Raw genomic sequence first — 70,279 nt, forward strand, 5'->3', positions numbered from 1 at the left:
TATCCTTTTTGATGTCAGAATGCAAGCTCTGAGAGCACCAAGGTGCCAACCTGTAGCAGTCCAACATCTGGGCCTGTGTTGCAATGTGGCAGGCGCCAGCTGCCTTGAACTGGCCTGCACTTTACGTGTAAAGCACACGCAAGAGCCGTGTGGGAAAGAGAGTGGGAAGTGCCACTGTAATTCTTCTGGTTCCTGACGATGCACTGAAATGGAACTATTTTGGATAAAGTGGGTTCAAGAAAAGAACACTCCTTACATCCATCTTGCCTGCTTCCTTCTGACTTTTTAATGTGGCTAAAGGAAAAATCTGAAATTACATTGTGATCTGGACATGGTGGTGACACGCGCGCCTTTAATCCCAGCACTCGGGGGAGACAGAGGCAGGTGGATCTCAGTGAACTTGAGGCCAGCCTGGTCTACAAGAGTGAGTTTCAGGATAGCCAAAGCTCTGTAGACAGATCCTGAACGCGACCAGCAATCCTGATCAAAAACTAAGACCAAACCAAACCAAACCAAACCAAAGAAAACAAAAAACAAAAAACAAGAAACAGACAAACTGACATTGTGTCTCATGCGCAATTGTATTGAATGATGCTGACTTTGAACCAGCATACGAGCTTCAGCATGCCCAGAGCACCTACTGTGCGCCATGCCCAGGAGACGGTGCAGCCATCCGGCAGCAGAATGTCTGGAAAGAAGGATCTCTGACTCCAGTTTGGGGCAGGGAAAGCCCTTCCTGGAGGCACTTGTCTTCTGGTGAGACTGACAGGCAAGGGCTGGCAGCGGTGGGAGACAGGGCTTCAGAAAGTAAGACTGCACCCGGCGGTGTGTCTAAAACTGGCATCACAAGTGGGCATGCTGCCTGCGAGGGACAGAAATGTCAGCCTGGTCTGACAGATGGCAAGATGTGAGCGGAGGCCCAACCAAGGGAGCCTGAGTTGGTGTGTAGGAACCCTGGGGGGGGGGAACGGCTAGTTGTACCCCAAGGACAGGGAATCCCCCAGGGGCCAAGGAATGCTATGCAGAGGGAAGGCTGGTGGGGGAGAAAAATGGGCGGGCAGTCTGGAGTGTGGTGGCTAAGGGCAGAACTTGGACAACAGACCTGACCGGAGCCAGGGGCGCCGGGGAAGGCAGCCCTGCTCTACCAGGCTTTATCGCTTGGTCCTGGAAAGTGGATTCAGAGTGGCCACACAGGTGATGAAGGAGGGAGGTAGGTGAAGAAACGACAGAGAAAGGGAAGTGGCCTTATGACAACTCTTTGAAAGTCTGGGCTAGAAGACCAGCTAGTTTCAAGGGAATGGGGGGGGGGGACCCAGAAACAAATCTGTTTCAAGGGTAGTTTCCCTTGGAGATGGAAGGGACTCAACCTGGGACAGTGGCGGGTGAAAGACAAAAGACCAACACTGTTTTATCTTTCAGCCCCGCACCTAGTCTGCCTTCAGTGTGAGGCTCGGCTACCCTGCCTGGCCACTGAGGGCAGAACACACAGTCTCACAAACCTACAGGATGAATATTGTTACACGGCTCCATCCCTCACCCCACTCCTGTTCCTGTGGGGGAAGACTTATGCCCCGACAGGTGCCTGGGTTATGTCAATAGGGAGGGAGCCATCATGGCTGCCACTGGCATTGGGTTCTGGTGATGAGTAACAGTGATGATACATACACAAACAGAATGCGTGTGTGTGTGTGTGTGTGTGTGTGTGTGTGTGTTATGTACACTGAGCTTATTTATGTAGGACACACTACACATGCATCCACACAGAACCCACAAGGCCATACATATGTATGGCTGTTCACAGATGCATGAACCCAAGTGTGTAACTTCTGTCACTTTGAGAGGTGCATACTTGTGTGTACATGCATGTGTGGAGCCTCACAGTGTACACATGCAAGCACACACACACACACACAGAGCCCACGGAGGTTGAATGTGCAGAAGCAACCAACCCATTGCAGCGGCTCCTGATGTGCTTGTGTGCCAGAGAGCCCACAGACAACTACTCTTCTCTGAACAAGCAGGGGACCCGGGAATGCTGTGGATTTTGCCCCTAGTGCAACAATCAGCTCACCGGTTGCCATTGACTTGTTTGCTTCCTCTCGGTGAGCCCCTGGCATCCTCCCTTTCAATAGCGGTGGTGACAGATCCCAGCACGGAAGAGGCCCCAGCACTAGGAAGTGCGACGCCATCCCCACCCGAACTCGAACCCCCTCTGAGTATTTTCTGCTCAGAGGGTCCCCTTCGCTCATCTTCTTGTCCCTACGCAGTCTTTCAGAAGCCACAACTCGCTTCTGCCGCCAAGGACCCCAGGTGCTGAGGTTCGGCCTCCGCCTTCACCTGCCCGCCCGTTAGATGGTCAGGTCCTGGCGCATGGTGGCCAGCGACGCCTTGCTGTGGCCGCTGCCGCCTTCGCTGTCACCGGCCGGGGCGCGGTGCGCGTAGGCTGGCGGGCCGAAGGGGTCGGGGTCCCCACGCTGCGAAGGCAGAGAGGGCGGCGGCGGGGGCGGGAGCAGCTTCGCGCGCTGGCGACCCTTCCAGAGCAGGTGGCCCAGCTCGGCCACGCTGAGCAGCGCCGAGAGCAGCCCGACGGCGAAGTAGAAGACCACGAAGACGGTCTTCTCCGTGGGCCGGCTCACGAAGCAGTCCACCGTGTGCGGGCAAGGTGGACCGGCGCACGCGTAGTGCGGGGCCACGCGGAAGCCGTAGAGCACCGCCTGGCCGCCCAGGAAGGCCAGCTCGGCGAGCAGGCGCAGAGCCACGCTCAGCAGGTAGCAGCGGCGCGCGCGGCCGGCGCGCAGGGCGCACGGTGGGCACGGGGCCTCGGGACGCCCGCGCATGCACGGCGTGGCCGGCTGCGCACCACCCGCCTCCTTGCTAGCCTGGTGCATGGAGTAGATGACGAACAGGACCGGCGGCGCCGATAGCAGCAGGATGTGGAAGAGCCAGAAGCGGTAGTGGGACACCGGGAAGGCGCGGTCGTAGCAGGTCTGGCGACAGCCGGGCTGCAGCGTGTTACACACGAACTCCTCCTGCTCGTCCTCGAACACGGCACCTCCCACCGTGGCCAGCACCAGGATGCGGAAGATCAGCATGATCACCAGCCAGAGGCGACCCACGAGCGGCGACTGAAGCTGCACCGCGTCCAGCAGGGAGCCTAGAAACGCCCACTCCCCCATGATGCTGGGGGCAAGGAAGGGGAGGTAGTCAGATGCTAGGACGGACTGAACCCCCGCCCCTCCACAAGCTCCAGGGATCAGAGATTTTGTGGGGTTCAGTGAGTTAATGTCTGAGTGTGAGGATAGTAGGTGAGTCCACCCTCAGCTGTGGTTTCCCTTCATCTGTGATCCCTTCATCTGGCCGTAGAGGGGTGCTGAGGAGGGAGTCCCCAGTTTGGTTAGACCCTGTGGTCTCCCAGATTCTAGGCTCTCCCTGCCTGGCATTTCGCGCCAGGATGATTTCCAGGAGCAGAAGCTGCTCTAATGCGGAATTCCAAGTTGCGTTTGAGACCCCTGGGAGCAAGGGGGAGGGCCAGGCTGAGTGAGCCCCCCCTCCTTTCTGACCCTGCTCACAGCAATGAACAGGCTTGGAGGCTGACACAGAAGCCTGTTTTCCTAACTTAGGGATCTCTCTCTCTCTCTCTCTCTCTCTCTCTCTCTCTCTCTCTCTCTCTCTCTCTCTCTCTCTCCCCCTCCCTCCCTCTCTTAATCCTCCCTTCCTCTCCAACCTCACCCAAGGAGAACAGGAACAGCCCCCTGGCCTCCTCTCTGGCACCTCCTGTACGCCCCACGAGATACACAGAATATACCATGTCTCTGTAGACCCTTGTGGTCCCTAGACGTCCTCGACCCCACTTACCCTGGGACCTGGGCCTTAGAGCTGAGCGTAGGACCTTGGGAGACAGCTGGGACCTGTTCCTCTTGGTCCCTCTTTCATTTTCCTTTTTGGATTTGGCCAGTGTGGATGACAGGACAAGGATGGCTGAGAGGGGCTAGCTCTCCCCCTTCTCTTAAAGGGACAGGGTGACCCTGTTGTCTGGCTCCACCCTGGGAACAGACCCAGGGCCACACCCCTTGCTGGGTTCTTTCAGCCCTCTCTTTCCATCCTTCACCCACCCCCCATGCCCATCTCATAGTCATGTCTCCATCTGGTGAGATTAATTTAGAGACACATCTTTTATTGAGGGAGCCAAGGGAATCATGGGGACCACTCTCCCAACGGACTCCCCAAACTGAGGGAGTAGGTCTACTAACAACTGACCTGACCCCTTTTGAAGCTGGTCTTGTGGACCCGAGGGAGATGTCGGTTTTTAGGAGACAACAAACAGCTGACGGCTTTTGCCTCTGGCTCCACCACCACTTGACTTCCGATGAGCCATTTAGGTCTTTTGGGCCAAGGTTTCTTGTTCTGTCATCTGAGCCAGCTGAGCTCTGAGATCTCGCTGAGATCTGTTCTCGCTGTGCAGTTCAAGCTGGCCTGGACCTTACTGTATAGGCCAGGCTGCCCTTGAAGTATTGATCCTCCTGCTTCTGCCTCCTAAGGGCAGGAAATTAGCTATGTACCATCACACCCAGCTTAGCTGCCCATCTTTTTGTTTGTTTGGTTTTTTTTTTTTTTTTTTTTTTGAAATAGGGTTTCTCTGTATCACAGAGTCCTGGCTGGACTCTCTTTGTAGACCAGGCTGGCCTCAAACTCACAGAGATCCACCAACTGTCTCTGGAGTGCTGGGATTAAAGGCATGCTCCACCATGCCTGACTTTTATTTTTTTGCACCGCCCTCCCCCAGACAGGGTTTCTCTGTGTAAGCTTGGCTGTCCTGGACTCACTTTGTAGACCAGGCTGGTTTTCAAACTTATAGAGATCCTCCTGCAGAGATCCCTAAATGCTGGGATTACAGGTGTGCGCTATTATTATTATTATTATTATTATTATTATTATTATTATTATTAAGACAGGGTTCTTCTGTGTAGTCTTGGCTGTCCTCGACTCACTTTGTAGACCAGGCTGGCCTCAAACTCACAGCGATCCGCCAGCCTCTGCCTTCTGAGTGCTGGGATTAAAAGCGTGCGCCACCACACCCGGTGCCTACCTTAATACTCAGGTCTCAGCCGTGTTAGAGAAACCCTAAACCCCAGTGCCTGGAAGGACTCTGTGGATGGCACGAAGGTATGGAGAATGGCTAGTTCCTGTGGCTAAACAAAGGCTCTGGTCTCTCCTTTCCGGTAATTTCTGGGTTTACCGTGAGTGAGGTGGCACTTCATAAGGTCGGTCAGGAAAGCTTCCAGGGAGGATTTTCCAACATGGGATGCCTTCTAACAATCGGGGACAGGAGATGCAAGGAGGAGGCAGAAGATCCGTGGGAACCTGGGTGGGCAAGGAGGAGATGCCTCCCCAGAGGTGGTTTCTTTGTCCCTTCCTTTGGTCTAGAACAGTCATTCACTCATTCAACCTTCGCCAGCTAGGTGGGAGGGGGCTATTTACATCTGGCGATAGGGAGATTTAGAATCACAGATGTGCAGCCAGTGACTGGCAGATCCTGCACTCACCCTCCAGAGCGCATGCTTATAGCATACCGGGGAGACCTGTCCCCTCTCTCTAGCTGGGCTGGGCTTCCCCGGGGTCTTGTGTGGGGCTAGCACTGAGGGAGGCTATGCTTATTTCTATGTAGGGGAAGGTCTTTAGTCCTCCTGGGCTCTGATACTTTCCCCCAGTAAGTCACAAAGACCTGCATTGAGTTTCCATCTGTTAACAGAGCGTCCCTAATGGGAGATGTATTCTCTACCCATTGGCTCAGTCAGGGGTCTAAGCCCAGCCTGGAAAAACCTTTGGTTAACTCCAGCTTAGGTGTGTCCTTGGACATTTCCACCCTCCTGTAGGGTCCCTTAGAAATAGGCCTGGGTGTGGGAGATGCTGCCCTGGATAAAATCCAAGAAAATAGCACGTGGTTGGAACGAACCCTACATTCTGAAAACAGGATGTGAGGTGGAGCCCCATTGACCTTTGCCACTTGCTTCTGGCAGAGCTGCTGTCTGTCCTCTGTCCTCAGCCATGGGACTCAGGGTCACATCTCTCCTAACTGCTCAGCAGTGGTCCCAGCCCGTTGCCTCCATTGCGTCTGCTTCGTCAGCCTGGAAAAAGCCCACCAGACCCCACCCTGTGCCTGCAGGGAGTGGAAAAGTTCCAAAGTGATGGCCCAGGTGGGGCAGTAGGTGGAGAGCCCATGGTCACCCTGCCCTGGGGTCCCCTCCCCCACCACTAGCTGCTGATGCCAAAGGAGACTACAATCTCCAGGACCCGGTCCCCTTACCAGATAGCACTAGGCAGCCTGGGAGGTGTTGCTGACACTATCCAGTGCTGGTGGCAGTGGCCCTTCTTGAAGACAGACTGGGCTGAGAGGGTCCTCCCCTGTTTGTCTGTGTCCCAGACACCTCTATCTGTGGAGCCACAGTCCTGCACACACGGGCATGGACATGTTTGTACCTAGTTCATAGCAATGCTGTGACCGATACACAACAGCATTTGTTTAAATCTATCATCCATCAATCTATCAATCTATCAATCTATCTACCTATCTATCTATCTATCTATCTATCTATCTGTTTTTCCAGACAGGATTCCTCTGTGTAGCCCTGGCTGTCCTGGACTCATTTTGTAGACCAGGCTGGCCTCGAACTCACAGCAATCCACCTGCCTCTGCCTTCCGAGTACTGGGATAAAAGGCGTGTGCCACCATGACACCATTTTTCAAGATGAAACAAGCTAAAAAGCCCCAAGGCTGTATGAAGTCATTCCTGGCCATGAGGCTTTCTCACTGGTATTTCCGTATTTGCACCTAATTCCTACGTTCTCTCCCTTACTGCTTTTCTCCTCTGCACCAATCATTAGATATTTTGTCTGTTCAGCTAAGCATATAAGTGCTATTAGTGGTGGGACTTGGGATGTTTCCTTCCATGTCACCCCCAGCACCTACAACAAACACTTGGGGTCACAAAAGATACTCTGACATGTCCACTGGGTGGATAAAGGGCAGCGAGTGAGAGGACAGAGTGTCCCCAGCCCCTGCCAGCTGCTCACAGAGCTAGGAAGAATGAAGCAGAGTCCTGAAAGAAGTTTTTGGGGTGAATCCATTTCAGTGGTTATGGCTGTGTTCTGTCTGCATCCAGGTGCCAGCTGTGCGACTACTACCTTGAGAGTTGGAGGTCGCCAAGTTACCTGCGCCATGGCATGCACACTCAGAACAGGGAGTGGTTCTTACTCCTGCTGATCTGAAGTTTGCGGTTTCCAGGGTTTAAACATGCTCCACCTCACCAGCTCCCCTATCCCACGCCCTATACTGGGGAACTGGAGGTAGTACTCAGAGACTGGGGTATAGAAGGGCTTGAATGTTCACTAAGATTAAAAAAGATGTTTTTAAAAAGCATATGCACATGGGGTGGGGCTGTGCACATGTATATGGGTGCCTGAGGATCCCCTGGAGCTAGTTACAAGGGTTGTGAGGTGCCCTGGAGGGATGGTGGATTGTGCTGGGACCAGAATTTAGGATTTCAAGGTGAACATGTCATCTTAACCCGTGAGCCATCTCTCCAGCCCCTTGAATTAAAAAATAAAAAATATTGTGTGTGTGTGTCCCCCTACATGTGTGCCACCACATATATGTGGAGCTCAGAGGATAACTTTTAGGAATTAGTTCTCTTCCTCCTTGAATTCCAAGGTCTAAACTGAGGTGGTCAGGGGGCTTGTGTAGCAAGTTCTTTTAGCCCCAGCCATTTGTTGACTGACCCCTTTAAAAACAGGTGTTTTAGCCCGGTGTGGTGGCGCACGCCTTTAATCCCAGCACTTGGGAAGCAAAGGCAGGTGATCGCTGTGAGTTCAACGCCAGCCTGGTCTACAAAGTGAATCTAGGAATGCCAAGGGTACACAGAAAAACCCTGACTCGAACCCCCCCAAAAAACAAACCCTCCAACAAAAAACCCCAATAACAAAAACCCATTTGTTTTTGCATTTGTAGGTGTGTGTGTGTGTGTGTGTGATTTCTTTTTTGTTTACTTTTGGAGACAGGATTTCTCTATGTAGCCCTGGCTATCCTGAAACTTGCTCTGTAGGCCAGGCTGGCCTCCTGAACTCAGAGATCACCTGCCTCTCTGCCTCCTAAGTGCTGGGACTAAAGGCGTGCGCCACCACTGCCTGCTCTGTGTGTGTGTGTGTGTTTACATGTGAGTGTGTGCATTACAGCATGCACGTGGAGGCCATAGGACAGCTTCTGGGAATTATTTCTCTCCTTGAACCACATGGGTCTCAGGAATTGAACTAAGGTCATCAAACTAAGCCATTTCACTATCTGCACTCCATCTTAGAAAAAATTATTTGTTGTTTTGAGACAGGGTTTCTCTGTTATCTTGGCTGTCCTGAACTTGCTTGGTAGACCAGGCTGGCTTAGAATTCACAGAATTCAGTGATCCACCTGCCTCCCAAGTGCTGGGATTAACAGCATGCAACAGTACAATACCATGCCCAGATCATATTTTATTAAAAAACAGGCATACAGGTAGGTAGCCTGGGCTGGCCTTGAACACATGCTAGGGTCAAGAGGCGGCACTGGTGTGTGTGTGTGTGTGTATTATTATTAGGAATTGAATTTTGGGCCTCCTGCATACTTAGGAAGTACTGTACCAGTGACTCATATCCAGCTTGGGCTTGACTCTTCAAGAAGCATCCTTTGGGGATGGAGTGTTCCCTCAGTAATTAAGAGAACTTACAGAGGACCAGGTTTGGGTCCCAGTACTCACATTGCAACTCACAACCACCTGTAACTCCAGTTCTAGGGACTGAGTGTCTTTTCCTGGCCTCTGCAGGCACCAGGCACATGGGTGATACACATACATATATGCAGGCAAAACACTCATACACATAAAGTTTAAAGAAAAACAAAATAAAAAAGCATATTTCAAAGTCCTTCTCCCCAAAGCTCTGAATGGCTGGTGTTTGTAAATGTGTAAGTATAGGCAGCCGGGGGTACTACAAGCTGGAAATTCCTGAACTCTGGATGTTGAGAGAGGAGGAGTGCAAGTTCAAGGCCGTCCTGGACTATAGAGCAAGACTGTGTCTCAAAACAAAAACTGCATCTCTATGTGTATCTACATATACAAGCAGCCACAATGGCTACACACAGCATAGTCATGGCTGACAGTACCCCAGGTTTAGGATCCTGTAGTTAGGGCGGTCCTGAGAGCATTCTGAGGTCTTTCCCAGCATCTGGAAAGGATAATGCAGGCAGACCTGCAGGTCAGCCCAAAGGGAAGGCACTAGTGGACTACAGCCACGCCTCCCTGGCAGCAGTTCTCCACCCAAAGGACTAAGCTCCAAACAGGTCCTGCAGAGTTACTGAGTAACTGGGGTCAGAAGGCAAGGTCACCTGCAGACTGGGCCTCCTTCCTTCCAGCTAAAATAACATACTCTGGTATATCTTTTGATTTAAGGATGAATTGGGACAACCTCAGGTGAGTGAGTCTAACATTTTACACTGAAGAAACATCTGATTTTCCAGGAAAAATGTAAGAGGGAATATAAACAAAGCCTATGTTTGGAAAGATACCTCTTCAGTTTATAGTTAAGCATGAGATCCAGCAGTCCACTGCCAGGAATTCCACCCACGGTGAGAAAAAAAAAGTGAAACGGATCTGTACTATACAATTCACGACAGCTTTACTATAATAGGCCCGACTGGAAACAATCCAAGTGTCTATCAACAGGTGAATGGATCAACAAACCCATACAGTGGAATAATACTCAGCAATAATAAAAACAAACTATTTCTGTCTGTTTTGATAAGGGAACTAGTGACATATATAATGTGGGTACACTTTAAATCTTATTTAAAATTTTTATTTCATTTTAATTTAAAGGCTCTGTAGCAGGGCTAGGTGTGGTGGTGCATGCCTTTAATCCAGCACTCAGGGGGCAGAGGCAGGGGGATCGCTGAGCTCAGGACAGTCAAGGCTAACACAGAAAAACCCTGCCTTGAAAAACCAAAAAAGGCTGTATTCACAACCATGCTTGGTTGTTTCTTCATATAGATATGTCACTATATTTATTTAAAATGTTTCAAGTGCGCTCGCGTGCGTGCCTGCGTGTATGCACACACGAAGATCTTTTATCTGTTTTGAGACAGTCTCACTATGTAGCCCTGGAGACATGGAGAAAATCACTCTGTAGAGCAGGCTGGCCTCAAACTCAGAAATCCACCTGCCTCTGCTTCCCAAGTGCTTGGATTAAAGGTGTGTGCTACCTTGCCTGGCTTTATTTTATATTTTTAACTTTATGTGTGACTGTTTTGCCTGCCTGTGTGTCTGTGTGTCATGCATGCCAGCAATTTGAGTGCTTGATGCCCGAGGAGGTCAGAGAAAGTATCAGATCCCCCAGGACCTAGGTTTACAGTTGGAGTTGAACCACCACTGCAGGTGCTGGGAACTGAACCCCAGTCCTTTGCAAGAGCAAAAAGTGCTCTTAACCACTAGGCTATCTCTCCAGCCACCTAGTATTTATTTTTTAAAATCATTCTTTTTTTTAAAAAGATTTATTATTATGTATACAGTGTTGTCTGCATGTACACCTGCAGGCCAGAAGAGGACATTAGATCACATTATAGATGGTTGTGAGCCACCATGTGGTTGCTGGGAATTGAACTCAGGACCTTTGGAAGAGCAGTGCTCTTAACCACTGAGCCATCTCTCCAACCCATAAAAATCATTATTCTTATCATGATTAAAAATCTTTAAGACCAAAAAAAAAAAATAAATCTTTAAGACAAAAACAAAATGTTTTTTTTTGGGGTGGTGGTGGTGGTGGTAATTTTTTGAGACAGGGTTTCTCTGTGTAGCCTTGGCTGTCCTGGACACTCTTTGCAGACCAGGCTGTCCTCGAACTCACAGAGATCTGCCTGTCTCTGCCTCCCAAGTGCTGGGATTAAAGGCGTGTGCCACCACACCTGGCTAGTGAGATGTTTTGAATTTTACTCATATTGTAAAGGTAAAGGAGCTTGCCATACAAACCTGACAACCTGAGTTTGATCCCCAAAACCCAATTAAAGATGGAAGGAGAGAACTGACTCCACAAAATGGTCCTCTAACTACCATATGTTTGCCATGGCACATGTACCCCACCACACAATAATTAAAAAAAAAGAAAAAAAAGAAAAAAAGAAAAAAGAAAAAAAAAAAAGACTTACTCATTTATTTTATATTTATGAGTGCTGTTTTCATGCACCCCAGAAGAGGGAACCAAACCAAACCAAAAAAGGAAACTTAGGGGTGATACAAAGGTTTCAAATGCTGGATGTGGTGGCACAGGCCATGATGGTCAATCTGGGCTAGATAGCAGGAACCCATCTTAAAGAGAAAGCTGCTGTTTTCAGTCCCTAGGACATCTCCAGCTTTAGGGTGCTGTTAAAAGAAGTGTTTCTAGCCGGGCGTGGTGGCGCACGCCTTTAATCCCAGCACTTGGGAGGCAGAGGTAGGCGGATCGCTGTGAGGTGAGTCCAGGACGGCCAAGGCTACACAGAGAGACACTATCCTGGGAAAAAAACAAAAACAAAAACAAAACAACAAAAAAGAGGTGTTTCTAAGCCCACAATTCTGGGTTTTCTTTCTTAAAAACAGACAAAACAACCGAAATTTAACAGAGTGGCCTTGAACTCCTGACTCTGTTGCTTCCTTGTGCTGGGATTACAGGCAGATGCTACCATAGCATTTTAATGTACTGGAGACACAATTCAGGGCCTCAAGTACTCTGCCAGTGGAGGTTCATTCCTAGCATAACTGCATCTTTTGAAAAAAACTTTATTTTTCTCCCATACACTTGTGTTTTGCCTGCATGTATGTCTGTAGGTGTTGGATTTTGGAGTTTCAGACAGTTGTGAGCTGCCATGTGGGTGCTGAGAATTGAACTTGGGTCCTCTGGAAGAGCAGTCAAGTATTCTTAGCCAGAGTCATCTCTCCAGCCTCTGATACCTGAGTGCAGAGGACAAAGACATCTCAGTAGCCATGTATAAGATTCTAAGTAAAACTAAACCCAACTAGGTCAGGTCACATTGCTTCTCGTTTGGATACTGCACCTGTCAAAGGCAGGGTATGTCAGTATAGGCAGGATATGGCTGTAATAGTCCTGAAAAGGAAGCAAAGAGGGCTATATTTTGAACTATGGGAGAGGGTGTAATATGGGTTAAAATAAGAGGAATGAATGGCTTACAATGTTTAAAACATTTATTAAAGTACAAAATTGTTGGAATTAAGCAGAATAGAAAGACATATTAAATATTTACAGAAGACATTGATAATAGTATGTAAGTAACACACAACAGCACAGACAGGTCTCAACCTTCATTCCCAAGTTAGGATCACAGAAACTTCGTGGCTTACACCTCAGGGCCGAGCGTGGAGATGGAGAGTTGAGCAGTCCTGCCCCCTCCCTGTAATCTAGAACCACCATAGTCCTTCCTATGTGACTGGACTCTACCTATAAAGCTGAAAACCCAACGCCAAGCTACCTCATTTTAGCAGAAATAGGAAAGGAGGCAGAAGTACTTTTGACAATATTGCTGAAATGACCATATATTATGTGGAATCCAAAAGAATTTCTAGCCAGATTTTAGAGACCAGAGAAAACATATAAAACACAGACAAATCAGAGAAGAAAACAATGCTCATGAGATGGTCATTATGGATACAGTATGTTGAGTACAAAGTTGAAGGCCAGGTGGGCCCTATTCATTTGGATAGTCTTATTTAAAAGTCTCTCCTAAACTGAACTCACAGGGGGTTAAGGAAGAACTTTGAGAAACTTTAAAACTGACCTGGCTCACTCAAACCATTCCTAAAACAGCCTTGAGACTTAGAAAAGGTCGTCCTCGTCTTTGTCTGACTCCTCCAGGTACTTAATAGGCTTCCTTGCCCGTCTAGACTTTGCTCGAGGTGCCACGGTGTCATCCACGTCCAGATGGAAATCCTGGCTCTCTGCCTTGGGTTTCTAAAGAGAAAATGCAAGTAATTTGCATATTGCTGATATGACAGGGTCATTCCACACTGCTCCAGAGTTCTCCTCCATCTTCTACTAAGTAGTAAGAAAAAAGGCCCAAAGCAACCATCCCACCGACTGACAGATTTAACTTTTCTACAGCTAAATTACACATGGTACAAAGTAATAAACTCAGAAGCTTAAATTTACTTCCTTAGAAATAAATATGGAGCTGAGTGTAGTGGCGCATGCCTTTAATCCCAGCACTTGTAAGGCAGAGGCAGGTGGATCACTGTGAGTTCGAGGCCAGCCTGGTCTACAAAGCGAGTCTAGGACAGCCAAGGCTACACAGAGAGACCCTGACTTGGAAAACCAAAATAAATAAATAAATATGGAAAATTATAGGCAAAACCAAAGTTAGATGTTTCAAAGTATCTAGAGTGGAAGGGTTGAGCAGTGATATAGGTACCTTGCTTGTGGCAGCTTTAGAAATTACTTTCTCAAAATCAGAGTCAGAATCATCAGAAGACAACTGCTGCTTCCTTTTGCGGCTGTTCTTGGCTTTGGCGGGAACAGGCTTTTCAGGGACTTCAACACTCAAGGATGGATCTGACTTGGCTGCCTTTGGTGCAGCTCTCTTTTTGGTACCAGCAGAAGAGCTTGAAGATTGGCCTGTAGGTCAACATGGGAATCAGCCATAATCACTCTTTTGGTCAGTTTCCCTATGAATTCTCTTTTTAAAAATATTTTAAAAATTATTTATTTAATGGCCGGGCTACAAAAGTGAGTCCAGGACAGCCTAGGATACATATAGAGAAATCCTGTCTGGGAAAAAAAATTATCTATTTATTATGTATACAGTACTCTGCATGACAGAAGAGGGCATTAGATCTCATTATAGATGGTTGTGAGCTACCATGTGGTTACTGGGAATTGAACTCAGGTCCTCTGGAAGAGCAGCCAGTGCTCTTAACCTCTGAGTCATCTCTCCAGTCCCCCCCACCCCCCACCAATTCTCTTAAGTCTCTCAAATGCCTGGAGGTCACCAATTAAGCTGGACTGGCCAGCAAGAAAGCCCTAGGGACTGAGTGTTCCATGTCCCAGCACTGGGATTACAGCCATACACCACTCTGTTTATACGTGCTGGGCATGGACTCCAAGGCGTCATGTAATCTAGGGCAGCAGTCTACCAAGTAGCCACATGCCCAGCCTTGATTTCTAAGTCATCCTACATGGATCACTCCAATTGCTTATAAATTCTTTCCTTATTCATAGAAATGAGCTAGATAATATCTGGAATCTGGGTAATATATTACATTTAAACTACTTCTTAAAAAATTTATTTATTACTTATATAGTAATATATAAGTAGTGCACACCTGCATGCCAGAAGAGGGCATCAGATCACATTACAGACAGTTGTGAGCCACGATGCAGTTGCTGGGAATTGAAGTCAGGACCTTTGGAAGAGCACCCAGTGCTTAACCACTCCAGTCTCTTTAAACTACTTTTAATTTTATTTTTAAAATTATTTTTATTTTATGTGCATTGATGTTTTCGCTACATATCTGTGTGACGGTGTCAGATCTTCTAGAACTGGAGTTAGACAATTGTGAGCCACCATGTGGTTGCTGGGAATTGAACGTGAGACAGTATACTCCTAACCACTGAGCCATCTCTCCAGCCCTCACTATTTTTTATATTTTACTTGATAATAAAGATGTAAAAGACACAACTCTCAGTTGGATAATGTATAATCTCATCATCAATAGACATTTTCAGAATGTAAAATTAAGCTTGACTTGGAAAAATCAGTTAATTGTAATAATTAAGCTTCTAACAGGTCCAGGCTTACTTTTGGCTGCTGTCTTCTTCACTGCCAAAGTCTGTTTGGAGGTCGGCTTTATCTGTTTAGGTTCAGCTGGGAAGTCAGCAGCAGGAGCACTAGGAGACGCTGGCACACTGTCTTCAGCATCACTTTCAAGGTGAACTACTTTAACAGGAATGGAGACAGTCACACCAGCAACTGAAAACATCTCTGATGCTGTGTCCCTGATGTGTATTCCCATTCTAACTGACTTTCTTGGAATAATTTAAATATTCTTAGAACTTAGTTGAATTTTGAAATTTTAGTTTTGGGGGAGGGACAGAGCCTTGATATATATTACAGGTTGGCCTTGAACTTGCACTCCTGTCTCTAAGTCCTGAGAGCTAAGAGTACTATGCTTGTTTATGTGGGTGCTCTGGACTGAACTCATCTTCATACTTGCTTAGCACACACGTGACTGATTGAGTCATCTCCAATAAGCACGCAGTCATTTCCCTTATACATACCAGACACGGCACTTTTCTGTGGCTTCGGTGTTCTTTTAGTATTTCTAAAAAACGAAACAAAACCACTCAGAAGGCATCCTGACAACCAATTCTACATGTGTAGAAACAACAAAGATAAATAAATACACCAATGATTAAATTTGTTAGATAAAATACTTACTTTGAGGGAGTTTTGGTCTTAGGTGGACTAGCAGCTAAGGGGGAAAAATCTTCATCTTCATCCTTTTCATCAAAACTTGAGAAATCTTCATCTGAGTCTAAATCCACAGTGAATGGGGCTTTTGCTGTTGAACACACACACAAGGAACCAAACAGGATACAGTCACTTAAACATAAAATGACTTAGCTTTGTGTGTGTGTGAACCATAGCAATCATTTTATCTTATGTGTATAAGTGTTTTGCCTGAATATATGTCTCTGTATGATATGCATGCCTGATTCCAGAGGAGGCCAAAAGAGAGAATTAAATCCCCTCGAACTTAAAGTTACAATCGGTAGTGTGCTATTATGTGTGTGCTGGGAATTGAAACCAGGTCCTTTGGAAGAGCTGCCAGGGCTAGTTTTTTTTTTCCCCCTTCCATCCAAAACACAGTTTCTTTGTGTAGCTCTGGCTGTCCTGAAAATCACATTGTAGAGCAGGCTGGCCTTGAACTCAGAGATTTGCCTGCCTCTGCCTTGGCCTCCTGAGCATTGGGATTAGTTTACCATCACTGCCCACCACAGCCAGTGCTCTTAACCATTAAGCAATCTCTCCAGGCCCTGAGTGTACACACACACACAATTTATTTATTTGTTATGTATACAACATTCTGCCTGCATGTACACCTACTCGCCAAACAAGGCACCAGATCTCATTATAGATGGTTGTGAGGCACCATGTGGCAGGAATTGAACTCAGAACCCCTAGAAGGGCAGACAGTGCTCTTAAACCCTGAGCCATCTCTCCAGCTCCCTGACTATTTATGAGTATGTATAAGCTTCAGCTTTACTACATTTTTTTTCCTTTTTTTTTTTTTTGAGACAGGGTTTCTCTGTGTAGCCTTGGCTGGGCTGGACTCCCTCTCTAGACCAAGCTGGACTTGAACTCAGAGATCCCTGCCTTTGTCTCCCAGGTGCTGGGATTACAGACGTGATCCACCACCACCCAGCAGTCACTCAAGTCTTAGATGGCATAGCTGGAACAAGCTGTAGTTTCCTTACTTGCAGCTCTTCGAGGATCTCTTTCTCGTGGAGGGACATCAAAATTACTTTCATTACTGCTCATATCTGATTCAGAATCAGACCAGGGGTTTTTCTTTTTCCCTTTTTTGATAGGCTTAAATGGCAATACAGTTTGCTTCTTTGCTATGGTGCCTAGAAGGGAAATAGAAATTTATACTTTAAAAAGAGTTTTATAATATTACATTTGTGTGTGTGTGCATGCACTTGAGTGGAGGTCAGACATCTTATTGGAGTTGGTTCTCTCCTTCTGCTCTGTGTGTTATAGAAATCAAACTCCGGTTCGTAGTCTTGGTGGTAAACTTCTGTACATGTTAAGCATCTCAATGGCCCAGAAATTAACTATACTGATACGCTCTGGCACCTTCATCATCTATATACTGTAATGATGCCTGAGGAACAAGCACGAGTGGAAACAGATCCACTTTCTGGTCCTAGAGTGCATAGAGCTTGCTCATTTAAACCACAAGTAAATGATGTATTTATAGTAAACAGTGAGATACAAATGTCATTTTGTTGCTGTTGTTTTCTGAGACAGGGTTTCTCTGTGTAGCCTTGGCTGTCCGAGACTCACTTTGTGGACCAGGCTGGCCTCAAACTCACAGAGATCCATCTGCCTCTGCCTCCCAAGCGCTGGGATTAAAGGCGTGCGCCACCACGCCCAGCGAGATACAAATGTCAAAACATCAAAGCTCCCTGAGAAATAGATGTCTGAGCTGAGCTTGGGAGGTCACTAGGAGAGAATTCTTGTTCTTTATGTCACCCATGTTTGCTCACACAGATTGGTCAGTCTCAGTATTTATAATTTGCTCTTACATATCCCTTTCATAGGCTGTTGAAGCCAAGAAAAGACAAAAAAACAGGAATTCCTGGAAAAAAGGTGCAGACCTATTTTAGACCCCAACTAATGAATTCAAGTCACTAAACAACTATATTACAAGAATCTTTTCTAAAACAAACCAAACATCAAGGACAATATAAGGTTCAAATATAATTCATGGACCACCTTCCTTTACAATACTTAGTTCAACTCTACAAAAACACTGAATATCTATATAGAATAATTAACAGTTTAATCTTGAGTTTATACCATCTTGCCCAACACTGCGATACCTGGCTCTTTCTTCTGCTTCTTCTCTAATCTTTGCTTTAGTCCTAGTTCCACACCATCCTCAGTGGATACACCCTCAGCGTTTTCACTCTGAAAGACAGCAACATGTAAGAAACAACAAAACCCAGCAACACAAAAACATTCTACTTCTCTCTTATTATTTGGAATAATAAAGTTAAATACTCAGCATACATAGACATAAGTACAGTGAAAGAATATGCTTTCTTTGGGTTTTGGTTAAGAGATCTAAAATAACCCAGGCAGTGGAGGCGCATGCCTTCCCAGCACTTGGGAGGTAGACACAGGTAGATTACTGTGAGTTTCAGGCCAGTCTGGTCTACATAGTAAACTCCAGGACAGTCAGAGCTATATAGTGAGACCCTGTCTAGAAAAAACAAAACTAACAAAAGCAAAGAAATCTAAAATAAAGGGCTGGAGAGATGACTTGGTGGTGAAGAGCACTGGCTACTTATTCCAGAGGACCAGGGTTCAATTCCAAGCCCCTATATGGAGGCTCATACCATCTGAACCCCAGTTCCAGGGAATCCAATGTACTCTTCTGGTTTCTGTGGACACTGAATGTATGTGGTACAGACACACATGAAGGCAAAATACCCATAGATATAAAATATTAAAAGAGAGCCAAATAAAGGTATAGTTATGATCTTTAATATTTAAATACTAAAAACCAAACAAAACAAAAATCAAACAAACTGGGCACTTGAGAAAGGAAAACTAGATAAAGGATAAACTCCAAATAGGCATAGAAATTTGGATATAATTTGCTACACATAAAGGCCATTACACAGAGAAACCCTGTGTTAAAAAAAAAAAGCAAAAATAAAAGAAAAAAGTATTATATTTATTTATTATTAGAGGCCAGTTCTTTTCTTCCACCATGTGAGTCCCAGGGATTAAATTTAGGTTAGTAAGGCTTGGGGGCAAACCTTTACCTGAGCCATCTCACTGGTACTAATTTGCCAATTTCTAAAGAAAAATTGGCTTAAACTATTACCTTAATTTTCTTTTTAATTTTCTTCTCTGCTTCTGCTTTCATCTCCACAGTCACTTGAGGAATAACTCTTTTTCCCCGAGGAGAAGGCAAGACTTCAGACATTTGTGCTTTCTTCCCCTTTCCTTTTCCCCCCTTTCCAGGAAGTCCTACTTGTTCGTCTTGCTTTTCCTTGGCTTCGACAGCCTACGGAAGGGAATTGTGAGAACAAATGTGTAAGTGAATAAAACATAACACCTAAAAAGCAACAGTTAAACAAACAAGCAATTTAAGATATAGCCATGCCTAAAAGTGAATTAACTCCAGCCCTTTCTTCTGTAAAAATATTAACTTTAGTATATTCTTGCCATCATTTACTTTATGCTATTTAATAATTTATTCATTTCCTTCTCTCTTTAAAAATATTATTATCAGCTGGGTGTGGTGGTGTACTCCTTTAATCCCAGCACTTGGGAGGCAGAGGCAGGAGGATCACTGTGAGTTTGAGGCCAGTCTGGTCTACAAAGCGAGTCCAGGATAGCCAATGCTACACAGAGAAACCCTGTCTCAAAAAATATATATTATCATTGCTATATGGTTGTGTGCGTTCATGTACACACCAGAGGACCACTTTGTGGAGTCCCTTTGCTCCTTCCACAGCAACTGGGCTCTGGGGCTTTTCTTGCTGAATTCTCTGCTTTTGTTTCCATGTTGTACAGGATGGCCTCCAAGTTCCTGTGTGTACCACACCCTGCCTAAAACTCAAAGTGATCCTCCTGCCTCTGCTCCTCCAGTGCTGGGATTAAAGGTGTGTGCCACCCTTACCCAACCAGTGTTTTTTTGTTATTTTTTTTGAAGTGCTAAGTATAGAGAGCAAAGTTTGCACATGTATAGTGAGTGCTCTACAACTGTATTATATCCACAGCCGGCTTTTGACAGGCTCTTACTACATATATAGCTTAGGCTAGCCTTGAATACACTACGTAGCCCAGGCTAACCTTAAACTTGTGATGCTCCTGCCTTAGTCTGAGAGTATAGGGTTATTGTCTAGGTGGCTATCACATCCAACTTTGTCATTACTTTGGAATGGATTTTTTTCTTCCTATATTTCTTCTTTTATCAAATGTGACGCTTCTCTCTCTCTCTCTCTCTCTCTCTCCCCAAAGTTTTTCTGTGTAGCTTGGCTGTCTTGTGTCTTGTACTCTGCAGACCCTACTGCCCTAGAACTCACAGTGATCCGCCTGCCTTAGAGGGCATTAGATCACATTACAAAAGGTTGTGAGTCACCATGTGGTGGCTGGGAATTGAACTCAGGACCACTGGAAGAGCAGTCATTGCTCTTAACCTCTGAGCCATCTCTCCAGCCCCGTCATGTTTCTTTAAAAAAGGCATGTTGCACATTCTGGTCAGATTGCTCAGTGGTTAGGAGACTTTATTGCTCTTGCTGAGGATGAGTTCAGTTCTCAGCACTGGGTGACTCACAACTGCCTGCAACTAAAGCTCTAGGAGAGTGGCATTTTGGCTTCTGGGCACCTGCACTTACCACGCATACATAACTATAAGCAAAATAAATAATTAAGAAATGTTATGTTGCTAGATTATAAATATAAACATAGGCTTTATAAAGAACATACCTCCAGTTCTTCAATAAAAACAGCCAGATCTTCCTTCCACAAATCTGATGGGCTCTTTTTCTTTAATGTGTTGAGCTCTTGTTCCTTTATAACATTACCAAAAATTGAGTTAGTAAATATGTACAAATATTATTATTACTTTTTGGAGACAGGTTTCTCTGTGTAGCCCTGGACCCACTTTGTAGACCAGGCCGGGCTTGAACTCAAGAATCTGTCTGCCTCTGCCTCCTGAGTGCTGGGAGGTACGCCACCACACCTGGCACAAACAGTTTTTGTTGTTTTTTTTCTTTTTCGAGACAGGGTCTCTCTGTGTAGCCTTGACTATCCTGGACTCACTCTGTAGACCAGGCTGGCCTCAAACTCACAGCAATTCACCTGCCTCTGCCTCCCAAGTGCTGGGATTAAAGGCGTGTGCCACCACCGCCCAGCTCACAAATAGTATTTTAAAACAGAACATGATTTTTTTTTCATAAGAATATTAAACATCAACCATCCCATCCTATCTATAACTTACCTTTTCATTTCTTTGTTTGCATAGCTCATCTTTCTTTTCCTTGGTTAGATACCAAAGGGGCATATCAAGAAGGTAGTTGAAGGTTGGTCCAGATTCTGTTACAGAATCACTGTTTTCATTCTCACTTTCTTCATCTTCTTCATCTGGAACCTAAAGGATGAATCAAAATATAGAGTATGAATACAAAGATACAGGTGCTTTGATTTTTGTACTTGTGACCTCTAGAAATGCTTGAAAATAGCCGGGCGTGGTGGGGCACACCTTTAATACCAGTACAGGGGAGGCAGAAGCCTTTTTTTTTAAAAAATTATTTATTAGTACATGATTGCCTATCTGCACGTACACACACATGCCAGAAGAAGGCATCTGTTCACATTATAGATGGCTGTGAGCCACCATGTGGTTGCTGGGAATTGAACTCAAGACCTCTGGAAGAGCAGTCAGTGCTCTTAACCTCTGAGCCATCTCTCCAGCCCCCTTTTTTTGGTTTTGTGAGACAGGGTTTTCTCTGTAACTCTGGCTGTCCTAGACTCACTTGGTAGACCAGGCTGGCCTTGAACTCACAGAGATCCACCTGCCTCTGCCTCCAAGTGCCGGGATTAAAGGCATGAGGCACTATGCCTGGCTAGTTTTAATTAAAATTTTCTTTTCCTTTTTGTTACTATATGTATGGGATGCTCTGCCCTGAATGTCAGAGCCAATAGACAAATAAATAGATGATTCAGTTGGAGCTTAGCAAGTGGGTAAAAAAATAAAAAAAATTACCTTTTGTTGAGCTTCTTTCCAGGCTTTCACAGGATCAGAATCATACCCTCTCTGAATGAGAACTTTAATTAATTCTTTTTTAGGTTTATTTTCTGTTAAAAAAAAAAAAGATAAGTAAGACTTTAGAATGGTAAGGTGTTTCTACTACATTAAGTCAAAAGATTAAAACTGGAACATTTGAGCCAGAAGGTGGTGATGCACACCTTTAATCCCACCCCGCACTTGGGAGGAGGAGAAGGCAGGTCTCTGTGAGTTTGAGGCCAGCCTGATCTATAGGGCAAGTTCTAGGACAGCAAGGGCTACATAGAGAAATCTTGTCTCGAAAAATAAACACCCACCCCCCTCAAAGAACTCTGGAAATTCAATTGTTAATGTTTGCCTATGTTTCTGTCTAGATCTGTAAACCAAGACAAAGGTAAATTACCAGGGAACGTTAGACCACAGATGAGGCTGAAACCTGTATAATTCTCAAAACAGAAAAGGTTTTTACAGACAGGTCTTCTCTGTGTAGCCTGTGTTGGGATTAAAGGCATGTGCCACCACACCCAGCCCACTCAACACTTCCCTGGACTAGGTTTTAGCAGTTTGCTAAGTTTGATTCTCTCAATCACAGTACCACACAACATTTGTCCCATTTCTCTAGGACGTCTGTCTTTCAGTGTGTCTGCTGCAGTCAACTATGCTTTCAGAGACAGTAGTCGTCCCTACAATATAGTTTTGGAGTATCACCCTTCACCCTTTATGTAACATGGGTTTCATGGTATGTTTTGTTTTGAGACAGGGTTTCTCTGTGTAGCCTGGCTGTCCTGAACTCTGTAGATCAAGCTGGCCTCAAATGGCGCCTGTTTCTGTCTCCTGAGTGCTGGTATTAGCTGCCTGGTTTAGGGTTTAGTTTGCTTGTGGTTGTGTGTGTGTATTTTGAGACAAGGTTTATCTGTGTTAGCTTTGGGTGTCCTGGACTCACTTTGTAGAGCTGGCTGGCTTCAAACTCACCTTCCTCTGCCTCCTAAACTCTGGGACTACAAGCTTGTGCCGTGTCTGGCTGGCTTCAGTTTTATATATATTTTGCCTACATTTATGTATGGGCACCATCCTGGTGCCTGAGCAGGTCAGAAGAGGCATCAGATCCCCTGGGACTGGAGTTATGGATGGTCGTGAACCACCATGGATGTGGTGCTGGGAACGGAACTTGGGTTCTTTATAAAAGCAACAAGCGCTGTAACCACTGAGCTCTCTAACTCTTTGGATTATATATTCAGACCCTGCACACTTATTCTGCAAGAAGACTGCGCCATCCTAGTATTTCCTAATTCTGGATCGCCAAATACACCCCCTCCTTTTTTCCATTCAAGTCATGTCCAGTATCCATTTTAGCCTTGCCTGAAACAATAGCATTTGTGAAGTTAAGGTGGGGATATGCTAGTGCTTTAAGTAGGTATGGAAATAAACATTAAGTATTAAGATTAGTTCTCTTCTTGTGCGCAATTAGTTATGCCAAGTCTTCTTCCTAGACAAGGTCTCATGTGTTTCATGCTGGCTTAAAGCCCACCATATAGCTGAGGATGGCCTTGATCCCCCTGCTTCCCCCTAGCACTGGGGTTACAGTGTGAGCCAGCACATGAATTGATGCAGTTGTTGAGTTTGGAACCAGGACCCAGGGGATGTCAGGAAAGCATTCTACCACTTTGACCTACACCCCATCCCCACACGAGGTCTTATTTTCTAGTTCCTTCTTACCTAATCATTATTTCAGTCTCGATTTTTTTTAGATGCTCAATCTAGGGGAATAAAGCTAATGCAGAGTACATGCTTAGCAACTACAAGGCCGTGGATTTGAGTCCTGGTACCACTAACGCCCTACAACAACAATAGTAAACATTCTATCTCAAACTTTTAAGTATTTACTAGACATTTACATACCAATGATTATTTTGCCATCTATTTTCTCTAATATAAAACGAGCTTGATTATTCAGTTTAGAAGATTCTGCACCAAGCATTCCTAGAAGCCATTCTTTTCTTAATCCGTAATATTTAAGCCTGAGCTCAAAGAAGTCTCTTAGAATATCCAACACCGTGTCATATTTCTTTAAGCAGCCTACATGGTCAAAAAGTACCTGGAAAAGAAAAGCAAGATTCAAGCTATAAATCAGTAAACTGGGTAACCTTTATAAAAGTTTCCTGATATACCCTTTAAAATTGATATTAATTAAACAAAGATCTTGCCACGTGTGGTGGCGCATGCCTTTAATGCCAGCTTTCAGGAGGCAGAGGCAGGCGAGTCTCTGTGAGTTCAGAGCCAACCTAGTCTACAAAGGGAGTCCATGACAGCCAAAGCTACACAGAGAAACTGTTTCAAAAAACAAAAAAATTAACATTCGTGAATGTATGCCTGCATGTATACATGTGCAACATGTGTGCTCGTAATGCTATTCCATGGAGGCTAAAAGATGACCTGGCAATCACTGAGAACTGAGCCAGACAGTTGTGAACTGTCATGTGATGCTGAGAACTGAAACCAGATCCAGTGTACAAGTGCTAAGAGTTCTTAACTGCAGAGCCATCTCTCCAGTAGCCTTCTTACTCTGCCCTCCCAACAAGACAGGGTTTCTCTGTGTAACCTTGGCTGTCCTGGACTCACTTTGTAGGCCAGGCTGGCCTCGAACTCACAGCTGGGATTAAAGGCATATGCCACCACACTCGGCTCTCCAACCTTTCTTTCTTTCTTTTTTTTTTGTGGTTGTTTTTTTTTTTTTTTTTTTTTTTTTTTTGAGACAGGGTTTCTCTGTGAGGCCTTGGCTATCCTGGACTCCCTTTGTAGACCGGGCTGGCCTCGAACAGCCATTCTTTTTTTTTTTTTTTGAGACAGGATTTCTCTGTGTGTAGCTCTAGCTCTCCTGAAACTCACTCACTGCAGACCATGCAGGCCTCTGCCTCCAAAGTGCTGGCTTACAGGCATGCACCACTGCCCAGCTAGCCAGCCTTTCTTTTTGAGACAAGGTCTGACTATATACCCCAAGATAGCCCTGGAATTCATAGTGATCCTCCTCTCTCTGTCTCCTGAGTGCTAGGATTATTAGAGGGGGGGGCAATATGCCCAGTAATATTAGCTCTGAAATATTATCTCTTATAAGCAACACATACCATAGAGTTGCAAGTGAGAGTAGTCTGGAGTTTGAAGACTTTGTGTAGTCCCACTCTCTCTGCTTCTGCCAATTTTTCTTCAGTCATCTTTACGATGAACTTCACAGTGGTGTCTGTATGATATTCCCTGTAGTCTGTTATGAGAGGAGGTGTCTTCTCTGTGCCATTCAACATGGGTTCTAGAACCTGTTCTTTGTATGTCTATAAAACAAAACAAAACACAACAATCCTTTGGGTAAGGAGTCTTTTGAATAGTCAGTCAACAGCAACAATAATATCTTTCTCTTGAAAAACCATGAAACCAATGGCCATTTACCTGAGTCCACGTTCTGATGGGAAGCTCTGAGATTTCAATGGTTGTGGAATTCAGAATAGCGACTTCTCCATTAATCACGTAGTGATTTGAAGCCAGTTCTTCTATAGTACCTTTGAAATTCTTGTAACTTGGGAGCTAAATTAACAACAAAAGTTTTCTAAATGTTAAATCACAAATATGTTCAACAAACAGATCTAAACTATGAAATAAATCTTGTAACTGTATACTCTGTACCGTACAATCTATTCAACTATGCCTGAGGAAAATCAAAGTTCCTAACTCAGAGCACTCACCATGGGCAGAGGCTCTTCTTCATCCAACAGTCGCCTGATATTATTTACGACTTCACGGACATCAAAGTTGGGGATTTTGCAGGACCACCCAGTACCTATCCCCTCAGCGCCATTTATCAGCACCATGGGTATAATAGGAATGTACCATTCAGGTTCAACACGCTGGTTGTCATCATATAAAAACCTCAATGTGTGATCATCTCTTGGTGGAAATAACAACCGAGTCAAAGGGCTAAAGAAAGCAAAGAATATCATTTAGCAAAATGGCCTTGACACTTCTCACATTCAGTTGGGCATGGGGGCACATGACTGCTCTTGGGGAGCAGAGGCAGTAACAGGCAGCTTCTAAGTTCCAGGTCAGTCAGGGAACATGAGACCTTGTTCCAAAACCAAAACCAAGCAAACCCTCTCAAGCTCATGATTTAGTACAGGTGAACAGATAATGAACATGTATTCTGCCTGGCAGAGTGCTAAGAAGGAAAATTAAGCAAAAGAATTATTACTTGGGGTGCTAAGCAGTGAGTACTGTAGTAATACATCTGTAATCCTGGTACCTGGAGAGGAGGATTTTGATTTGGAGGCTTACCTTGGACATATATTAAGACTGCTTAAAACAACAACAACAAACCTAAATCAAAACCAAACCAAATGAAAAGAGTGGGGCTGAGCTGATAGCTCAGTTCATATGCTCAAGGTCTTGATTTTCAGCCCTAGAGCAGCCCACATTCAATCATAACTCTAGTGCTGGACAGGTGAAGACAGGTGGGCTAGCGCAGCAAGTTCTAGGTCAGAAGAGGTGCTATCTTTAAAAAAAAAAAAGAGAGAGAGAGAGGAAGAAGCCAGGTGTGGTGGTGAGCGCCTTTAATCCCAGCACTTGGGAGGCAGAGGCAGGCAGATAGCTGTGAGTTCAAGGCCACCCTGGTCTACAAAGCTAGTCCAGGATAGCCAAGGCTACACAGAGAAACCCTGTCTCGAAAAACAAACAAACAACAACAAAACAAAAGAAAGAAATAAAGAAAGGGGGTGTTGGAGAGGTGGCTCAGAGGTTGAGAGCACTGGCTGCTCTTCCAAAGGCCCTGAGTTCAATTCCCAGCAACCACTTGGTGGCTCACAACCATCTATAATGAGATCTGGTACCCTCTTTTGGCATGCAGGCACAACACTTTATACATAATAAATAAATCTTTAAAAGGGGGGGGGCCCAGATGGCTCCCTAGATTGCCCACATATGCATGTACGCACACAAAAGAATGCTAAAGTGGACAGAGTGTTAAGAATTAAGGTATGAGGCATGTGCCTGTGGGAAGCTGATTACAAGAGGATTACTTCAGTCCAGGAGTTAGCTCAACCTGGGCAACACATAAATTCCTGTTTCTCTTTTTTTAAATCTCCGTGTATACATGTTGAGTATGTGTGTAGGTAACGTGTATATGTATGTGTAGAGACACACATGAGGAGGTACAAGGACAACCCTGGATGTCAGTCCTTGACGTCTACCTTTTTGAGGCAGGGTCTCTTTTGTTTGTTATTGTGTATGCCAGGTTAACTTGTCGTCGACCCCCTCTCTTATAGGGATACTCCTGCCTTCACCTTCCATTATGCCACCAGAGCACCAGGATTACACGTATGTGCTACGTACGGCACTCAGCTTTATATGGGTTTGGGACTCAAACTCAGAACCCCATGCTTATGTGGCAAGCACTGTACTCGGGCCAGCTCTCTAGCTCAAGATAGAGTTTATCTGAACAGAGATAGTAAGAAAAGGGGCGAAAAGATAGCGGGAAACTCAAGGCAGACATCATATAAGGTCTGGTTAGCTAAACTTACTCTGGGCAAGTAGAAGGCTCTGAATCAGTGAACTATTGTTAAAAATTAATTGCTAGCTAGGTAGTGGAAGTGCGCACCTTTAATCCCAGGATTTAGGCAGAGGCAGGAGGATCTCTGAGTTCGAGGCTAGCAGGGTCTACAGAATGAGTTCCAAGATAGGGAAGACTATACAGAGAAGCCCTGTCTTCAAAAACTCAAACAAAAAACCAATCGGTGAGATACTAACTGGAAAGATATAGTGAGGTGAGTACTTACTATTCTCCTAATGGAGAAATAACAGGACTTGCTAATAAACTGGATAAAGCAGTAAGAAAGAGTCAGGGGTGACTTGATTTTAGTCTAGCCCTACATCTGACATTTTCTTTAGGTTAGTTCTGGGTTTGACAGCAGACCTACGTGTTTCTATAGCAGCACCTTACTGATAAGGCTAATCTCAGCCCAAGATTTGGTTTTGGAGGATGTCTGTGTATATTTATTTTTTGGGGGTTAGGAGTTGAGACTAGTAGCAAAACTATGATGTTCCTCCTGCTGGGGTACAGACTTGTACCACTGTTATCTATGCCCATCCTGGAATTATGTTTGGGACACTAATTGTGAGAGGGCAGTCAGATTGGGTTATCTGAGAAGTGAGTATAAGCAGCAGAGAGTCTGATGAAGGAGACGTGGGGTAGTCTAGTGTTTAGGGTGAGAAAGAGTAGAGCACAGAAAAGACAGTGAACAAGGAGAGACCCATCACAGATGTCCAAATGTTTCCAGGACAACGGTTGATAACTGCTGAGGTTGTTGCAAAGGTGAAGAGTGGTGATGCCAAGTCACTAAAAGCAAACTCACCTAAGCATTGTAAAGATGTATCGAGGACTAGCGGAGTCCTTGCCACCATGAAGCCGGGTACCAAACTGACCAATGGGCTGCAAGAGGTTCAAATTATTGCTACCCACAAAATTCTGAGCCAAATTAATAATAGTCATCATCAGTGACATCTGTAGAGGGAAAAGAGAAATCATTAATTTGATTCAAAGATCAAAACAAATGTGTCTGTGTGTGTATTCACTATTACAACTAAGTCACAGTCTTGTAAGGTTTTAAGGTTTAGATGCTTAAAGTGATTTTTCCAATATAAATAGGTGGCAGAACATCACACAAACATGATTTCTAGGTGTCTAAATGTGACTTCATATAGTAATACTAAATCTGAATAAAAATCTATGAACATAACTTTGCAGACAAGAATCTTTACCAGGAATGTTCTTTCTAGTAACAGAACTATTGGTCACAAGGGTAATCCTGTTTTATACTTTAGAAAGGTTGGACCCAACTCTTCTCGGCTACGGATGTATACAGCAGTTTGCACTTGCACCAAATGTGTTGGAGAATAAAGCATTCTGAAAGTGTTAAAGACTGTGTTTACCTCGCCATGGTGGTAAGAGGACATTTCCGCCACTGACCCGGCTAACTGGGCAACCTTTACTTCTCGCTTGTCATTCCGCTTGAAACAAGTAAATAAAACCTTTCTCTGACCTGGTTTCAAACCTTTAAAATGAAAGGACAATAATTAGGATTTTCAATTTAGCAATTTCTGGGTACAAATCACCATTTTATGATAAAACACACTAAGGCATTTGCACTTACCATCTACCATAGATGGGATTGATCTTTCATTATCAGAATTTGAGAACAGGATAAGTTCCTTGTTTATGAAGTCATTATAGGTCAGGTAAGCAGTGGTTTGTCCATATAAATAATCCTAATGGATCAAAGACAGTATTACATAATTTGGTCTTACCAATGATTAATACGAAAATAAAAGCAACCAGAACTACCATTTGTCTGATAGTTCTTCAGTTCTTGAGAAACAATAGGTGAGCCATAAAGTGGTGTACATGCCTTAAAGCCCAGAACTCAGGAGGCAGAGACAAGCAGATCTCTATGAGTTCAAGGCCAGCCTGGTCTCTGAGAGCAAGCTCTAGGACAGCCAAGTCAAACAGAGAAACCTTGTCTTTAAAAAGAAACAATCAGCCAGGTGGTGGTGACACATGCCTTTAATCTCAGCACTTGGGAGGCAGAGGCAAGAGAATCTCTGTGAGATTGAAGCCAGCCTGGTATACATAGCCAATCCAGGACAGACAAGGCTATTACACAGAGAAACTCTGTATCAAAAAACCAATCAGAAAAGAAAAATAAGGGCGTGGTGGTGCAGGCCTTTAATCCCAGCACTGGGGAGGCAGAGGCAGATGGATCGCTGTGAGTTTGAGGCCAGCCTGGTCTACAAAGAGTCCAGGACAGCCAAGACTACACAGAGAAACCCTGTCTCGAAAAACCACCACCAACAAAAAAACAAAACAAAACAAACAAACAAACAAAAAAGAAAAGAAAAAGAAAAATAGTAAGTGTATGAGGTTGCTACTTATATAACATTGCTATGTGTAAAATATTAAACTTTTAGGGGCAAAGGATAGTACTGAGAAATAAACTCAGAGCTTCCTGTACACTGGGCAAGCAATCAATCTCAGCTCTAGCTCTAGACCTTAAAGGTTTTTGTTTTGTGCCAGGTGTTTTGTGCCAGGAAGCAGAGGCATGTGGATCGCCGTGAGTTTGAGCTTGGTCTACAAAGCAAGTCTAGGACAGCCAAAGCTACATAAAGATACCTGGTCTTGGGGGAAAACAAAAACAAAAACAAAACCTTTTTGTTTTGTTGTTTTTTTTGAGCCACACATGGTGTCACACATGTAATCCCAGAACTCAGGGAGATAGAGGCAGGTAGATCTCTGTGAGTTTGAGGCCAGCCTGGTCTATAAAACTAGTCCAGGAAAGCCAAGCCTACACAGAGAAATCCTGTCTTGAAAAAAAAAAAAGATAGAAAAAAACCAGGCCAGCGTGGTGGCACACGCCTTTAATCCCAGCACTTGGGAGGCAGAGGCAGGTAGATCTGAGTTCAAGGCCAGCCTGGTATACAAAGTGAGTCCAGGACTACACAGAGAAACCCTGTCTTGGAAAAAACAAACAAACAAACAAACAAACAAACCCCTCCCTTTCAGACTTATCGTCTAATCCAACTTAGCCAATTGTCACTTACAAATACTTCATACGACACACACAATGGCACGTATAGATGAGTGATCACTAACTGTTTATATCAGCATCAGCATAAACATGTGCGAAATGCCTTGCCTTATAACTATAAGACTATATTGCTGGGCTGGAGAGATGGCTCAGAGGTTAAGAACATTGATGCTCCCCAAGAGGTCTTGAGTTCAATTCCCAGCAACCACATGGTGGTTCACAACCATCTATAATGTGATCTGATGCCCTCTTCTGACATGCAGTTTGTACCTGCAGGCAGAGTACTGTATACATAATAATAAATAAATCTTAAAAAAAAAAAAAAGACTATATTGCCAAGCAGTGGTGGTGCACGTCTTTGGTCCCAGCTAATTCCATCCACTACTGAGGAGGTGTAGGCAGGCAGATATCTCAGTTCAAAACCAGCCTGGTCTACAAAGCGAATTCCAGGATATCCAGGGCTACACAGAGAAACCCTGTCTCAAAAATCCAAAATGAAAAAAAAAAACTATATTATTAGGTAAGAATTTTTTCAGTGTCTTCATACTCTCAGAGGACTACTGTTGTGTATTATAGTTATTACATCAAACTTTTACCAAAAAAACAAACAAAAAACAACAACAACAAAAAAACTATTTAGTAATTTTAATTTGGTGTAACATCGTCTAATAGTCAATTAAATAGCATATTTTGTGGAATATATTTAAAATTCTTACCTCAGGAAGGCCAAGTAACTTCCGCTGTCGCCTATCTTCCATGAAATTAGTTAGCCACTCCTTGCGATCATCCACCTGCTTTTTACTAAAGGCCTATAGACAAGAAGGTGGGAAGATGTCACTGGGACTCAGTGGTTCCAAGTATCTTCTCTATACAAAGAAACAGCAAAAGTCCTGTTTTCTAAAATATCTCGTTCTATCATTAGGAAATGCTTACCAGAAATATTTTATTTCATAAAACATTCTTCTATGGAAATTTAAGTGCTGTAATTGACCAGCTCAGTAGTGACTTCTGAAAGCAAGAGTGTGCATGTGCACTGTGACTCTGACTCACCAAGCTGATTGCAGCAGCATCTTCAGGCCCAGAGTATTTGAATTGAATCCGATGTTTTTTCATATCTGCAAAATATTCCTTAGCTTCCTTTGATGTGCTGGTGCCCAAACCTACAGAGGTAAACAAACAGGGAAGTTACTTCATAAAGCCTTCTGTAACATAATAAAACTGAGACTTTCTATGTGGGTTTCATCACAAACCTTTGTAATATTTGACTTTCCATTTTTTATGATTTGGAGTAGAACGCTTCCATTCTTCAAACTCAGGAATACTGTAGAATGCCATTTCTTGCTTGTTTTTCGACACCTATGGTAAAGAACACATCTCTATGGGTCTGCACACTGTAGGCTCCCCTACATAACATCACATATGCAGAGTTACATGTAAATCCAGTATTGAGCACGGGTCTTTGAGTCTTTTTGCATCTTTGAACATGTATACCTTTACAATGGGAGTGATAAATTCTTCTAGAAAACGATGTCGGAGAAGAGAGGGCCAGTTGTGATGGATAAAATTGATTAGCAAGCCTTTGATATGGGAACCATCTTGGTCCTACAAATATTTGGAAAGACAAAACACAAAGAAATAAAATTATGACTGATTTGGCAATTTCTGAAAAATTCTTCTATGCAAATTTAAAAAGTATTCAAAAGTAAACTTACTTATCTTATACATGTGATTAGTTTATATAAGCTTATCTGATTGGATGTTTATTAGCGATAATGAGTAAAGCTTTCAGTAATATCTTTTTATGGCAGGTAAGTAAGACCTGCTAAGTGAGGTACAGTGCTATGTGCTTGTAGTTTCAGCCACTCTGGGCTCTGGAAGGTAGATAGCTGAGCCCACACATTTGTAACAGTTAAAAAAAAAAAACTGACAAATCAGCTAGGTGTGGTAGCGTATGCCTATAATCCCAGCACTCAGGAGGCAGAGGCAGGTGGATCTGAGTCCAAGGCCAGCTTGGTCTACAAAGTGAGTCCAGGACAGCCAGGACTACACACAGAAACCCTATCTCAAAAAACAAAACAAATAATAAGCTGGGTGTGGTGGCACATGCCTATAATCCCAGCACTCAGGAGGGAGAGGCAGGCAGTTAGAGGCCAGCCTGGTCTACAAATTGAGGCCAGGACAGCCAGGACCCCTAGAGAAAACCTATCTCGAAAAACCAAAGCCAACTAACCAACCAAACAATATGACAAATCTGACCTGATCTGTCATAATCATTATCTTCCCATAGCGAAGAGTTTTCAATGAATCTTCATCTTCATAGTTTTTTTTGTACTGAAGACCCACAATCTTGATGATATTGTTAATTTCAGCATTTTCCATGATCTGAAACACATTTGAAAAGAGCAAAGAGATATAATCCTATATTTTGCTTGAGTGTTTTTGAACCTCAGTATTTTGAATTATTATTCACACTTTAGTGAATCAGGTATGTTAGGATAATGCTCCAAAGTACCCAGACTCCCCTTTCTCATTCTCTTTCTGAGTGTCTGTTGCTAGGAATTGAGACCAGGGCTATTTATATGCCACACACTCACTCTGTTCAAATAACAGTCTAAGACATATTTTAAGATGCCCAGTGAGTGAGGATTCAAGACACAAGCATGGAGTCCTGCATTACAAACTAGATTTAGATTCCATTTCTTCCTTGTAGCCTGTTTGTAGTCCTGGGGATGAAACACAGGCCTCGTGCATACCAGACAAGTACTGTACCACTGAGTTACACTTAGCCCTAGACCCAGAGTCTAGATATAGTGTCATAGCCTACCTGTTTATGAGAAGCTTCTCGCACATTGAGCATTTTTCCTCTAAGAGGGAACACCCCATACTTGTCTCTTCCAACCACACCAAGGCCTGAAACCGCCAGAGTTTTGGCTGAGTCTCCCTCAGTCAGAATAAGTGTACATTCAGTGGAGTTTCGGCTTCCTAAAATATACAAATTTTAGTACATTTAGCTCAATCTCAAACATACTGATGCAGACATATGGTCAATAGCCTGTAGCAATAAAGCAAACTTGTCTTAGGAGTAAAGTGGACCCAACAATTATAAGTAGAAATGTTTTGCCTGCATGTTATATGCGTACCATGGAGGTCAGAAGGGGGTGTTGGATCCCTAAAACTGGAGTTACAGGTGGTATTAGCCATCGTGTGGGTGCTGGGAACCTGAACCTCTGGGTCCTCTGCAAGAACAAGTGTTACTTGCTAAACCAACTCTCCAGCCTCACTCCCTCATAACACATTTTTTCCCCAATTAAGGTTCATAGTAAATTAATACAGCAGTGCACCATATTCTATTATTTTGAGTTATGTGTCTGTGACAGCTTGTGTGTAAGTACAGGTATCTATAGAAGTCAGAGACACTAGAAACCCCCCCTGGAGCTGGAGTCACAGGCAGTTGTGAGCCATGTGTGACACGAGCACTGGGAACCAACTTAGGTCCTCTACAAGACCAATATAAGCTCTTTAAAGCTGAGCCATTGCGCTAAGCTCTATAATTTTACTTTCCACATTTTCAATTAGCAATAGACTGAGAATAGTAAATGGAAAATGCATGCCTGACTTGACAGTTATGCCTGTAAGTAAACCCAGCATTTTAGAGCACGAGACAAGAGGATTGTGTGTTCAAAGCAAGGTCTATAACACAACTCTGTCTCAAAATACTGAAATATGCTGGGTATGGTGGCACATGTCTTTAATCCCAGCACTCTGGGAGATGGATCGTGCTATGAGTTCGAGGCCAGCCTGGTCTACAAAGTGAGTTCAGGACAGGCGAGGCTACACAGAGAAACCCCGTCTCAAAAAAAAAAAAGAAAAATAATTTCTTCAAGTCATCCTCTGACTTGTGCTATACATGTGCTGTAGCGTAACACAATTTAAACAAAACAAAAACAAACAAAAAAAGATTTATTTTATGTATGAGTGCTCCATCTGCATATACACCTATATGCCAGAAGAGGGCATCAGAATCCAGTATTAATGGTTGTGAGCCACCATGTGGTTGCTGGGGATTGAACTCAGGATATCTGGAAGAGCAGGCAGTGCTCTTAACCACTGAGCCATCTTTCCAGCCCCCTAAAAATACAAATTTTTAAAAATTAAAAAAAAAATTCTTTCCTTAAAGTTCAAGAAATAAACAATTCATTAGTTTTGTCTGATGTTTCAAAACCTGATGCGATTCTACCTGAGAAATCAATTATTACTTTGCCCAAAGTGCTCCTACATTATTTGTCTGTTAGTCATTTAGTAGCTTTCTCAGTTATTAGATTGTCTTGGCACCACAGTACTTGAATGCAAATTCAAATATAGTTATGTAGGAAATAAATATAACTTCACACTGCTTATGCTATTCATTTCTCATCATGTAGCTGTGGCTGGCCTAGAACTCACTATATAGGCCAGGCTGTCCTAGAATGCAGAGATCTGCCTGCCTGTGCTGAGGATAAAAGCATATAATACCATGTCTGAACTTATTCCAAGTCTTCCTTCATAGGGAGAATGTAGTAATAAGAAGACATAGTTATTAGAGTGCAAATTACTTTAAAGATTTTTCCCCTCAACGGAGACAGGGTTTCACTGTGTTGCTCTGGCTGTCCTGGAACTCACTCTGTAGACCAGGCTGGCTTTGAGATCTGCCTGCCTCTGCCTCCCCAGTGCTAGGATTAAAGGCGTGCTCCACCACACACAGCAAGAAATTATTTATTTTTGTTTTTTAAAGAAGAGTTATTCTGCTGAACATAAAGTGTTAAAGCCTTAAATACAAATGGTATGCTGCTGCTGCTATTGAAGTAAACATCAAACTTGTACCTGCATCGTTGGCATCATCAAGTTTGGGGATCCCCTTGATTCTGTTATGTTTTACAGCTGAACACTTCTTGTTTAACTGGATTTGGGCCTTAAACTTTACCCAGTTTAGTATGCTTTCAACAATACCACAGCCAATTGCCTTTAAAATAGAAACATTCACATTAGAAAAGATCCAAATATAGACTATATAAGTCCCTAGGAAAACAAACTCAAAAGATCTGGGTGTGTGGCATAACCCTTTGATCCTAGCCCTTGGGAAGCAGAGGCACCTGATCTCTGTGAGGTTTTTTGTTGTTGTTGTTTTGTTTTTTTTTGAGACAGAGTCTCTCTGTGTAGCCTTGGCTGTCCTGGACTCGCTTTGTAGACCAGGCTGGCCTCGAACTCACAGCGATCCGCCTGCCTCTGCCTCCCGAGTGCTGGGATTAAAGGCGTGTGCCACCACGCCCGGCTTGATCTCTGTGAGTTTTAAGACCAGCTTTAGCTATCTAGTGAGATCCAATTTCAAACACTCAAATCAAATAAAAACAAAACTCAAAAATCTCCCATTTCTAGACGAGGTGACATGTAGTAACTGTAGATCTTTCCATGTTAGGCTCTTAGCAGTGAGGAAGCTGTTTTCTCTAGGCTCAATCACTCAGTATTTTCAACGAACTTAGGCTGGGCCTGGCATTGAGCATTTGTTAATGACACAATGGTTAAAATAAGACTGCCGGGCTATGGTGGCGCATGCCTTTAATCCCAGCACTCGGGAGGCAGAGGCAGGCGGGTCGCTGTGAGTTCGAGGCCAGCCTGGTCTACAAAGTGAGTCCAGGACAACCAAAGGCTACACAGAGAAACTCTGTCTCAAAAAGACAAAAACAAACAAACAAAAAATAAGTTAAGACTAGGGAGATGGCTTGTGGCTACAGTGCTTTTTGTACTTGAGAGGTGTGGCAGTCTTCCTCTAATCCCAGCCTTGGAGGAGGAGACAGGATCTTTAGAGCACACTGGCTAGTAAGACTAGTCATACTGGTCAGCTCTAATTTTTTCTTCTTCTTTTTTTTTTAAAAAAAGATTTCTTTATTTATATGCATATATTCCTCTGCCTACATGTACACATGCTGGCCAGAAGAGGGCACTAGATCACTTTATTTATGGTTATGAGTCACCATATGATTGCTGGGAATTGAATTCAGGACCTCTGGAAGAGCAGTCAGTGCTCTTGACCTCTGAGCCATCTCTTCTGCCGTTTTTTGTTTTTTTTAAGACAGGGTTTCTCTGTGTAGACCAGGCTAGCCTTGAACTCACAGTGATCTGCCTGCCTCTGCCTCCCGAGCTGGGATTAAAGGGTGTGACTCCATGTCTGGCCCAGCTCTAAGTTTTATTGAGAGACCTTGCCTCATTAAATTAGGTGGAAGAATGATCCAGGATAACTCTCAAGGACAACCCCAGGATTGCACATCTCTCTCACACATATGCCGACACAAATAAAACATGCACACATATGCACATAAAAATAGACAAGAAAACAAACAAGTCATGTCTGTGCTCTCATGTAGTTAAAGGTATACCATGGAAGACAGAAATAAGAAATTACAAGTGGTACATGCTTTTAATCCGAGCACTTGGGAGGCAGATCTCTGAGTTAGAGGCCAGCCTGGTCTACATAGCCAGTTTCAGGACCGCCAAGGCTACACAGAGAAACCCTGTCTCAGGGGGGAAAAAATGAAATTAAGAAATTACAAGTGTGATGAGCTTTGATTGAGAAGTTTGCTATGTAATAATAATGTAAGTTCAATACTATACTGGAATTATCTCAGCTGAAAGAGAAGAATATAAAAGCTTTCAATAGGCAAGGGAATTTGGATTTTCCCTAAGTGGAAGATACTATAGGATTTCAAGAGTAAAACCAGAAATCTCAGTCAAGAGCATTCACTGTGGAGCGTAAGGCTGGAAGCAACAGATAAGTTTCATTTCAGGAAGAACAGATAATAGTTGGAGGTTAATGAATTATCTAACAGATTTTCCTTACTGGCTAGATTAGAGGAAGCTCCTACTTTTATTTTTTGGTTTTTTAAGACAGGGCTCCTCTGTGTAACAACTCTGTTTGTCCTGGAACTCTATCTGTACTCCATGCTGACCTCAAGCTCACAGAGATCTGCCTGCTTCTGCCTCCCAAGTGCTGGGATTAAAGTGTGCGCCACCACCATCCAGTTTTTTAATCCTTTTTTTTTTTTAAAGACAGGGTTTCTCTGTGTAGCCTTGGCTGTCCTAGACTCACTTTGTAGACCAGGCTGGCCTCGAACTCAGTGATCTGCCTGCCTCTGCGAGTGCTGGGATTAAAGGCGTGTGCCACCATGCCTGGCCTTTTGTGTACTTTTAAACTAACAAATTTTGTTTGACAGGGAGTAGAGGTTCTCATAATAGGTTAAATACTGGATAACTAGCTTAATTTGCATGGTTTGGGAAAATCCAGGCAAGCTGATGGTTAAGAATGGTGAAGCTGTGAGATTAGGGTCAGGCATGCTGATGTACCACTTAACTGTAGCACTCATGATAGGAAGGTCTCGAGTTAGAGGCCTGTATGGGCTACAGAGCTAGACCCTGTTGTAACAACAGTAAAATACAGACTGAAAAGGTATACAGGCTATTTTTGTGTGTCAACTTGACAAAGTTGGAGTCATCAGAGAGGAAGGAGCCTCAGTTGAGAAAATGCCTCTATGAGATCCCACCGTAAGGCATTTCTCAATTAGCGATCAATAGGGGCGATCCCAGCCCATGGTAGATGGTGCCATCCCTGGGCTGGTGGTCTGGGGTTCTATAAGGCACACTAAGCAAGCCACTGGGAAGCAAACCAGTAAGCAGCACCCTCTGTGGCCTTTGGATCAGCTCCTGCCTCGTGTTCCAGTCCTACTTGAGTTGCTGTCCTGACTTTCTCCTGTTTGACTATGATCTGGAAATGTAAAGCCAAATAAACCCTTTCCTCCCCAACTTGCTTTATCATGTTGGTTTTGCCACAGCAATAGAAATCCCAACTAAGACAAGTTGGTAAGGGGGTGGTGGTGGTTTTGCTGTGATAGGCCTGCCCATGTTTGTTTGGAGGAAGAGTTGCCATGGTCATGGTGTCTCTTTACAGCAATAAAACCCAAACTAAGAAGTTCTGAAGATGGGGCTGAAGAAATGGTTCTGTGGTTAAGAGCACCGTCTGCTCGTTCAAAGGACCCTGGTTCAATTGCCAGCACCCACATGGCAGCTCACAACTGTCTAATTCCAGTGCCAAGGGATCTGACACCCCTACACCAAAGCATAAAATTAAAAAGTTCTGAAGAAGGATAGTTCGGCAGGCAATGTGTTTCTGCAGATCAGAGGACAGTGAAAAATAAAGACATTTCTATTTTAATTTCCATGTAAGTACTCACAGCTTTGATGAATTTTTCGCTTAATTGACATGTTGATCCAAAACTCTTGGCTTGTAAAGTCATGTTTTCTTTTGTTTGAGAGTCAAAAGTTGGGTTTTCAATTAAGGAATTTACAAAAATCCACATGTGATTTTTCACCTGTAATAAAAGTTGATACAGTCACCAGAATGCCTTCCTGCCTCACCCCGTCTGCACCCCAGCTCCTTTCACCTTTGGCTCTAGAAGAGAAAGCTAATCAAGCGTCCTACCTGGTGTGCCTTCACGGCAACCCCACCCTTGTTCTTCTTCTTCACTACATCGACAAGTTTACTCACAATCTGATCAGCCACATAATCAACATGTCTGCCACCCTAAAGAAAAAAAAACACTGCTTTAAAACTCAAAATTATAACTGTAAACATAATTTAGACATTTAAGTCCATTTTATATTATACAGTAAAACAAAACCAAACCAAACAAAACCCTCAAAAATTACCTTGGAAGTAGCAATGCTATTGACGAAGCTAATTTGCTGAAAGCCCTTCTCACTCATTGTTAGGCACACTTCCCACCTGTCGTTGACTTGCTCATGTACTACTTTCAGTGCGTTACCAGTTTCATCTACCTTATCCTTCAAATACATATCCACATAACTACGGAACCCTTTTACCTGGGTAGGAATTAAAGAAAGTAGTGTTAAAATAACGAGAAATTTAAACAAAGAAACAAGTAACAATGGAAAAAAGAATCAGTAATAGACTATGGGAGGGCTGAAGAGCTGGGACTGTGATTGAAAGTACTTATTACTCTCGCAGAGAACAAGCATTTAGGTCTTAGCATCCACACAGAAGTTCACAACTATCTCTAACTCCAGTCCCAAGGGATCTGATGACCTCTTCTGACCTTCTTGGGCACCAGGCATACATGGGATGCACAGATATACATTCACAGACATAACATACACTTAAAATAAATAAAATATGAGGGTTAAAATCTTACTTTCAAACTTTAGATTATGTGTGAGAGATAGGAGAGTAGCAGGAACATCCCTGTGAGTACAAGGCCAGCCAGAGCTATATAATGACAGCCTGTCTCAGAAACAAGAGATTCTTTCACTAAGTTTAAAATGAGATTTTGTTTTGTTTGTTTTTCAAGACAGGGATTCTCTTGTGTAGCCTTGACTGTCCTAGATTCGCTTTGTAGACCACACTGGCCTTGAACTCACAGAGATCCATCTGCCTCTGCCTCCCTACTGCTGGGATTAGAGGTGTGTGCCACATAAGATGATTTTTTTTAAAGCTGTACTACTCAGGAACTTATGATTTATGAGAAGTTATAAGAAACATACGTGGAAAACAAATTCTGCATTTGATAATGATCAAAATTTCTTTGCAGCCTTAATACACAGAGAAATACTCACTGGTAGCTTATTTCCATTAAGAAAAACTTTGACATCTTTAGTGGAACCAGCAATGTCATATGCTCGTCTAACCATCAGTGCCACAATATCTTTGTCCAAGCTCTGCATTTTAAACTTAGATAAGTCAGGCTGGAAAGTGATGCATGTGTAGTCTTCTCCACTAAAGGGCTTGAGCTCCATGTTGCCGGCTCTCCCCATGTTATCCATCCATGTCTACGGCAGTCAAAGACAGGAAAGATGAAAAAGCCAATTCATTTCACAAACTAGAAGCAAATAATTTAAGTGCATTGGTTCTGGAAAATAATTTTTGTAGCATATAAATTATTAAAGTTAGCCGAACATTAATGCCATTATAAATGACTATACTACAATTTAAGGACATGTCACACGATACCTATTTACTTACCTGTTTGAACATTTTCTTGTACTCTTTACTGGCTGTTTCCACAGTAAATTTGGTGCTGAATATGTTACACAGTTTGGCTCCATAGCCATTTCGACCACCTGGACAAGTAAACATATAACAACATTTTATTATTCAACTAAATTTCTTATGTTTATTTACTTTTTAAAAAAAATATGGAACGCTTCACGAATTTGCGTGTCATCCATGCGCAGGGGCCATGCTAATCTTCTCTGTATCGTTCCAATTTTAGTATATGTGCTGCCAAAGTAAGCACTTATTTACTTTTTTGAGTACTAAAATGGAACCTAGTCTTGCCCATGCCAGGCAAAAATCCACCACTGAGCCGTATCTCCTGAGCTCATGCTCAGCTTTTAGTATTTTTGGGGTCTCCCCCTCCTCAGGAAATGAGGGTTGTGCCTGCATGTGCATGCAGTGCCCACATAAGTCTAAAGAGAGTGTCTGATCTCCTAGAACTGCAGTTACAGACAGTTGTGAAGCACATCAGGGTACTGGGAACTGAACCTGGCAAATGCTCTAATAGGAGAGGCATTTCTCCAAGTTCTTCAGGGTTCCTAATTTCTGGCAAAGCTATTAAGTGTATAGCTTATTTTACTTATTAGTCAATTTCCTCCTATGTCTCCTTTGTTTGGTTTTTAAAAATTTTTTTTTTTTTTTTTTTAGGTTTTTCAAGACAGGGTTTCTCTGTGCAGCTTGGCTGTCCAGGACTTGTTTTTGTAGACCAGGCTGGCCTCGAACTCAGAGCAATGCACTGTCTCTGCCTCCTGAGTGCTGGGATTAAAGGCGTGCACCACCACCCCCAGCTTCTCCCTTGGTTTTTTGAGATATCTGTGTAGCCTTCCCTGTCCTAGAATTCTAGGCCACTCAGAGCTACAGTAAGAGCCTCTGCCTCCAGAGTGCTGGGATTACAGGCGTGAGTACCATATCCAGCGTATTCTCATACTAAACATCTTAATTGAACTCTTAAGTGTGTTGCCTGAATGTGTGTCAGTGCACCGTGGGCATGCCTGGCCCCACAGAGGTTAGCTGCCCTGCAACTGTAGTTTCAAGGTGTAGGTGCTCACAACTAAACCCAACCCTCTGCAAGAGAAGCCAGTTCTCTTAATCACCGAGCTACCTCCCTATCCCCATATTTTTAATCCAGATATCACGGACAGTTATTTTAAAAATGTGTTCTTTTCAGCAACAAATATTATTTTCTATCGATACTGTACCTGTTACCTTCTTTTCATCATCGTCATAGTTACTAGAGGTTAAGAGCTGTCCAAATATGAGAGCTGGGACATACATTTTCTCAACTTTGTGTTCAACAACAGGAATTCCTTTTCCATTATTCCATATACTAATTAAATTATTTTCTCTGAGAAAAGATGCAAAATCTTATTATACAACAAATATTAAACTGATGCTTAATATTGAAAAATAAATGACATAAATCTACAAGCCCCAGTTTTATTGTGACTCCCTCTGAAGCTAGCATGGTCAATCTTTTCCTAATATTCCTGAAATAGCATCCAGGGTTGGGAACAGAAACCTTTTCCAACACCTGGGTAGACACTGATAGTGTTGAAAAAACATAAAATTTAAAAATATTAGGATAAACAAAAGAAAATTAATTATGCTCAACTGAAAGTACAAAATCAGGAAATAATACCATTTTCAAGAGGATCACCTGTATGTTCCTACTCCCTTTAGTTTTTCCACCTAATAAAGCACACTGAAAAGCGTTAAGTGTTTTGGAGGGAGACCAATGTTTTTAAAAAGTAGTGTATCCCCTAATCAGTTTCCTTTGCTCCAGTAAATAACCTCCCACTTATATTCAGCAAGAAACTCTAACCTGACTCAACACAGTAAGCCAAACATAAAAGACACAAAAGCAGACAGGCTTGTATGCTGGCTGGTTTTTGTGTCAACTTAACTCAGGCCACGCTCATCTGGGAAGGGTAAACCTCAAGTGAAAAAGTTCCCCCAGCACACTGGCCTGTAGGCAGACTGCAGTGCACACTACTGGGATGTACTGGGTGAAGGTGTGTCTCTGTATGTTCAGGTGTCAATTCTGTACTGGTAGAGAGATGTGGCCCATCTCAGCCCTCATATTCAGTTTCTGTCTCCATGTTCTTGTCTTATACCCCTGTCCTGACATCCCTTACTGACGGCGTGTGACCTGAGTATTCTATGAAGAAATAAATGGTTTTCTTAAAAGAAAAAAAAATTGGTATCAAGTCCTGAAGTGCTTTCAAGTACATAGTCATCACTAACAATATACCCCACAACAGCCTTAAACATGGTTTATGTTAACTCTGATCAGGTAATAAATGTGAACCAAGCATCCTAGCCACCCCACAAAGGAACACTAGCATTTAAAACCAGAAATGTAGGGGCTGGAGAGATGGCTCAGAGGTTAAGAGCACTGACTGCTCTTCCAGAGGCCCTGAGTTCAATTCCCAGCAACCACATGGTGGCTCATAACCATCTATAATGTGATCTGATCTAACATCCTCTTCTGGCCTGCAGGTGTACATGCAGACAGAGCACTGTATACATAATAAAACAAAAAACAAAAAACAAAACCAGAAATGAAAACCCAAATTATTCTCTACTACCACCTACTGGTTTGCTGTTTCAATAGCATCATCAAAGAAACAAAACCCCAGAAACCTTCTAGACTTTTAGATGGATCTATTATTGCAAATGCTAGCTGAACTGCTTCCCTATATCAAACAAGAATGTAAGATTAAGTACCATATTTATAAATTATTTTTAAATAGCTCAGAACAAATATGGAAATTTGTTTTGAGACAGGGCCTCATCATGCAATTCTAATTGGCCTGGATCTTGCAAAAACCCGTCTGCCTCTTCTGTGCTAGGTGCATGCCACCCCGCCACATCTGGGGAAAGGCTTTTTCCTGTAGCGCTATGGTTCAAACCATGGACTGCACACATGCTCCCACCAAGATACAATCTCAGTCCCTTTAAAACTGTTATTTTGGAGCCGGGCATGGTGGCGCACACCTTTAATCCCAGCACTCGGGAGGCAGAGGTAGGCGGATCGCTGTGAGTTTGAGGCCAGCCTGGACTACAAAGTGAGTCTAGGACAGCCAAGACTACACAGAGAAATCCTGTCTCGAAAAACCAGGGGGGGCGGGGGAAGCTATCTTCACTAGTAATCAAAGCAAAGTACAACAAATAACATGAGCTTTTTAAAAATTTTTATTTATTATATTTATTATTATGAATACAGTGCTCTGCCTGTATATACACCCACAGGCCAGAAGAGGGCATCAGATTACATTATAGATGGATGAAAGCCACCATGTGGTTGCTGGGAATTGAACTCAGGACCTCTAGAGGAGCAGACAGTGCTCTTAACCACTGAGCCATCTCTCCAGCCCAAATAACATGAGCTTTACCAAACAAAAATCTGCTACTTACGGATCAATTGTGACTCTAATACAAGACATTTTTGGATCCCTTTGTTTGTTATCCGCAGCATTAACTGTAAAAAAATAAAATATACACTCAGAAGACTTTAAAGCACTTTACAATAGCTATATAATATAAAAAAATATTCACTAGTAACAAAGGAATACCATTGTGTTTACAGCAATTTTTCTTGAGACAGAAGTACACGTATTTCATGCTGACTTTGAACTCGCCACATGGTCAAGAATAACTATGAACATTTTTTAAAGTGCTATATTTTTTAAACAAAGATTTATTTATTTATTATGTATATAGTGTTTTGCCTGCATATAGACCTGAACCCCAGAAGGCACCAGATCTCATTATAGATGTTTGTGAGCCACCATGTGGTTGCTGGGAATTGAACTCAGGACCTTTGAAAGAGCAGCCAGTAAGTGTTCTGAATCTCTGTGCCTCTATAGCCTAACCCTGAACTTTTGATTTACTGTATCTACCCCCCTAGGGCTAGAATTAGCACTTCACTATTATAGAAAGTTTTGTTCATAGTATTGTTTCCAGAGAAAAACCTTAATTTTCTGGACTTTATAAAACTGTTTCACTTTTTAATTTTTTTAAGGCAGGGTCTAACTAGCCTGGAATTCACTATGTAGACCGATAGTCTGCCTCTCCTTCTAAGTGCTGGGATTAAAGGCGTGAGCTGCCACATCCAGCCTGACTGCCTCACTTTTGACCACTAACTACAAAATGGCAGAAGCAGGAATTATGTCTGCTAAGGGTTTGGTCTGAACGGTATTTAGGAACATGACCAGTAGATCTTTATATAAAAGTATTTACTTACCTAGAATCTCATCAAAGATTTTATACAAACCAGGAACAAAAGTGACTTCCCTATAGTTAATGCCAACCTCTTCATCGTAAACCCACATTTGCTAGAAAAAGCCAAGAAGGTTATTCTTATTTATTTATTGTTTTGTCATTAATACTTAGTCCTTTCTTTTTTCAGATAGTCTCATTACACACACACACACACACACACACACACACACACACACACACACACACACACACACGGACTGGCCAGAAACTGACTACATAGACCAGTCTAGCCTTATACTCAGAGATCCACCTGCCTCTGCTGCCCGAGTGCTGAGATTAAAGGCGTGGGCCAACACTTCCTGAAGTAAAGTCATCTTGAATAAATGTTGAAACACACACACACATCTGTGCTGACTCAGTAAGTGAAGTAAGAACCATTAATCTGAAAAAAACAAAAAAAAAACAAGCCCTCCAACAATAAAGTAACTGCACTTAACTAGTTTGGTTTTTACCTGGGTCACTAACTCCACAGAGCCAATGTAGGTATCTGGGCGCAGCAATATATGTTCCAATTGTGTTTTTTTCTGGTAGATCCTTTCAATAGACAGTCTTTTCTTGGCATCTTCATTTTTCTTCTTGTTTATTTGCATATTTTCATTTACAGGCTAGTCATGAGAGGAAGAAAAAGACACCTGACTTTTAACTAAGTTTATCAGAGATGATCAACAAAATAGCTACAACACCAATGAACTCAGCACACTATATCACAATCTGTCGTCTGGGTAGTTTACATAGAAACAATTCAATTAGAATTGTTATGTCTGTGCAGTGCTGGGAATGGAACCCAAGGCCTTGCACACACATGCTAGGCACTCGGGAGCAGCTGCCATCTACCGCCTTACCCGACTAGGTCTGGCCACAGGTGTCCATTGAAATAGGTATTTTTATTTCAGCAAGTGTAGAGATATGTTTACGTCATCGACAGACTATACTTAGCTTCTCTCATCTAACCGGGAGAATATTTACTGAGTGGCCCACAGAGGCTCCAAACGGTTTTAACAGATGGTGTTTATTCAGCCGGCGGCAGCTGGGATGCCAGCGAGGCAAAACCCTCGGCCACACTCACACGCTGAAACAAGCCACTCTCTGAGCTCCTCGGTGGGAACTGTGTTATGCACATCAACCAGGGGACAAAAAAAAAAGGGGGGGGGGGACACATCACATGCCACTTGGAGGTCACGGATTTAATCACATGCCACTTGGAGGTCACGCAAGGTCCATGTGGACCACAGGGACGGGTTGATGCTGCCCCCGCTATCACACAACACGCAGGGAGCCAGTTTACACGATAGCTGTCACCTCGCAAGCCGCTTCGCCCCGTCTGTCCACGACCCCTCAAGGCCCAGGCGATGGGGACGACTGTGTCCCAGCCAGTCGCGCCGGCCCGCCCGCCCGCCAGCCCTCGGCCCCCGGAGCCTCAACCCTCGCCGCCAGCCACGAACGCAGAGGCCGCCTAAAGGCTCAAGCCACCCGGGCCCGGCCGCGAGCTGTACCTGCAGCGGTGACAACTCCATGGTGACGGTTCTGAAGGGGCTCGAGAAGCCCCAAGGCGACAAAAACCAATGGGGAAACACGAGGTGACCCGGGGACCAAAACGCTCCTTCTATCGGCGCACGGCGGTTAGGGTAGCTTCCCTTGTTTCTTGTGAACCTTCGTCTAGCCCGCTCAAATCAGAGGAACCAATCACGGGCTCTCTCTCACCGGCTCCGTTTAGAGCAGCCAATCGTAGACGGTCTTTTATTCGCTTGGCGCGCCTGACGAGGCGGCCTTTTCGAACGAACCAATTAGGTAAGGGAGGCGGACTCTCCAAAATGGACCAATAGCAGCGGTAGCGGGGATTGACGGAAAATTTGACCAATGAGAAAGATCCATGTGCTCAGCGCGGAATACTCGGGAAAGAGAAGGCATTTTGGAAGTGTAACGCGGTTGCCTCAGCCGTCTGCCTGAATAAAATGAAGAAATGGACGCCCATTCTTTATTTTAGATTCGTTAAAATTACAAATTCGAGTTCGAGGCCAGCCTGGTCTTCACAGCGAGTCCAGGACAGCCAAGGCTACACAGAAAAACCCTGTCTCGAAAAAAACAAAAAAACAAACAAAAAATTACAGAAATTCTCTCTTGAGTCTATTGTAGGTAGCGATAAGAATGGGAATCCCGTGCCCCGTCCCCGTCCCCCTCGCCGCCTGTTTTTTTTTCCCAGATAGGGTTTCTCTGCCTCTGGCTGTATAGACCAGGCTGGCCTCGAACTAAGATGCGCCTGCAACACCACGTCCAACGGTCTTTGTTTGTTTCCTTTTTTTTTTTTTTTTTTGGTTTGTTTGTTTGTTTTTATTGTTCGAGACAGGGTTTTTTGTGTAGCCTTGGCTGTCCTGGACTCGCTTTGTCTCCACCTCCCCTGTCCATCTGTCCAGTGTTAGGAGCTTTAAAGTCTCCCAACAAGTTCAGTTTGATCATGACAGTCTATTCTAAAACCCCCCCAAACAAGCCAGCATGGTGACACACGCCTTTAATCCTAGCACAGGATGCGGGCAGGGAGCAGGCAGAGGCATGTGGATCTCGGGGCCAGCCTCTTCTACAAAGCCAGTCCAGGACAACCAGGACTCTTACACAGAGAAACTCTGTCTCAAATTAATTAATTAATTAATTAATTTTTCCCCCTGAGACAGGGTCTGTGTTAGCCTTGGCTGTCCTAGACTCATTTTGTAGACCAGGCTGGCCTCGAACTCACAGTGATCCGCCTGCCTCTGCCTCCTGAGTGCTGGGATTAAAGACGTGGGCAGTTATGAGTATGAGGCAGTTAAAGGTGCTGGGTGTGGTGGCACACACCTTTAATCCCAGCACTCGGGAGGCAGAAGCAGGCAGATCTCTGTGAGTTCGAGGCCAGCCTCGTCTATAAAATGAGGTCAGGACAGCCAAAGCTACACAGAGAAACCCTGTCTTGAAAAAACAAAAACAAACAAACAACAACAACAAAAAAACTGAGTCAGTTAAAGGTGACTTTGAATAGAAAGAGCCTAAGTGATAGTAGTTGCTTCCGAGCATGATGAGCGTTGTATATGTGTCTCAAATATTAACAATACCAGCAATTATTTAATAAAGAAAAACAGTATTTTAAATAAAACACCATTTCTAGTTAGAAATAATTTGACAAGGTGAAATTTTTAAAATGGCCACTATCCCAGTACTCAGGAGGCAGAGGCAGGGGGATCTCTGTGAGTTCGAGGATAGCCTGGTCTACGAAGCAAGTCCAGGGCAGCCGGGACTACAAGAGAAACCCTGTCTCAGAAACCCTGCCCCAAAAGTTTGCCACTATTAACCTTAAATGACCTTACCTTGTATTAGAAAACATGACAATACATATTTTTGTCACCATCAAATTGTTATACCTACACTCCAAGAGTGTATAGTAAATATATTTTATAATATCAGGCTGTGTGAATAAGACAATTCAGTTTTCAGCTGTATTTAAAAAAAAAAAAAAAAAAAGCAAGACCAGCAGTGCTTTTAACACTCAGCCATCTCTCCAGGCCCCATCTAGTCCTTCTCAATGGTCCTACAGAGTGAATTGGGGGACTGGATCATTGTTTTACAGATGTCAAGACTGAGGTCGACCTCATGGAAGAGGGAAGCTCCCAGTGCACTGCAGGTAAGGACAGAGCCGGGCTTGTGACCCTTGGCTCTGACAGCAGGACTCAGGGTTGTCACTCTCACAGCCTGTGCAGACAAATCTGGGAGCAGAGATGTCTCTGTCGTTGGGCCTCTGGGTCCCCTCTAGTGTAGGGCACCCAGTGACTGGGTAGGATGAGGATCTGACTGCACAGACTTTGAAATTTTGCTAACCCCAAACCTCAAGTCCCTGACGGAACAAGGCCAGGCTTCAGGAGCGAAGAGAGGGGCTACACGATTACGGGGTTTGGGCACAAAAGGCCCTGTTTCTGGGGCCACATAGTCCTGTCCTTCTGCCCTTAACCTGCCAATCCCCACCAGTCAGTCAGGTTTCAGAGTACGCCTTCTTCTCTTAGGCCAAGACTGCAGCCAAAGAGACTCCTGGTGTGAAAGGTGGGGAAGGTGTGCTGGGGCTTCTCTCACTGAGATCCTGCCTTCCCACAGCTGGAGTTGCCTCTTGGTCCCAGGGCTGTGTCTTCAGCACCCGGACTGAGAATATCAGAACTGTCATGTTGGCTCTACAGCTGCTCCTGGGGACAGCACATCAACCTTGAACACAGAGGTCTATGCCAATGCACCCAGAGGGGTGGGGGCTTAGCACTAGCAGCATTGCTCAATGCGGAAGAGACTGCTAGGTTTGAGGAAACCTAAGGCTGTGGGCACCTCTGTTTGTGTATGTATGTGTGTGTGTGTATGTGTGTCCATGTGCATGCAAGTGCATGTGTATGTCCATGTGCATGCATATGTATGTATGTATGTATGTATGTATGTATGTACGTACGTACGTATGTATGTATATGGGTCAAAGTCTGGGTGTGGATGGAGTATAAGCTCCCTTGTCTCACAAATAGGTTTAAATCATTTAATTGCATGTGGCCTTAGGCCAATCTTTTTACTGCCTGGAGCTCTATCTATATCAGGCGTTTATAGGTTACCATGGTAACTAACGATCACAATGGCTAATGTGCTGACACCGCCCCTGCCAGACATAGTGTTAAGTGAGCACTGTCCCTACAGCTTTGCCCAGTCCTCTCAGGCTGGGCTGACGCTATCCCTTAACTACAGCTGAGGGCATTTGAGGACAGAGGGAAGATGGTACTTTGCCAAATCTCAGAGCTAGTTAATAGCAAATCCAGGAACCACTTTAGGCGTTTTGGCTTCTAACTCACTTGGCCAGTCGTGGTTAATAATATTCACTGGAGGGGCTGGAGAGATGGCTCAGCACTTAAGAGCACTGTCTGCTTTTCCAGAGGTCCTGAGTTCAATTCCCATGGTGGCTTACGACCATCTACAATGTGATCTGATGCCCTCTTCTGGCCTGCAAAGTTATAAGCAGGCAGAGTATACATGGTGGCGCACACCTTTAATCCCAGCACTCGGGGAGGCAGAGAGGCAGGTTGATGTCTGTGAGTTCGAGGCCAGCCTGGTCTACAGTGTGGGTCTAAGACAGCCAAGGCTAACACAGAGTGATGGAGGAAAGAAGAAGACACCTGGTGTCAGCCTCTGCTTTTGCACGCACTTAAACAGCACCCACCTATCTAGCAGAGTGCTGTGTGCACACGCAATTGCAACCACAAACACACATATACTACACCTATATATACACCAAAACTTCAAGGGATAGCACTGTCAACTTTCATCCAGTTGTGCAGATCTGCGAACCTTAAAGAATGTGGCGGACTACAGTCTAATGTTGTACGCAACTTTACTTGCTTTTCAGTGTACATTTTTTTTGGGGGGGGAGGTTTCAAGACAGGGTTTCTCTGTGTTAGCCTTGGCTGTCCCAGACTCGCTTTGTAGACCAGGCTGGCCTCGAACTCACAGCGACCAACCTGCCTCTGCCTCCCGAGTGCTGGGATTAAAGGCGTGTGCCACCAACACCCGGGTGTTTCAGTGTACATTTAAACACGAACATAACAAAGAAAGCAGTGACCCAAGGAAGGCTGAGTTAAGAAAAACCTGTAAATAAACGCCAATAAGCCCATACTAAATATTAACAGAGCAGCTCTTTCCCAAAACTTTCTCCTGACAGACCAATTTAAGCATCATTGCCTGGTATGCACTATAGATTACTTCTGGAAAAGCAAGAAAGCAAGGCAGAGGGACATTCGGGGTGCACTGAGGACGGCACTCAGCATGTCCTTTCACCAGATTGGGTTTTATACCTACGTCCTGACGTCTGACAAGAATAAACATGCCTTGCCACAAGAAGCACGAAATCACATCCAAGAATAGTCCAGGGAACAAAATGCACTTGAGGAACTCCTCCCCCTCCTCCTCCCCCTCCTCCTCCTCTTCCTCCTCCTCCTCCTCTTTTTCTTCTTCTTCTGGTTTTTTCAGACAGCTTTGGTTGTCTTGGAACTCACTCTGTAGACCAGGCTGGCCTTGAACCCACAGAGATCCTTCTGCCTCCTGAGTGCTGGGATTAAAGGTGTGTGCCACCACCACCCAGCTACAGCCAGTGGTTTTTTTTTTAAATGACTTGTTTCCTTATTTCATGTACTAGTGTTCTATCTGTATGTGCACCTGCAGGCCAGAAGAGGGCATCACAGATGGTTGTGAGCCACCACGTGGTTGCTGAGAATTGACCTCGGGACCTCTGGAAGAACAACCAGTGCTCTTAACCACTGAGCCATCTCTCCAGCCCCCACCGCCAGTGCTCTTAGTGCTGAGCCATCTCTTTAGCCAGATCCTCATTTTTTAAATGGAAAAGTGCAGAAATGAAAACATATTTAGCTCAGTGGATGCTCATATCATGAGTGTATGTGGCAGGTAAGTAAGCGATTATTGTTACTCATCTCCTGTTTGTCTTCTTACTTCTTCCTAAATGTAATTTCGATCCTCATTAAAACCTTTTTAAGATTTTAACTTAATTTTATGTCTATGGGTACTCTGCCTGCATATGTGTCTGTGGAAGTCAGAGGACCACTTTTGGAGGAAGTTCAACCTCTCCCTCCGCTGTGGGTTCTAGGAGTCCCATCGAGGTGACCAGGCTTGCACAGCGGATGCCCCTACCTGAGAGGCATCTTATCAACTCACTAGCGACTTTATTTTTAGTTTTGTATGGATGGGCATTACGCATTTCTGTGCGCCACATTTGTGTCTGGTCGCCTGAGGGCCAGGACAGGGTCTTAAAACCCTGGAACTGGGGTTACTCACAATTTTGATCTATTACATGAATGCTAGGAACTGAACACAGGTCTTCGGGAAGAGCAGCCAGTGCTCTGAACTACTGAGCCAGCTCTCCCGTACCAACAATGGCTGTTTGAAACGGTGCCTCATGAATGTACTTGAACACTTTGTAGAACACACACACAGACACACAGACACACAGACACACACACACACAGACACACACACACACACACACTTGTCTTAGGAGTGTACATCTATAGGTGGAATTGTGGGTTGCTTCCAGATAGTTGTACATAGTTGTTTTCTTAGTAGCAACGTGAGAGTCGATTTACTCTGGTTATTGTCGGTATTTAAGCTTTAAAAAAAATTTATTTTATTAAAGCCAGGTGTGGTGGCACTTGCCTTTAATCCCAGCACTCAGGAGGCAGAGGCAGGCGGATCACTGTGAGTTCGAGGCCAGCCTGGTCTACAGAGTGAGTCTAGGACAGCCAAGGCTACACAGAGAAACCCTGTCTCGAAAAACCTAAAAAAATTTTTTATTTTATTTACCTTTATGTTTCGACTCTGTGTATGTGCGTGTAAGGGTGTCAGACCCTCTGGAACTGGAATCACAGGTGGGAGTGAACTGCCATGTGAGTGCTGGGATTTGAACCCGGGACCTTTGGAAGAGCATCCAGTGCTCTCAACCACTGGGCCATCTCTCCAGCCCCTGCATTTAAAGTTTTTAACCACTTTGGTAGATATGTAGTTCTTGACATGGGCTTATGGCTCCATAGAAGAGGTCTGGAAGTAAGCAGAAGGTGATGTTCAAACTCCTAGCGCTGGCGGGGAAAGCGAAATCATACAGCTGTGCGATAAAGGATCTATATGTGTGTAAAGGTCGGTGTTGGGGTCTCTGCATCTTAGTGTACTCTCTGGGGTTTGCTCAGTCCAGAGACACTCTCTCTAAGCTTGGAGCTCTTTTGTGGTCCTCTCTTGGCTCAGAGGTCTTTAGTTTCTACAGTGATTAGGTAGCCCTTGTTCCCTGGAGCCTGGAGGCCAGGAAGTTGTGCCCGGGAGCCCTCTAGTGTATGGAAGAGAAAGGGCATGGTTTTCTCTTTCATTCTGGGTTTCTGACCTTCGCTCTGACACAACAGGTACGGGGGGGGTGGGGGGTGGGGTGGGGTGGGGGGTGGGGTGGGGTGTGTTTGTGTGTGTGGGGGGGAACAAGGCAAGAACTTTCTAGCCACTCTAGTGCCTGGCTCTGCCTGCCTGGAGTGTCTGTGCGGCATCTTCCCTGTTGCACTTTCTTCTCTTCTTCCCACCCTACCTTGAGTCCTGAACCTGTGGTGACAGCTCCGGCATAGCGGCAAGAGTGTGCACAGGACATTGACATGCTGTGCACAGGCTTTCCTGGATCGTTTGCTACCTGGGTGCTCTTGGGTGAGCCTCGTCATGTCTCTGGGTGGTGACAGAGCTCTCCTGGAGTCCAACTTCGTGCACTTGGCTCGTCTTCTGTGTAGGCTTCCGTCAACGAGAAAAAGGATTTCATTGCTGCACGTTGACCTGGAGACAGCGCAGACCCTGGAGGGTTGGGAGCTACGTCAGAAGGGTGCTTTGTGCTTTGAGAAAGAACTTCAGAATTCTGCTGGCAGTGGTGGCACATGCCTTTAATCCCAGCACTCCGGAGAGAGAGAGGCAGTTGAATCTCTGAGTTCAAGGCCAATCTGGTCTACAAAGCAAGTTTCAGGACAGCCAAGGCTACACAGAGAAACCCTGTCTCAAAAACAATACAAAACAAAACCCCCTCCAAAACCAAAGCCAAGCAACCAACCAAAATCCCTCCGGAATTCTAATAGTCCAAGATTGCCAGAGATGGACAGGGCTTCGGAATTCAGTGGGTTCTCCCAACTCGCTGCACAAATGGGAAAACCAAAGTGAGGAAAGGAAGGTGGCCCTGAGGCTAACAAGCAACTGAACTGGCTCATCTGAAGATAGAAAATAGATGCCCACCAGCCTAAGTGCGGATGGACTACCCTCTCCCCACCTCCTCCACTGCCCAGAGCCTTGCCCTGTCCTGAGGGAAGAAGAGCCTGGAGTCTGGATATAGGCTGGGCCAAGAGTTTTCTCTGCATTGTGGGGACATCTCTGATGATCCTGGCTCTCCTCATTAGATCTCTGCAAGTATGGAGCTCTGGTGGCAGGAAGAAGGCTGTCTTTTTGCTTGGGCTTGGCCCACCGGTGGGGCAACTATGGGGCTGTCCTATCAGTACTTAGATGTCATCGGATATGGAGGGGATTCGTGTAGACTTGGTGAGGGCCAGGGAAGTCAGGTGTGTGTGGGCTGGAAAGCACCATTCTAGGCAGGCCTGGGGCCTAGGCCCATACGAAAGCCACCTCTGCCTGGCTCCCCCTCCCCCCACGCTCATCTCGAACTCTGTGGCATTGTCCTCTGCTCTTGATAATCTTGTAGAATATTGCTGACAGCTGATTCAAGCACTGGCGCTGACCCTGCAGACAAGCCAGAGAGCTTAGGTTCACATCTTTGTCCCTTTACTTGCTATGTGACTTTGAGTAAGTTATGTAATCCCTATGCACCTCCTGGTGCCTGTCTCTCTCTCTCTCTCTCTCTCTCTTTTTTTTTAAAGATTTATTTATTTACTTTATGCATATGAGTGCTCTATTTGCATATGTGCCTGCAGGGCAGAAGAGGGCATCAGATTCCAGTATAGATGGCTGTGAGCCACCATGTGGTTGCTGGGAATTGAACTCAGGACCTCTGGAAGAGCAGCCAGTACTCTTAACTGCTGAGCCACTTCTCCAGCCCCCATTGTGCCTGTCTTAAAAGGTCAGCGTTGACAATGCCTACTCCATAAAGCTGCTGTGATACAGTCAGTGATAGTTAAAGGTTAATTCTCATAATTATGTATTTTGTCTATGCCATCAGACACGACGCCCCCCCCCCCCCAGGGCTATCTGTCTGTCTGTCTGTCTATCTATCTATCTATCTATCTATCTATTTATCTATCTATCTCTATTGTCTTACTCACTCTGTAGCTCTGGCTGTCCTAGAACTCACTGTATAGACCAGGTTGGCCTCAAACTCACAGAGACCCTCCTGCTTGGGATTAAAGGCATGTGCCACCATGCCCAGGCAGAACTGTGTTTTTATTTGTATTGAGAGCTCCCCAGACCCCACCCGCCATCTGTTCTCTAAGGAGTGTACTCTGGGTCATCAGAAGTCTGGATTGTCCCAGCAAGTCAACTAATGAGACTTTTCTGAGCCAGCGAGAGAACGAGTGGAAGGGGCTGAAAGGTGCTGGAGGATTTTGCTCATCTCCCCATCAGGTGGCGTGTCTTCCCAGCTCTCAGGAAGCAGGGGCTGACACGCGTGTGCTTGCTCTGACCCAGGCAAAGAGCAAGCAGGTAGAGTTGGGCTCTGTTTCTCTTCTCGGAGGCATGTTATGAAGAGCATCTGGCCCACAGGAGGCACAGTCTTGAGTTCTGCTTCCCAGAGACAGGTTATGGGAGCTTCCAGCCTACAGGGGACACAGCCAGCGAGAGGAGGCAGCAACAAGGCCTGAACCAGTGACTGGGCCAGTGGAGTTCAGGCTCCTCCCTTTCTTCTTGAGGGTGGTGACCATAGTGATGTGAGAGAAGAGTCTTACTCTACGGCTAGGCTGGTCTCTCTAAATATATGAACCATGCCTGGTTAAAATATTTTGGATGTGTTGGGGGGTGGGGAGGACTTGAACCTGAGACCTCATGCATGGCAGGCAAGCACTCTACCACTAAGCTACATCTCCAGTACTTAGAGCCCTTCTCATCTATCACCTCAGGTTTTCTTCTAACCATTCTCTGTGGTTGAGCCCAAGTATTTTCCCCACCCCACCCCCCCTTTTTTACTTCCTTTCCTTCATTTCTTCAGTGATGAAATTACCCATTTCGATGTTAAGTGGGGATCTGGAGAGAGATGGCTCGTCTTCCATGGAGCTCCAGTTCAGTTCTCAGGACCAGTTCTTGGGTGACTTACAACTGCCTAGAAGTCTAGCCCCAAGAAACCTGACACCTCTGGCCTCTGCCTCACTCACATAAACCCACTTAACAGACACACAGTCGTAGACATAATTTAAAAATAGCTAAGCTTGGTGGCACCTGCCTTCAATGCTAACATTTAGGAGGCAAAAGTAGGTGAGTCTTACTTTATGAGTTTGAGGCTAGCCTGGTCTACATAATGACTTCTAGGCCAACAAAGGCTACATAATCAGACCCCATCTCAAAATAAATAAGCACCGGTAATTTTTAAATACGTAAAGTGACAGATCAAAGATCACATAACTTTTTTTAAATGTATGTATTTGTTATGTATAAAGTGTTCTGTCTGCACACCAGAAGAGGGCACCACAGCTCATTATAGATGGTTGTGAGCCACCATGTGGTTGCTGGGAATTGAACTCAGGACCTCTGGAAGAGCAGACAGTGCTCTTAACCTCTGAGCCCCAAGATCACATAACTTTAATTAATTAATTTATTTATTTATTGGTTTTTTTGAGACAGGGTTTCTCTGTGTATGCTTGGCTGTCCTGGACTCACTTTGTAGACTAGGCTGGCCTCGAACTTGCAGAGAACCGCCTGCCTCTGGCTCCCGAGTGCTGGGATTAAAGTTGTGCGCCACCACCGCCCGGCAAGATCACATAACTTTAAAGGGCTCTGCTACAACTTAAACTTGAGCAACATACACAAGTGGCTCTGACTCTTCTGTTCCTCTTGCGCTCTTTGGCCAGAATCTACTGCTGAGAGGGCGCTCTAAATCACGACAGTCTCCAGTTCAGTGGAGGAGACACAGGCCCCACCATCAAGAGAGTTCATGCAAGCTGAGATGGGCTCCTAGAAGGAGGCCCAGGAAGGACAAAATGCTTGGTGTCCATTTCCTCCCAGGCACTTCCCACAAGTGCTCATCTTTTATGGCAAAGTCCCTTTTGCTAGACAAGTCCTGAAGGCTCAGAGAGCTTCAAGGTCCCTAGTGAGGACCAAGGGACAAAGCTGGATAGTAATCTAGTCTGACCATGCTGATACTAGGTTTAGAGACAGGGTCTCTCTGTGTAGCCTTGGCTGTCCTGGACTCGCTTTGTAGACCAGGCTGACCTCGAACTCACAGTGATCTGCCTGCCTCTGCCTCCTGAGTGCTGGGATTAAAGGCGTGCGCCACCACACCCGGCTGGTTTATTATATTCTTGAGCACAGAAGATTTGACCTCAGGTCACCTTTTCAATGAATATTTCTCATGCCCTGGGAGGTAGATCTGCCTGCTTGTGCCTCTGGGTCGCTCTGTGTCCCATATAAATATCTCCCAGGGCAGAGGCTGCAGAGATGGCTCAGCAGTTAAAAGTACTGACTACTCAGTTCCCAGCACCCACGTGGCAGCTCACAACTGTCTGTAACTCCAAGATCTGACACCCTTACACAGACATGCAGGCAGGCAGGACACCAATCCATATAAAATTTAGTTAATTAACTAAAGATTTTCCCAGGTCTTAGAAAACCTATTTCCAGGGCTGGAGAGATGGCTCAGAGGTTAAGAGCACTGGCTGTTCTTCCAAAGGTCCTGAGTTCAATTCCCAGCAACTATAATGTGATCTGGTGCCTTCTTCCGGAGTGCAGGCACACATGCAGGCAGAATACTGTATACATAATAAGTAAATATTTAAAAAAGAAAAAAGAAAACCTATTTCCATTACACCCTTGTCTTCTCTTTCCTTGAGGCAGAGTGGTTGTGGCAATCTCTCTTTATTCTCAAGGTGAAACACAAAGCCCCAGAATAGTAAGGCCTAATGAACAAGCCATAAGCGGGTAGTCGGGCATGGTCTCTGGCTTCCTGGGAATGAGTCTAAGCAGTGATGGCAAGGGCACCAGAGGATGGCAAGGGCACCAGAGGATGGGGTGGGGGTGGGGGCCAGAGGAGGTGCTGGGATTGTGGAATGGGAGCATAAGTCTCATCTAGGAAACCTGTCCAGAAAGCCCACCTTTACCAGGACCCACCCTTCACCCGTGCCTGGCTTCATCCCAGCACTTCTGCCTATCCTGGGTTTGCTGCCTGGCAGGCGAGTTGGGCACTGGGCTTCAGAACTGTTCTTATTGGTCCATCTTACTCCCACGGGAGCTCCAAGAGGTGGAATAGGTTGTGAGGATCAGCCTTCCTTTTGGCAAGAGATAGATAAACTTCAAGTTCATGCGTTAAGTAGGAGGCCGGCTGGGTTTAAGGAAAAGAATGGGGCAGAGGCTGGTTTCTAAATCAGAAAAACGCAGGCTTCTCCTGGGGGGGCTTAAAGAACCTGTTTTGTTTACCTTTCTCCAAGACAAGAGGGATAGGAAGGACCGAACTTTTACCACTGAGATGGGACTGAGAGAGTAGGGATCCTTTGTCTCCGGCCCTTCCGCTTCATCCCTCTTGCAGTATTAAGGGTTGCCAGCAGGTGCCGTCACTTCGCAACTTTTTGGTCTGTTCTCCAGGTCCCGCTCTTGGCGCCTTTCTTCCTCTAAGTGCGCCAACATTCTGCATTTGCAGAACGGCGGGAGGTTGGCGGCCTAATTTCCCCCGGAGGTTGAAAGACCCCTACCCATGGACAAAGAACGGGAAGGGAGGTCTAAGAAGTGCTCTTTAGTTTGGTTGCTCCTCGGATGTTTAGGCCAAACCTTCCGGACTCCATCCACTCCCAAAAAAACCAAAACAAAAAAACAAAAAACAAAACAAAACAAGAAGCGTGAGGAGTAAGGTGGTAGAAGGTGGGTCTCTGCTTCAAATGCTACTCTAGATTTATACCCATTTCCAACAGGATTGGTGCGTGAGGGGAAGGGGCAAAGTGGCGTCGGGAAATTTAAGAAAATGCTTCTCTTTCTGGAAAAAAAAATTGACTGCTATCTACGGGGAGACTGTCACAATAACTATGCAAATACCCAATGAATACAAGCAGTGGTGCCCCCTGGAGTTGTTCAAGTCATATATTGTACATGGCGAATGGCAGAATCTAAGCGAGACAGTAGAGGAAGGGGGAAAAATCTAGGAAGGAGGAAGAGGCTTGGCACTTTGTCCTGCAGTTCTGGAAGCTGAGTGCAGCAAGGGCCCAAATGAAACCTCGGGCTGGGGGATGAAATGGCAGGGGTTCAGGGAGCAAGTGAAAGACTGCCTATCAGCGCCTTAAGGTCGGAGCCCTCCTGGACCCCTCAGAGAGTGCTTGACCGCCTTTCTCCACCTCACTCAGCAGGCTCCCTAGCGCTTGAGGTTAGACGTGCCGGGGTGGAGGGTGGGGGTGAAGGTGGCGGGAGTACTCTGGCCAGGGAGGGGTACTGAAAGCTAGGATCTTGAGTCCGCTATGAGGTCAGGTTCTCAGTTGCAGAACGAGGGTTGCCTAGGTGTCTGGGAAGGACTCCTTCGAGGTCGAGGAAGGGGGCCTAGCAGCATCCCCTTCGTCTCCTTTCGTCCTGTTTCCTCTCCAGGGCTCTGGCTCAGAAGCTCAGAGGCGCTCTGCGCGCGGGCCACCGCTTCCAAACCGCGCCGCTCTTCTCTGCGGAGGAAAGGACTTTCAGATGTTGTAGCAGTGGCGACGACTCAGGCCAGCGCCCCTTCCCCCTAACGGCCTCCTCTCCCGCTCCAGTTCCCCCTCGCCCGCCCCTGCTCTCCCACCTCCCGAACGGCGCTGGGGGTGTGGCCAGGGGGCCGGTATAAAGTCCCGGGAGCCGGTCCTGGCCAGCCGCTCAGCCCCCTGCCCCCCGCCGCCTGCTGGGCCGGGCCGAGGATGCAGCGCAGCGCCTCGGTGGCCAGGCTCGCTCCGCTCCAGCGTGCTTGCTAACTTCCCCGGCTCCGCCACTGCCTGCCGGGGCCGCCCAGTGTCCCCGCGCCCTCCGGGTCTGGTTCTCTAAGCGCTCTGGGCGCTGCCTCCGGGTCCCTTGCAGCCTGCTCGCGAGCCCGCGCTATCCTCCTGTGTCCTATCCTCGTCCTCACCATGCTGCCCTTCGGCCTCGTGGCCGTCCTGCTGCTGGTCGCAGGGCCTCAGCGGAGCCTGAGCGACGAAGCCATCCAGTGCCCCCCTTGCTCCGAGGAGAAGCTGGCACGCTGCCGGCCCCCTGTGGGTTGCCAGGAGCTGGTGCGGGAGTCTGGCTGCGGTTGTTGCGCTACTTGTGCCCTGGGCTTGGGGATGCCCTGCGGGGTGTACACCCCACGCTGTGGCTCAGGCATGCGCTGCTACCCTCCCCGGGGGGTGGAGAAGCCCCTGCGCACATTGATGCATGGGCAAGGCGTGTGCACAGAGCTGTCGGAGATCGAAGCCATCCAGGAAAGCCTGCAGCCCGCTGGTAAGATACCCCTACCCTCCCTCTGACACCTTCCGTAAACACTCCCCCTTCCCCCGCAACTTGGTTTCCATTCTGGCTGGCCTGGAAGGCCCGGGAAGCCCCCTGTGAGTTGAGGAGAAAGGAGGTACGTGGCAAAGCCTGACAGAAACAGGGAAGAAAACTGGCACTTAGTCCTAGCACCAGTTGCCACTGGTCAAGGGGGGAAACTACCCGGTTTCAGGAAGAGAGGGCTTGGTCTCAGTGGTAAACCTGGCTCCTGAGGCGATTAAGGTAAGTTAAGCAACCGACTCAGTTACATTTGTCATCTAGAGCCGGGAAAGGCGCGCGCGCGCGCGTGTGTGTGTGTGGTGTGTGTGTGTGTGTGTGTGTGTGTGTGTGTGTGTTTTAGGACAGTTCATTTCTGTTCCTGATCCAGAGCCTGGTCCACACCCAGTTTCACGTGAAACCCAAAGGTGCGAGGAGCCAGGGTCTGGGCTTTTTCACTTAACCACCCTATGGTGAAGTGGGGCATACAAACCAGAGGGACTTCCATGGTAAACAAAACAAAACAAAAACAAACAAACAAACAAAACGAGACTTCTACTTCTCCACAAAGCAGGGGAAGGCAAGAGCTCTCTCTGCCAGGGGGCCACAGCCAGGCCTCCTGCCTCTTCCTGCTGGCAAGTGTCCTCTGGAGGGAAGTAGCAGCTACCAGCCCAGAGCTGCAGACACCTTGGGTATATTGGGACTGAGAGGAGCAGAAGGACACACAGACATGTAGAGAGATTTGCAGAAGGCCCCTTGCTCTGATCTTATAATGACTCTTTCCCCCTTTTTCCATTTCTGGGCATTGGGCCTTTCTCAGTTATCTTCCCGGTGCGCCTTTTTGTTGTCACTTGTCCTTTTGTTATTTCCTGCTGTGTCTCTCAGCTTCCAGTTTCCACCAGACAGCTCTCTTTTTCTAACCAGTTCTCTTTTTCTCCCCGGTCTCCTGAGCTTTATCAGTTTCCTTCTCTTGCTCTGTCGTGGTTTGTTTTTTCTGCTGTCCTCTCGCTTTTATCTCAGACTGTTGCTCCTTTGATGTCTCTGACAGTGACTCTTTCTGCGGGTCTCCAGCTTTTTTTTTTTTTTTTTGGAATGTTTTGCCTATCTGTAGCCCTGACTCTGGTTATTGTCCCTTCTCTGACAGCTTTGCGCTCGGAACAACCGTCTGTGCCTCTCTCTTTCCTGATGCTTGCTTGAGTCTTTCCATTGTTACAGTCCGGAATCCGGATGCTGGGACTTCAGCCCCAAGCTTCCTGCTCTGGGTCTCTGACCAATCCACTTCCTCAATCCTCAGCAGTTTGTTAGTCTGAGGAAAGCAGGATGCAGGGAAAACAGGAAGGAGGTGGACCCCAAGGGTGCCTCTCTGCCCTTCCTGCCCCTGGGCAAGGAGAGATGGGTCAGCAGAAAATATTCTGGGAGCAATGGCAGACTGGCACCCAGCATTGCTGGAGGGGGGGTAGGGGGTGGGGTCCTGAGGGGAGTGATGCCTTGAGACCTGGAGAGAGGACTCCATTTTTAGGATGCCCACTTTGAGTCTTTGCCCTGTGCCAGCTGGTGGGCATCTAGCAGCAGGTGGAGATAGACTCCCCTCTCCCCAACTTGAGAGGCACAAGCATGGAAGCATCCTTACTGTGTGCAGGAGAATAGGATACCCTGGATTGGGAAGGCACAGCCCAGTTTCTGATTGCTCTGTGGATGCGAAGGAAGTCAGCACCAAGAGGAGTCTAGGAAGGGGGTGCCATTAGGTCTGTCTTGGAATTCTTGGAATTCACGGCTCAGGTCGCTAATTCTCCTGGTGCTCTCTGCTCTTGTCTTTCTACCCACACGATGGATACAGGTATCTGAAGAGGGAACACTGAAACCAGGAGGAGCTTGGAGACATTAGACACTTGGTTGGCAAGCCATATGGCCAGCGCTTTCTAGTCACCACAGAAGTACTTCCTTGCCCATGGCCTGGCACCTTTGCATCATGGGAGGAGTACCCAGAGAGCTGTACAACAGCTTTGCAGGGCATCTGGTGAAATGCTGAGCAAGTCTCAGGCCCTGTCTCACACCTTACACTGTTAGTGAGCCAATTGTCCTTGTTAGAGCTCCAGGTCTGGGGCCTGTGTCCTGGGAATAATCTAGTAAAAGGCGTTAGCCTCTTCTTCCTGTTCTTTGCTCTTGGGGCCCAGAGCTTTAGTTAATTTAGGTGAGCGGCCTTTTGGCACAAGCTCTCCCTCTTATTTTGTTTTTATTTTTTTTCCCCTTCTGTGTCCAGTCTGCCCTGGTCTCCTTTCTGACATGTTGGCAGTCAACACTGCTGAGGCCACCAGAGGTGGGGACGGGTGTATGCGTCATAAGTCTACAGTTTCACATGGTGGCACTGACCCTTAACTCTTGAAGTCCGAGTGTTTTCATGAGAAGGTCAAGTGTGGGACAGGGAGTTCCCAAACCAGGCTCTAGGTCCCTCTGGGACGGGGTTAAGGGACAGACAGGCTGGGTTAATTTTTAGTCAACACAGCAAATATTGTCCCTACTTCGGTACCGGGGAAGTAGGGGGCATGCCATGAGAACTGGGCTTTCCCAGACACTCTGTCCTTTAGGAGAGAGTTTTTCTTTAATAGTGACGAAGCCCAGATTATTGGTGCTTAAAGTGGCCAAAGACACATCTCCCGTCCTCTTCTTCACTCCGGGCAATTTCAGTTTCCTTCTCTGTCAAGTGCCTCACAGTTTTGGGGTGTTTGGCATAGAGTATAAGGTCCATAGATTGGAGCGGTGATGATGGTGGAGATGAGCATGCTTAAATTTTGGAGACAATAGGGTAAGGGGGCAAAGTTGGGGAGCGCCACATGAGTGGAGAGAGAGGGAGGGGGCGGGATGGTTTGGTTTTGCAGAATATATTGTCTCATTAGGGGACAGTAGTGGGGACCAACAGTGAGGGACACCCTAGCATCTGTGATGGGTGATCTTGGGTTCCCTAGCAAGGGTGTAGGGCAGGAAGGAAGAGAGGCATCTTTGGTGGGCAGGGGAGTGACGCCCCAGAGCATGGCTGAATCTCCTGAGACTGGGTGACAGGACTCATTCGGCTCTTAGCCTGGTTGTCTTGGAGGGATCAGAGGGGCTGGTCTCGAAGAGAATCATGGGAGTGAAATTAGGCAGCGGAGGAACTTCGCCTCTCCTGGAGCCGGAGCTGGACACAGCTGCTCCCTGGGGCCTTCTCGCCCTACTCTGCTGTAGAGCGAAGAGCAAGACTCCTTGCCATGGCTGGATGGCAGTCTGCCCGGCTCCAAGCAGGAGCCAGAGGAGAAGACCCGCTTCGCCTTGGCAGCTCCGTCTCCTAGATGTGTCTCTTGGAGGCCTAGCAAGAGGAGGGGTCTGCCTCCAGCCCTTGCTCAGGGCCATGGAGCCTTGGGTAGAGGCCATTAGAAGCTAAACAGTGCTAGGAAGTTAATGCTTTTGAGAGGCTCAGCATCATACCCACCCCCCATCCCCAGAGCTGGACTCCAGGGTGAGTCCTCTGCCTGCCAGGTAAGCATGGATGGACAAAGAAAAGTTACAGATTAAATGGAGAGTCAACAAACCATGGTCAGAGAGACTGGGGTGTTTAGTGTGTCCTGGCTTGGTCTGGGTCTCTGACCAGGGCAGGGTCAGAGTACTGGAGTGGGTGTAGACGTATACATCTGGAGGAGCATGTGTCTGGACACGTGATTGTTCGTAAACGCTTGTGAGTCTGTGTCGGTGGGTGGATATATGGACTTAATCTGTGTTATGACCCACCCTCCCCCAGGCGAATAACTGGCTACTCTCCCCAAGATGGCGGTTCTTACTATCCAAGTGTAGATTCGATCCAGGGGTCGCTGACTAGGCCACAAAGACACCCATATTCAGAGGCCGGCAGGCTGCTGACTCAGCTATGCCCGGTTAAGGCCCTCTGAGACCTGGGGCCATTTAATTCTGACGTCAGCATAAGCTACGCTTCTGGGCTTGCTCATGTCTTATTCAGTACTACGTTTCAACAAGCTATTTAATTGTTCTTGTTCGTGGTGAACATCTCAACTACCCATGGATAAGCCCTCAAGGACTCCTATTGTTGGCTTCTATTCACAGAAATGCCGCGCTGGAAGGCTGTATTGTGGCTGAGGCTCTCTCTCGGCCATTTTTTTCTGGGCTCTTGAGGTCTCATGATATCGGAGCTCTGAGGCTGTGGTGTGGGGGTGCTCCCCCCCCTCTCTCTGTCCTGAGGCAACCCCTTTCTTTAAAAAGTCCTAAAACAAAACTTAAAAAAGTAATTTGAGGGCTCGGAATCAGATTCAGTGGCGGCTGCCTGTAATCCAGTACTTGGGTGGGGAAGCTCGGAGGAGGGGGAATTCAAGGCCAGCTTCAGCTATACCTAGCAAGTTTGAGGCTTGACTGGGCTACAGGAGACCCTGTCTCAGAACAAACAAACAAACAAACAAACAAACAGATATTAGGGCTGTGAGTGTAGCCAGGGGTCGAATGCTTGCCTGGCCTCAAGTCAAAGTCTCCTTTACGCTCCGAACCCTGGGGCTAAAAACATTTCATGTTTACCAAAAAGAACCAGACCCGGTGCAGAACCAGAGAGAATGAACTAATGGGCATGGTGTGCCTAGAGCCAGCCCTGAGTGGTGTCATGTGAGTCCCAGGGATGTCCTCCATCTCCTTTAACTGACTCCCCCAAGCTTGATGCTGGCCTGGGGGGCCCCCTGGGGTCTCTCCTTTCTGTCAGGTACCCAGAAGGATCCAGAAGGGTCTTTGTGTCTATCTGTTCCTTTTGTCTCTGCACTAACACTTCCCTCAAGACGAAATGTATCCCTGGTGACTCAGTTTTATTTTGGTATGGAATCTCAACACTTTTTTTTTTTTTAAATGGCTTAGATCTCTCCTTGCCTGGTGTCCCTTCATCTATATGTTTCCCTTCCTTCGTCCTCCAAACTAGAAGAATAGAACAAAAACCAACTCCCCGCCTTTGGCTAAGCAGAAAAATACCATTTGACCCAGAGGCAGCGCTGGGACTGTTGCCATGTATGGAGGAACCTGCTAACTCCTCAGGAAAAAAAAAAAGTCCTGACGCAAACCAGATGTAACCTCCTGTTCGCCTGCCAACATCTGGAATGCTGGCAGGGGCTCTGCACTTGGGCCCGCATTGAGCTGCCAAGTCTGAGTGTTTCAGAGGTGGCTCTGATGTGCTGAGACATCTTTCAGCCTCCTTCTCCAGCTCGGCCTTGCATTCTGGCCCCAGCAGCCAGGAGGGAACCGCGTGGTCACAATGCGAGGCGGCTTTCTGGATAGGGCAGCTCACACAGGGCTTTCAGGAGGGGCCACGGAGACAGGGTCTGCCCTTATAATTGGCATCTCTAGATAGCCCTTTGCCTGCTTCTGATCAGTTCACATGGACATTGAATGGGTGCTCAAGTTTAAGGATGTGAGACTAAAATTAAAGGTAGAGAGGGGGGAGGAACGTAGAATGTGTGTGGCTGGCTGTTTCCTTTGTTCTGGGACCACAGAGGGTCTCTCTCTCTCTCCTCTCTCTCTCTGCCTATGTCTTTCTCTGTGTCTCTGTCTCTTTGTCTCTCTGTCTCTGTCTCTGTCTGTCTGTCTGTCTCCTCTCTCTCTCTCTCTCTCTCTCTCTCTCTCTCTCTCTCTCTCAGGCACACACACTGACAGACCCAGACAGTGGGAGAACCTTTGGGGCCAGACTCTTCGCTCATGGAAAATATGATTTTGGCCCTAGGGATCCCCGGCAGGCTCAGCCAGATGCTGAAAGAGCAGGGAAGGAGACAGGAAGAGTGAGCAGATGGCGAGGGGGATTGTGGGAGGAGCTGAACAGAGGGGGGAGAAGGTCCAGTAGTTCCCCCTTTCCCTGCCTGCCTCAGACCTCCCTGCAGGGCCCGAGGGACCCCCTTGCCATCTGGGCAGCTGTAGCCAGTGACTCATCTGAATCCTGAGCCGGGTGGGGAAAGGAAGAAGTCAAGGGCTTCAAGAGGAATATTCTTCCAAGGAGATCCAGAGGAGTGGGGTGGAGGTGGGGGCTGCTCAGATTTCTTCCTGCCGTGCCATGGAGACTCCTGATGGAGGAAGAAGCAGGTGGGGGGCGGGCGGGTAGGAGGAGGTGTAAACCTCTGTTCCCATGCTGACCTCTGTCTTTCTCTGATGGCCCTACAGACAAGGATGAGAGCGAACATCCCAACAACAGCTTCAACCCCTGCGGTGCCCACGACCATAGGTGCCTGCAGAAGCATATGGCCAAAATGCGAGATCGGAGCAAGATGAAGGTTATGGGGACACCCCGTGAGGAACCCCGACCTGTGGTGAGCACCTCTGACCCACAGATGTGCGTGGTTATAGATATTACTAGATCTGTCCTGTGTTCACCCAGCAAAACACTGGGGCTTCCTGTGTGTTCAGGATGTACCTCATCAGGACCCGAGAGAATCTTTATTACTCTCTTTGTGATTCCTTTTTCGCTCCGTACATAAATATTGGCATAGCTAAGTGGATTGGTAAAAGCAGGGCCCAAGCTCCCTAGTGTTTAGTTACTGTTGTTCTGTTTTGTTTTGTTTTCTTCTTAAGACAGGGTTTTTCTGTAGTTCTGGCTGTCCTGGAACTCTTTCTGTTAAGTCCAGGTTGGACTCAAAACTCAGAGATCTGTCTGCCTCTGCCTCTGCTGGGGTGTGTGCCATCACTTCCAGCTCTTGGCTTTTTTTTTTTCTTGGATTCTTTGTCCAAGTCTTAGGAATGAAAGGGTTTAATCAGCTGGCCATGGCAAGAGGGTTTGAGATCCTACTCCAGGGTCTGGCTAGTTGTTCCACTGAGTCAAGCCTGGGTGTTACTTTGTTTATCCTACTTGCTTAGACTTCTCTAAGTTCCCAAGGCCTCTTTCCTGACCACTCTCTCCTTTAAAATGTCTTTGTCTGTTTTTGGTTTTTTTTGAGACAGGGTTTCTCTGTGTAACAGTGTGACTGGCCTGGACTCACTTTACAGACCAGGCTGGTCTTGAACTCACAGAGTTCTGCCTCTGCCTCCTGAGTGCTGGGATTAAAGGTGTGCACCACCACACCTGTCATGTTTGTGTGTGTGTGTGTGTGTGTGTGTGTTTAACTGATTATTTATTGTGAGACAGGGTCCCACTTTTCACCCAGATTGTCTAGAACTTCCTATGTCCGTCAGGCTGGCCTTGAACTTGCAGCAATCCTCCTGCTTCCGCTTCCAGGGCGCTGGCAGCACAGATTTGTGTTGCCACCGCCTTCTCCTTTCACTCTTTGGGCCTCTGCCCAGCACCCAGGCCTTGACTCTTTGTACAGTGCCTTTAGCACCCTTAAGCCAGCTTAGAGTCCTGGCTTGATCTTTCTGCCTTTCTCATCTGCTGAGCAGTTGTACTCTGCTCTCCCCAGCCCCAGGGTTCCTGCCAGAGTGAGCTGCACCGGGCCCTGGAGAGGCTGGCGGCCTCGCAGAGCCGGACCCATGAAGACCTCTTCATCATCCCTATTCCCAACTGTGACCGCAACGGCAACTTCCACCCCAAACAGGTGGGTCTCCCAAGCCGCCTGCTCCTGGCCTCTGCCTGAGGAACTCCTGGCTCTCCACAGGGTGCTCCCAAAGGAGGAGCTCTTAGGAAGGGAGGCTCCCCAAATCCAGCCCAACCATTTGGATCTCCCTAAGCCCCACTGCGTGTTCTGTCCACCTTGTTCCTTCCGGAGATAAGAGGCAGACTCAGAAAGGAGTAGAAGGATCCCCCACATCCACCCCCACCCCCACCCCTACCCCCCCAGGCCACAGATTGAGTTCATGGCAGAACTTGATCTCCTTCCAGGAACATTTGCTGATCCTCAGGATTCTCCCTCTGTGGTGTAGACTCTGCTCCCAATGCTCCCCTCCCCCCGCATGCTGCCTCTCCCTCCAAGGCCATCCCTCCCCCCAATGCTGCCCCTCCCCCTCCTCTTTTCCTCAAAGTAGTGCTCCCTGCCTCAGAATGTCTCAAGGTTTCATCTGGGCTTAGGGATCCCAAGTTAAAAGGGGTCCAGGAGGAAACAGCTCCTGCTTCTGCAGCTGAGCTCAGACTCCCAAGTGTGGTAAAGATGTAGAAGGTAGAGCCGGGTCTGGTGGCCTAAGATAGTCACGTGGAAAGAGGGGGGTCAGGAGAGGAGGCAGCGGGTACCAGCATCACATGAAGTCACTCCGTCAGAACGCCCACCATGCTGGCTTGTACAGCAGCCCGCTCCATCTCATCCCTGGCCTGTCAGGAGGTGGCATATCCAGGCAGGGCACTGGAGTGCCTTGTGTTGAACGTGGCCTGGGAACCTTGACCTGCTTCCGGTCTGTTGTGTGAGCACTGACACATATGTTGTCCGCCACTACGGACACATCCCCATAGTGAGCTTCAACTCAACCAGCTGAGGCCCCATTAGGAGGATGGCACTACCTTCCTCAGTCTGTACATTCCAGAGCGGCAAGATGAGGGTGTGGGGCTGTGTTTGGTTGAGTAAAGGGCCGGAGAGGTCGCCTCAGAACTGGTTCCTGGCTTGTCTTTAGCCTTCATCCCAAACACAAACTTTGTGTCTCAATTCTTAATACCCCTCCCCCTTAATTAAACGAAAGCAAACAAACAAAAAAATCCCCCAACCATTTTTAGAACAGTTTTTGGGGTTATTGGAAAGTGAGGAGAAAGTGAAGAAATCAACCGTGTCTTCATCAAAGCTTTATTTTATTACGCATACCATACAGAGGTGAGGTGTATTTGATGCAATTGGTGAATCATCAACTAAAGTCCAGCATTTATGCCAGCATTCATTCTTCCTGCTATAATGCTACATGTATTTTTTTTTTAAAAAGATTTTATTTATTATGTATACAGCATTCTGCTGGCAGGCTAGAAGAAAGTACCAGATTTCTTTATAGATGGTTGTGAGCCACCATGTGGTTGCTGGGAATTGAACTCATGGCCTTTGGAAGAGTAGTCAATGCTCTTAACCTCTGAGCCATCTCTCCAGCCTGGTACATGTATTTTTACTGTAATGAAAACTTATGACACATGGCCCTTTATTTATTTATTTATTTTTGGTTTTTTTTGAGACAGGGTTTCTCTGTGTAGCCTTGGCCATCCTGGACTCACTTTGTAGACCAGGCTGGCCTCGAACTCACAGTGATCCGCCTGCCTCTGCTTCCCGAGTGCTGGGATTAAAGGCGTGCGCCACCACACCCGGCCTGACACGTGGCCCTTTATCTACACATAAATTCTGAGTCTTGAGCCAACGTTCATTCTAACTTTGGGTTTGGCTTTGAAAGGTACTTTTGGGTACCAATCTCCACGCCCAGTTTGGTTCTGAACTAATTTTAGCCCGTTTTCAGTTCTTCTGAGCTTGACTTCTGACTTTATTCTGAATTAAGTTTCCTAAGTATTGGGGTTACAGGCATTGTGCTACCACATCCAGCCCAACTGCTTCTGACTCGGCCTCTCGACTTCACCTGGCCCGTGCCTTAGCCGTAACCCTTAACCCATCTTCAGCTGTGGTCCTGATGCTGCCTTTGCCCAAGCTTGGATCCCACACTCAGTTGTAATCCCATGCTTCAACTCCCAGCTCAATCACAACACTCCCAAAGCATCTCCAATGAACCCAGCCTTTACAATCTATCCATGCCTTTTAAGTGTAAGGGCCTCTCTCCTCACATCCTCCCTGCCTCTGGAAGCTCCCTTGAACTCTCCTTGGGCAGGTCTTCCCGCTGCAGTGAGCTCTGGGGGTGGGGGGGGGTTGGAGGGGGCTGGTGCCTAAAAAGAACCCTTGCCTTCAGATATCATCTTGGGGGAGCAACTGTCTGACCTGGGGGCTGGGCTGGAGGTGCTTATGTACTTCCGGGGCCCTTTTGGCCAGCCTGGGAGCTGACCTCTTCTGTTCTTGTCTTGCCAGTGTCACCCCGCCCTGGATGGACAACGTGGCAAGTGCTGGTGCGTGGATCGGAAGACAGGGGTGAAGCTTCCGGGGGGCTTGGAACCCAAGGGGGAGCTGGACTGCCACCAACTGGCTGACAGCTTCCAAGAGTGAGGCCCACCAGCAGCAAGCGGGGGACCCAGTGCCCCTACTAGGCCCCTATGATCTGGGGGCTGTAGAGTTGACCTGGCATGGAGTCTTGGTCTGTGTCCTGGCTCCCTGCCTCTGGCCCTGCCCAAAGTTTCCCTTGGTGTGTGTGCGCGTGCATGCGTGTGTGTGTGTGTGTGTGTGTGTGTGTGTGTGTGTGTGTGTGTTTAGTGTTTATGGGGTATGGCCCACAGGGTGAGCCTGAGCCTGGAGTGCCCACTATGGGCTTAGAGATCCCAAGAGGTCTGCGTGTGTAGCACCAGGAAGCCCCCAGTGTGTTTTCAGATCAATCTTGAATTCGCTTATTCATCCATCCTGCCATCCGAAAACATGTACTGACGACATACTGTGTGCCAGTTTTAGTTCTCAGCCCCGGGGGGGCGTCTTTCTGATTTCCTCTGTTTGTGGCACGTAAGCTGCTCCTATAAGGTAACTAGAGAGACCTGTGGGAGAAGAGAAACC

The 70,279-nt window shown here is 46.0% G+C and overlaps 3 protein-coding genes across 5 annotated transcripts in view; 1 reads left to right on the forward strand and 2 right to left on the reverse strand.

Moving 5' to 3' along the window:
• Positions 1–272: 272 nt before the first annotated feature.
• GJD3 (gap junction protein delta 3) lies at positions 273–4,059 on the reverse strand. The gene is made up of 2 exons (XM_084749373.1): positions 3,856–4,059; positions 273–3,180 (listed from the first exon to the last, which is right to left on the reverse strand). Exon 2 carries the CDS (start codon positions 3,174–3,176, stop codon positions 2,349–2,351), a length of 828 nt encoding a protein of 275 aa, XP_084605499.1. The 5' UTR covers positions 3,177–3,180; positions 3,856–4,059; the 3' UTR covers positions 273–2,348.
• Positions 4,060–12,236: 8,177 nt separating this feature from the next.
• TOP2A (DNA topoisomerase II alpha) lies at positions 12,237–46,263 on the reverse strand. 3 transcript variants are annotated; one of them, XM_084803102.1, is made up of 35 exons: positions 46,085–46,263; positions 45,044–45,196; positions 44,554–44,644; positions 43,725–43,788; positions 41,507–41,652; positions 40,275–40,372; positions 39,869–40,081; positions 38,945–39,118; positions 38,718–38,819; positions 38,470–38,607; positions 35,072–35,210; positions 33,036–33,193; positions 32,468–32,593; positions 31,703–31,813; positions 31,462–31,567; positions 31,262–31,371; positions 30,928–31,020; positions 28,781–28,895; positions 28,560–28,681; positions 27,983–28,131; positions 25,325–25,556; positions 25,032–25,166; positions 24,716–24,916; positions 23,493–23,688; positions 21,573–21,664; positions 20,808–20,957; positions 20,294–20,377; positions 18,684–18,866; positions 17,671–17,758; positions 16,540–16,692; positions 15,500–15,623; positions 15,340–15,383; positions 14,861–14,995; positions 13,475–13,677; positions 12,237–13,017 (listed from the first exon to the last, which is right to left on the reverse strand). In XM_084803102.1, exons 1-35 carry the CDS (start codon positions 46,103–46,105, stop codon positions 12,883–12,885), a joined length of 4,584 nt encoding a protein of 1,527 aa, XP_084659228.1. In that variant the 5' UTR covers positions 46,106–46,263; the 3' UTR covers positions 12,237–12,882. The 3 variants fall into 3 exon arrangements, with proteins under 3 accessions (XP_084659228.1, XP_084659227.1, XP_084659229.1); XM_084803101.1 differs by having other exon boundaries at positions 14,861–14,998; XM_084803103.1 differs by lacking the exon at positions 14,861–14,995.
• A 12,857-nt stretch (positions 46,264–59,120) lies between these two features.
• IGFBP4 (insulin like growth factor binding protein 4) overlaps positions 59,121–70,279 on the forward strand; it is an 11,879-nt gene continuing 720 nt past the window's right edge. The window contains exons 1-4 of the mRNA XM_084749374.1: positions 59,121–59,720; positions 65,910–66,055; positions 67,139–67,273; positions 69,650–70,279. The exon at positions 69,650–70,279 is cut by the window's right edge and continues 720 nt beyond it. Coding sequence (XP_084605500.1) covers positions 59,372–59,720; positions 65,910–66,055; positions 67,139–67,273; positions 69,650–69,784 — 765 coding nt within the window. The 5' untranslated portion in view covers positions 59,121–59,371 and the 3' untranslated portion in view covers positions 69,785–70,279. The remainder of the gene's footprint in view (positions 59,721–65,909; positions 66,056–67,138; positions 67,274–69,649) is intronic.

Source organism: Acomys minous (genome assembly GCF_964271855.1).
Source record: "Acomys minous genome assembly, chromosome: 12".
In the NCBI taxonomy this organism is placed as follows: Eukaryota; Metazoa; Chordata; class Mammalia; order Rodentia; family Muridae; genus Acomys; species Acomys minous.

Excerpts from the sequence above, each read along its gene's own strand:
- GJD3 (XM_084749373.1), bottom strand. The coding sequence starts at position 3,176 with ATGGGGGAGTGGGCGTTTCTAGGCTCCCTGCTGGACGCGGTGCAGCTT.
- TOP2A (XM_084803101.1), bottom strand. The coding sequence starts at position 46,105 with ATGGAGTTGTCACCGCTGCAG. Across the intron at positions 15,384-15,499 it reads AAGACCAAAACTCCCTCAAA|AAATACTAAAAGAACACCGA; the intron begins GTAAGTATTTTA and ends TTCGTTTTTTAG. Across the intron at positions 13,018-13,474 it reads CTAAAGCTGCCACAAGCAAG|AAACCCAAGGCAGAGAGCCA; the intron begins GTACCTATATCA and ends TTTTCTCTTTAG.